This window comes from Camellia sinensis, chromosome 13 (genome assembly GCF_055761805.1).
Source record: "Camellia sinensis isolate YWXY chromosome 13, ASM5576180v1, whole genome shotgun sequence".
Classification (NCBI taxonomy): domain Eukaryota; kingdom Viridiplantae; phylum Streptophyta; class Magnoliopsida; order Ericales; family Theaceae; genus Camellia; species Camellia sinensis.
Genome location: NC_138973.1, coordinates 5,611,773 through 5,683,861, shown reverse-complemented (window position 1 = coordinate 5,683,861; position 72,089 = coordinate 5,611,773). Strand labels below are relative to the sequence as shown.

The 72,089-nt window shown below is 39.4% G+C and overlaps 2 protein-coding genes and 1 long non-coding RNA gene across 4 annotated transcripts; all 3 read right to left on the bottom strand.

Moving 5' to 3' along the window:
• Positions 1–39,362: 39,362 nt before the first annotated feature.
• LOC114315259 (uncharacterized) lies at positions 39,363–41,616 on the bottom strand. The gene is made up of 6 exons (XM_082903816.1): positions 40,542–41,616; positions 40,415–40,444; positions 40,075–40,325; positions 39,788–39,994; positions 39,619–39,708; positions 39,363–39,523 (listed from the first exon to the last, which is right to left on the bottom strand). Exons 1-6 carry the CDS (start codon positions 40,795–40,797, stop codon positions 39,428–39,430), a joined length of 930 nt encoding a protein of 309 aa, XP_082759942.1. The 5' UTR covers positions 40,798–41,616; the 3' UTR covers positions 39,363–39,427.
• A 13,409-nt stretch (positions 41,617–55,025) lies between these two features.
• Positions 55,026–56,481, bottom strand: LOC114256673 (protein ENHANCED DISEASE RESISTANCE 2-like). Its single transcript, XM_028196342.2, has one exon. It carries the CDS (start codon positions 56,186–56,188, stop codon positions 55,235–55,237), a length of 954 nt encoding a protein of 317 aa, XP_028052143.1. The 5' UTR covers positions 56,189–56,481; the 3' UTR covers positions 55,026–55,234.
• Positions 56,482–58,286: 1,805 nt separating this feature from the next.
• LOC114256674 (uncharacterized) lies at positions 58,287–71,596 on the bottom strand. Of its 2 annotated transcripts, none has more exons than XR_003627276.2 (3): positions 71,348–71,596; positions 71,143–71,229; positions 58,287–58,610 (listed from the first exon to the last, which is right to left on the bottom strand). It is a non-coding gene; the product is annotated as an uncharacterized LOC114256674 (long non-coding RNA). The 2 variants fall into 2 exon arrangements; XR_003627277.2 differs by having other exon boundaries at positions 58,287–58,607.
• Positions 71,597–72,089: the final 493 nt, after the last annotated feature.

Below are 72,089 nucleotides of genomic sequence, written 5' to 3'. Positions count from 1 at the left end.
GATCTCCAGTCATCTAAGTAGGGTTACCATTATGATGACTCTTATGTAATAGGCTTTAATCACATTCCCCTCGATAAACTTTCCCTCATTTGCTCTGTGGTCAAACTTTTTGTTTAGCGGCCGCTATTTTTCCATTTCACCTTCTCAGTTAGATATCATTGAGTAGTTAGTGAATCTATTATATTATCTTTAGACAATATTCACAACTAAAACCAAATGTCATACGGTGTTAAGTCTTTGATTACATCAAGACTTATTGTTACTCTATGTCACTCCCATTTAAATAATAAACATAGAGTTGTTCCTTAGGAGTTAATGAAACCATTGTTGCTTCTACTCCAACTTGGTCTTATATAAAGAATTGAGATTCTTTTTGGACCTATTATCGGAACCGTTACTTTGGTAAAATCCTCCAGGTACCCCCACATTTAAAGCATTCTAAGGAAACTTAATTCCTCTTGTTGATATATAAGTATACAAAATATTAATACACCCCCATAATTCTGAGATAAATCAGAATATATCATTAATTGGCGTGCTTGAACTAAATAACAAGATGTAAACTATTTTGTGAATATAGTCATAATACTAATTTGTCTAAAAACAATTAGACTTCATAACTTGCGTTTGCAGTACAAAGAAGAAATGACTAAAACCAGTTGTGGCCACAACATTTTGTCAAATAACATTTCTTTAGCCATGATTAATTTCTTTTTGTTTACTGCAACCCTTAATTCCAATCTCAACATGGAATATAAATATCACTGTATAAATACATTTACATCTTGTTTGTCTTATCCAGTATTGGTGGCTACGTCGACAATTACCAAAGTGTCTTTCACCCACGAAATATTTTAATTTATAATATTTCATTACGGAGTTATCAGTCACCACACCAATTTTAGTCTTTATTCCAAAGAATAATTAGAATTTCTCTTATGTCAAAACACATAAGTTCACATTTGTGAATACTGAAATCCATTTATAATACATCGCATACCAAATTGATATTAATGACAACATAAATTGATTGTCAACTCCACAACATATGTAGGCATGGAATCTCTCTTCCCCCACATTTGTGATAACACATAAATTAGCACAAACAACACGATTCATTCCCAGACAAGTGTCACTGTCACAACTAAATATCACTGTATAAATACATTTACATCTTGTTTGTCTTATCCAGTATTGGTGGCTACGTCGACAATTACCAAAGTGTCTTTCACCCATGAAATATTTTAATTTATAATATTTCATTACGGAGTTATCAGTCACCACACCAATTTTAGTCTTTATTCCAAAGAATAATTAGAATTTCTCTTATGTCAAAACACATAAGTTCACATTTGTGAATACTGAAATCCATTTATAATACATCGCATACCAAATTGATATTAATGACAACATAAATTGATTGTCAACTCTACAACATATGTAGACATGGAATCTCTCTTCCCCCACATTTGTGATAACACATAAATTAGCACAAACAACGTGATTCATTCCCAGACAAGTGTCACTGTCACAACTAAATATCACTGGATAAGACAAGAGTGTCACACACTCGACTCGATCAGGTTTTATCTTTTTATGTACTGTAAGTTTAATTGCGTTATTATGTTGATTTATTTCAGTTTTTGGTTTTGCCCAAAAAGCGTTTGCATAATTTTTAAATTATATTTTCCATTTAGTTTGGTACTATTTTTCTAACAATCTTAAGACAGATTCGTCCTCCCACCGGTGCTTAGGATTTAATGGACGTCTATCTCCCAAGATACAACGATCAATGTCTTGCACTAGCAGCACTACTATTGCAAGCCTAGCGAACGTTGCTGTGCATGAACTCTCTTTATAGGAAAATTAGACTCAAGAAATATGAAGAATAAATACAAAGTGAAGAAGAATGGCAATTCGCCCCCCAAATTGAAGTGATGGAGATGGAATATATAGACTACTATGTGACTCTTCAGAAAGGTTGTGACCCTTCAAAAGGATACACCCTTCCGTCTCAAGAGACACAACCACTGGAGTAAATTTAAATTCAAATTTTTCCAACACATTCCTGCTACATCATGCATTTTTCATGCAATTTGGCTGAGGAATTTGATGAAGGATTTGCAATTTGCACAAGAGGATAACCAGTCAACAATTGCCTTGGCCAAGAACCCAATGTTTCATGATCGAAGTAAACACATTGATACGAGGTATCATTTTGTTAGAGAATGCATTGCGAAGGAGGTACAACTCAAACTTGTGAAATCTTATGATCAAATTGCTGACATATTCACAAAGGCGCTCAAGTATGAAGACTTCACCAAGTTTTGGACCTTGCTCGGAGTTACTAAAAATCAAGTTTAAAGGGGTGTTAAAATAATGAACATGATTTTAGTTCAATTAACTTACACATTTTCTAGAAGTATCTATTTATATTTTATTCATGTATCTTCATTGTTCATGTATTTTTGAGATTCATATATTCCTATGATAAATGTATGTAGGAAAATTCATGTATGGTACATTAGATGTAGAAAATGTATTGGTCTCTTGGCTTGTTCATTACAGACTATAAATAACTCATATAACTAAGTGTTTTAAATAAGCGGAATCAAAATATTTTAGAGTTAAAATTTTCTCTTCCCTCTTTCAATCTTTCTAACCTTTGTGTGATTCATTTTATTTCTCACATATTGAACATAATATCTAGGGTGTAAAAGTAGAATATGAAAATAATAGTTTGGTGCATAATGATTATATCTTTATATGTATGTCAGATTATAAAAAATTTATGTTTTCTGCTTTGTATGATTTCCCATGAAATGAAATGACGTTCTCTACCCTTGTCAAAAACAAAGTTTAATAACAAATAAGCTTGTTTTGGAAAATTGATTAAAACTTGACTTTTTATTATTTTTTGACTTTTTAAAAAATAAAAAATGTGTAAAAAATAAAAAAATGTGATGTGACTCAAAATAGGCTAAAAGTCAATTTTGACTTTTAGCCAAGTTTCCAAAACACCCAAAATCACATCCAATCCCCAAAAAAAAAATAAAACAAAAAATACATACATACATACATACATAATGGCCTCATTTGGGAAGTTAGTTATTTTAATAGACTATTTTAATTTTTGGCTATTTCAATAGGCTAAAATTTTTATATTTAGGAAGATAATTGAATTTTTTTATAGTTGAATGTAATATTTGTGAGAGAAAAAATAATTATAATGGGAATGTGACATTTTATCTTATTGACTATGTTAGTCTATTTTGTATTTTTATGAATTTTAGTCACAAAAAAAAAAAAAACCAAAACCCCACTTGCCAAACAGGGTCAATATATATGTAAATAATTAATAGTAGACCCATCAATAAATTTTATAAAATTTTATCTTTTATATGTATTCTATATTTATTTCTACATGTTAATTTTGAGTTCATAATAAAACAATTATAAAGTTAGCGATGCACTAAAAATTGAAAAACTAGGCAATAGCACGCCTATAAAATGAGTATTGCTTAGATAAAAAAAGTTGGATAGAAGTGTAATAAGATAAAGAAAAATAAAATTAAACATCAATACATTCGTAAAATAGTAAGAGTACTACTAATTGAAAATAAGTTTACATAAGTTGACAGAAAAATAGACTAAAAAACGAAAATGAATATAGATGCAACAAAAACGAATAGTGGATATATCAAAAAATACTAACATGAAATGTGATAAAAAAAAGTTTTAACCTATTTAATTTAACAAAAAATATAATTCTTGACAAAGCAAAATAGTATAAAGAATGACAAAATGAAATGCTTACCAAAATTTTACACATAATTCTTACCAAGAATGATGTAAAATGATATGACAATAACATTTGTAAAATTATGAAAACAAATGGCAAGTGTTTTCATTGTAAATGAAGAGATTGCAAAATGGCACATCAATCTATGGAGGTGTTTAGGAAGTCAAAAATTAGTTTTTTTTTTTTTAAGAGGGGGGGTAATGTCACGCCCCACTTTTTATTACTCGAAATATTACCAATTTCATTTACTTAATTCCATTTCAGAGATAACATGCGGAAATAAACTCGTATATTCAACTTGTAGAAGTGAATAACATTGCTCTCATTCGTATGCAAGTAAATACAACATGAGTACACTAAATAAATTGCCCTTGGGCTTACATCATTAAAAGTCAAGAAGAAGGGTATAACCCTTTTTACAAAAATGGCATTCCGTCAACACAAAAGAGGCCCCGTGGCCAACAAATAAAAAGATCCAAAACCTTGTAGAACATCCTGGCTATCACCTGAAAAAGATTCAACAACGTGGGATGAACATATAGTCCAGTAGGGATCTCAACATGATCTCCAACAATAACAACTTACAGATAGCTATGATCATGAATGTTCATTCTCATACTAGAATAGTAATGTGGCAGTTTATACAAAATATACATAAGTATGAACTTTTTTTCGAAAACAGCCATTTCATTAGACGTTATAAGCGGTTCATCTTTATTTCCTTTTCATTACCCATTTCCACAAACTTTCATGACAATAACAGTTCTAGAAAACAATTTCACCAAGCCCATTACTCTTCCCCCATTTTCCGTACTTACAACAAAATGACCTTTTTTGAAAACATGTTCACAAATACCCCATTTTCCTTCACACTTTCCAAAATCTTAAAATGGCATTTTGGTTTGTTCCCAATACATTTATATCAATACATGCATGCCTTAAATAAAAGGGAAATAACAAATCATCAACATGTATATAATCCACAAATGAGGCAGCTCGGCCTTTCAAAACTGTAACCATCGCAACCCATAACATACTTAGATACACTGACGATAACAATTACAACTCTGCTCTACCGGCTATATGCACAGTAAGCTAAGGATACGCCAAGCGATAAGCGAGATAATAACTCATTTTAAACATTTCATACCTCATAATAGATACACATTTTAGTACTGTATCAATCTCAGATAAAAACACTTCCATACTTCACAAATGATACACATTTTAGTGTTGTATCAATATCAACCAAAAACACTTCTATACTTTACAAATGATACACATTTTAGTGCTGTATCAATATCAAACAGTTTCCGGTTTAGAGGTCCATCCCCTATCTTCCCCTAAACCGTGGAGTACATCCCCTATCTCCTCCCACACAACACAATGTATATAAACAATTATCATATACAAATTCCTCAATACAACAAAGCATCAATAACAAGTGTAATACATACACATAAACTATTCAATAATGTTTAACCAACACAAGTGTAACGCATACATCACAATTCAACACACCAATGTCATCCTCCACCGATGACCAAGGACAAAACCTCTAGATGCATGTATTCAGTACACCTAATAAAAGAGACTCAACTCTCAAGCAATCCTTAAACCCAACAACGACACTAGTATGATAGGTAAAGATAAAACCCCCAAATGTGTGTATTCAACACTCATGATACAATAGTTCAATTCTCAAATTTATTTTCTGAGACTCACATAGAGTTAACATTTCATTTACCATTTTCAAGATCAACTTTCATAATTTTTCAAGTCAACATGTTCCATCACTTATTCCAAAAACACTTTTTCCTTTTTACAAAACCAATTACATTCTCTTCATTTTACAAAATCATTTCCATGGATAATAAGCCATAACCCAACTTGATTCATTACGTTCATTTCAAAATAACTCCAATACCATAATTAATCCTTTAACTGATAACACCTTCTACACAACTCATATTAACAGTAGAAATTTACCAACATTGTTCAACCATAAACCCTTTTTATTTTACCAAATCAAAATATAATTTAAGGCTTTCGCTTCTTTCAATAATATCATGCTAATTTTATTCTCTAATTAGTCCAAACCACAGTCAATGATAACAAAACCATTCTCAAACAACCAACCCTAGGTTCCCCTCATGATTTTAAAACAAATCCAACACGGATATGATTTTCATGCAATACAAAATTACCACATGTCTATCTATAGACGGAGTATTGAAAAAGAACAAAGAAATCCCTACCTCAAATGGAGAAGATGAAGGCCAAAAACCAAAGTGCTCCAAATCGCCAAACTTTCAGATTAAAATGAAGATCAAGGGATGCTCCACACTCAATACAAAGGAACTAGGGTAGAAGATCACTAGAACTAGATGTATTTATAGAGAGAAGATGTAGTCTAAAGAGAGAAACTCTCAAGTTATTCATTCAATGAACTTCATTAAATTGATTAATGTATCTCATATATTCATGATACATAATGCATCTTCTATATTAATGAATTCATTAGATAGATTAATGTATCTTACATATTCATAATAGAAACATAATGCATCTCTAAGATTCATTCATAATAAATCCATCACATTCAATGTATTAGCATTAGTCTTCTATACATTGTATAAATAGGTATCAATGATTAGTCACCATCTAATTGATGTACATGTATCTTACTAATGAGATGAATCTAGTATAATCATGCAAAATCTTTGAAAAGTTGACATATATTACAATTAAACAATGAAGGTAAAATCGGGATCGCTATAGGTAAATTCACAAAAAGACAAAATAGACTAAAATAATCAATAAAATAAAATGTCACATCAAACTTATAATTATTTCATTTTTTCTCTCACAAACATCACATCCAACTAAAAAAAAAAAAATCAATCTCCTTCTCAAACACAAATAGTCTACTAAAATAACTAACTTTCCAAATGAGGCCTATATATAGATTATATATGTATATCACTCTCGACCTTCGTATGCTTAGATCTAGCAAAAAATTGGAAGGGAGATCTTCAATCCAACTATGTTCAAACTTCACAAGGTTTAAGCCACTTGAAAATTACAAAAACAATCTAATACTAATACCCTTTTGATTAATCGGCCCATTTATTTTTTTCTTTTTCTTAATTTACTTATTTCAATCACAACACTATTCTTCTAATTTTAGACACTAAATTAACAATTGCAAGCAAGTAAAATTGTGTTAGATGTATCACAACCTGAAATTCAGCAGTTAGGCTTGAAGTAGAAAAATCTGATTGCTTATAATTACAAGATCTGGTTTTCCACCAACTCAAATGGGATGCATTAGATCATAGTTACCGAAATGCACAATCAGTTACTTCATAGATCATAGTACACCATTAGAATTATCTAGTGTCGTCTCTTACGATCATCTTTTTCATCATCATCTGAATCGCCGCTCTCACGAAAACGAGGATTTTTCTCCTATTACATCAAAGCAATGTATAACATGTCACAGAAGAATATATGCACATATATATAAGATTCCTAAATAAAGGTTAGGGATGAAGTGAATGTAATAAAAGAAGACGAATCCTCCTTGCTTGTCAGGGACTGTTGGGTGAATAATCATTGGGATTTTTCAACCCTTTCTTTCATTCTTCCTCCTCACATTGTTGGGTCCATTGAGAGCTTATCTCCCTCTTGGTTTGAGTCGGAATTAGACATTAGAGTTTGGAAACACTCCACCAATGGGAACTTGTAACGCCCTCAAAATAAACCCACAAACAGACATCCATGATACAAGAAAGAGATATCACATTTCATAAATCAGAGTATTCTTATAGAATGTGTTACATGTTGACAACAAAAATAAATGCCCTACGGGCTTACAACTTTCCAAGTCAACACTTGGTTACAAAAAGGAGAGTACTAACTCTACACAAAATAAGCCCTTAGCTTGATATACATGTAATACAAAAAGTAATCAAAAAGGTCTCTCAGCCACTGAGCCTCCCAAGCTATGTCCTTGGAGGTGGCATGTCACCTACACCTGAAAATGATGTCCCAAATAGGGTGAGCTAACGCCCAGTAGAGATATGCTAAACATAGTATGAGCAATGACTAAAACATTAGCACTTGATAAATGTTTAACTCATAAAAACTAACATACAGTACAATCCAGTTCCATAATCCTTTACTTAACCAATTCTCAACTTGTAAGCACGGCTCAGAACCTGGCCAAACAACTTAAATGAAACTACATCTCATGCCAACAATACTTCAAACTATCATTTTACGAAAATTGCGTCCGCGGGATTCGGCACCCATGTGTAATTATTTTCTTGTGGCTATTTTACGAAAATTTCATCTGCGGGACTCGGCACCCATGTATAGATATTTTCAAATTGCCATTTTACGGAAATTTCATCCGCGAGATTTGGCACCCATGTATAATTATTTTCAAATTGCCATTTTACGAAAATTTCATCCGCAAGATTTGGCACCCATGTATTCAAATACTCATCATATATAATGACCAATCAATACACATATTCGTTGTATTATTCCAACCGTCATACTCAATGACATACTCAAATTGATTAGTTTTAATTCACCTAATCATCATGCAATGTCTACAACAATCAAGACTATCCTCCACCGATAGCCCAAAGCAGTTATTTCTAAACAGATAATAAATGCACCAACAGATAAAGTATCAATAATTCTCAAAGGTGAGTGATTATTAAGTCTAACTCCACCATTCTACTACATAATGAGCCAATTTCATTATTCCCAACTCAATTTCATATTTCCATAACATTCCCAAATTTATTATGTAAATTAATTCATAACAAAAATTTGGGCTTTCTCCCCTCTTTCTCAACATTGACCAAAAGGCTCGATTATTAACAGTGACCTCACTTGAGACCCAAAATAGACATGTAATGGCCCAAAGCACAAAACCCCTCTTTAAACAATTGAAACCCTAACACCCATAGTTACCCAACTTCAACATCATATCAAAGTGACTAAAAGTTTATGTCAAAGACCATAAAAATAAGTAGTTATCCCTACCTCAAATTCGGAGCTCAAAGGAGAAGGTGAAGAAAATCGAAAGCGCTCTAAACCCCAAGATTTTCGGATTGATAGATAGCCCAAGCCAAGCTCTACACTTTTTACAAAGGGACAAGGCTAGAAACGCACTAGAACTAAATCAAACCTTAGAGAGAAGGTGAAATGTAGTGAGAGAAGCTCTCAAAATAGGTTTTGGAAAAGTAAGAGAGAGAGTGAGAGTTGAAAAGTGATCTAAAATGACCAAGCTGCCAACTGATATACGTATGACCTGCTCGAGCGGAGAATAGGACGCTCGAGCGTCAAACACAAAAATTAGACCCGCTCAAGCTCAAGAATACCAGCTGTAGATGTCCCCGAACGTCCCGGGAGGGAATCCTTCCCCTCCCCCCTCCCGTTTTGTTCATTGGGTTCACTACAGTTCAAGACTCAATGTCACGGTCTTGTATCTAATCTCGCAGAATGCAATGCAAGACCGATGAAATCATCAAAGAGTCCAAATCTGGCAAATCGTTTTTGAAAATAAATTTTTTTGAAAGAAGTGTCAAACATGGACTGCTTTGCCAGATACAGAGTCGCCACCTAAATGTTTTGTTTTGGGAAATTTAGGAAACCCTGACTCGTTGCCTAAGGCCATGTGTCCGTCATCACCAAAGTTGCCTCGGCTCGGGAACTTGGGTACGATTGGGGAAGGTCACTTCGTGAGCACCCCTGCTCGCCCGATCAAAGATCGGCCTCTACTAACCATGATATCTAATTTTGAAAACATTATGTGTTCTTATTCCGGTTATTAGCCTAGATTTACTATGTGATGCGCACAGCATACAAATATAGACTAGATTGCCTGAATTGGAACAAAACATTTCATGTTTGTTTATTTGAAAATGGTTTGATGGTGCTACCCGCAAGTAGGCTAAAATGTGGATTTGCCACCCTTAGGTGGGTTTAGAAAACAAGATGATTTTGCCACTATCTAGTGGGCTCAAAACTCACAATTGATGCATTATTCCAATTCAGATAATCCAACCTTCACCCACAAGCATTCAGGCAGGTATATCACATAAGCAAATAGCCTCATGGTAAGCATGCTATCATGGCAGTCACTCACACGCATGTAAGGATGCTAAAGCATAAAACTTACCGAGTACTCCAAGCCAAAACAAAAAGCTATGTTAGAGATCCATGCATGATCCTAACTATGTTGGAATGCCTAATGCAACACATGCAAATGCTACTATAATAGGCTCGGCTATTCTAAGATGGCATATGGTGATGCTACAGCTAACATGTATTCAACTTGGAATTGAAATACAAATACAGTTAGTATGATGCGCCGAACCCAGTGCGTGCAAGACAGATGAATGAATGCAAACATGCTATCATACTGTATGCTAATTGAAACATGCCCTAATCTAACCATCATAAGCTGGTAAATAAAAGGGAGAAAGACGTGGGGTTGGAAGACATACATCACACGCACGCACACTTATTACAATTGTGCCCTCACTCGGAGGGTCCGAAAGAATAATACAGTCCGAATGAATAATACAGTCCGAATAAATAATTAAATATTACAAAACCCTAATTAATTAACAAATTAACTAGGAAAGCGATAAATCAGCATGCAAGCCTATGGACTGCCTCAGCTCTGTTTCGAATGATGGGAGATGCATGCTTGAGTTGTCTGGCGCGGAAATCCATTGCGATGCCCCGATTCGCCTCTGTTTGCAATTGTTTTCGGAATGCTGTGTAAGGCTTTGGAAAGCTGCTGATTTCTGATTTGCTGCAACAGAGAGCAACAAAGGGGCATGGCAAAGTATTTCACATATGTATGCATGACTACTCTTCAGGGAGTGTAGTCCTCGATCCTCATGCCACCAATCACGCATATCGATGCATGATGGCCGAGGAGCCGAATTGCACGACTCAATATGAGATGAATGTACATGAAAACACAACAAGACTTAAACTCCATCATGGGTAATCCGGAGTGTCGGTGACAGGGAGTTGAGAGACGTTCCGTCACTCGGAGTACGAAACGTACCTCGTTTCCCGTGCTCGGGCTAATTCCTATCCCAAACACAATGCAAATGAGGTGGCATGCACAATGCGACTAACATACAACCTAGCATACACAATGCTATGAAATGGCATACACAATGCATAATGGACTTACACCAATCATGAGTGGACCTCAGCCACACTCACATCAGTGGCCATAAGATGAAAATGAGATAACCGAAATGCGTGCACACATGCACGCAAATCGAGGACCGAACCTAAGACATTAAATGCCACTCTACCAAAGCATGGCAAGGATGAAGCATGGCATTCAAGCATGTAATTTTCAGCACTGAAACATAATGCTAAATGGTCCCGAATCCTGCAAACATGGCACCCGATGCATGGAGTAAGCCCCGAAACTCAAAACTAGGCACATGTATTGACTTATAGCTATACAAAGCATGCATTATTTGATCATGAAGTACAAAGACAGAGCCAAGGCAGTCCCAAAACATGAATATTTCTAGTTCAAAGCATGACCAAAAGATGCTAGCATGATGGACTAAAATAGCATGCAACTTTGACTAGCAAACATGGTTTACATGGCATGCATATGAAGCATATGAAATCTCACCAAACCAGCAAAAATCAGTGAATAAAACATGCCAAAATATGTCCAAATAATCACTGAAATGCAGCCAACATGTGCAAAAATGAGGGGCTTCTTTGGAAGGGCATACAAGGGGTAATTAAGCACATACATCAAGGACACTTAGCATGGCACAACCAACTCTGGAAATCAAATATGACAGCCCTAAAACTCACCAAATTGACCCTGAAATTGGTCTAGGGAACATGCAAAGAAAGGCCTCTTTGAAGGGCCTTGAATGGGATTGGTCTACACATGCAACATAGACCTAAAATATGGCAAAATGGGCCTCGAAAAGAGCCAAGGCAGACCTCAAAACCCTCAAAATGAGGCTTGGAAAGTGACTTCGATGCATGCAAAATAGGGTCCCTTTAGAAGGCCTAAAAGATCCCCAAATAAGACAAGGAGAGAGGGGGTCACCCCCTCTAATTTTGGCCCTAAAAAATGCATCAAAGCCACTGAAAATCCATTGGATTTCAGTGGCTAAGAGGCCAAACCATGGCCAATGCAAATGTTCTAATGCATAGCCTTAATCATGAAGGAATGAAGCATGCATAGGGGAAGATGACCCCAAAAAGAGAATAGACCTTAATCAAACATAAAGATGATATCAAAAAAAGATTTTTTTCAGTTTAGGTCGAGGTCTAAAATGGCTCACAAATAAGGCTAATATATCATGCAAAAACAGCCCTAAAAGAGAGATTGAACAAACAAGGCAATAAAAGGCCTCAAACGGCAAAGAGCCCTTCAACAAAGTTGAAGAGGGGCTCAAAAAAAGATACTTTATAGTTTATGACAAAGCCCAAAAATACTCAGAAACAGGGCTAATATATCATGCAAAATAAACGCCAAAAGAGGGATAAAGCACAAAGGGGGAGTAGAAGACTTCAAACAGAGAAAAGTCCTTAATCAAACATGAAGATGAGCTCAAAATAAGACTGTTTTAGTTCAGTCTGAAGCCCAAAAATGTAAGAAAAATGGGCTAAGATATAGAACAAAATAGTGCCAAAATGGGGAGAATAGGAGCTTACCCTTGTAGCCCAACTTTCCAGCAGCCTTTGGTCCAAGGAAATGAGCTTTCAACCTCTGCAAATGACTTCTAAGGGGATGGAATGGATGATGGTGGTGTGGTGCTATAGGTTGTAGTGTAAATGGACCAAGGAAGTTATGGTTTTGGAGCTTGGATTAGAAGCAATGGAGGTGGGAGGTGATGAGCCTTAAGCAAAAGTGTCTAACCCTTAGATATGAAGAGGAGGGTCTCTCTTATAGAGAAAAGAGGCCAAAGCTTCTCTTGGAAGCTTCAAAGATCCTCCATACACGTGTATGGAGGATGCACCAAATGGTCTCCAGCTGGCACAGCTGGTTTACACTCAAAGAGAGGAAAAGCAATAAGTAGGCCGGCCAGTTAAAGTGGCCGGCCAGCCACTCCCCCTGGTCGGCCGACCAGGGGTCAAAAGGTTCAAGAACAATTGTTGGTCGGCCTACCCAAAAAGGTGGCCTCCCAGATGAGTAGAACACAGCCCTGTGGAGAAAAACCAAAAAATGTGAGCCAGGAGAGAGAAAAGCTAGCTTTAAAGCAAGGTTCAAAAGGGTCAAAGTGAATTACTGGTCGGCCTACCCATATTGGTGGCCTCCCAGATGAGCACAACACAATGGTGGTATGAAAAGCCAGAAAATGTGGCTCAAAAGTGAGAAAAACCAGCTTTCTGCCAGAAAAATTGGCTTTTGGAGAGAGAAAATGAGAAAATTGGCTTTTCAGGGGAATAGGTGGCCAGCCACCATCCTACCACTTCCCTCACTGTGAAAATAGGGTTCCCACCAAAAATGGACCAAAACGGATGTAAAACGAAGGTTCGGGGGCCAAAACGCGCAGTTCGGGGCCCCGAAAACAGGCTGTGAGGCACCGGAAGTGGCGTATGACCACGCAGGTGGTCTCCTGGGCCACAGTGTCCCTCTAAAGGGAGGAAATAAGGTATGTGCCAAAAACCGAAGCAAACAGAGGTAGTTAAGCGGTCCCGAACCGAGGCACACAGCCGACGGCTCCGAAAACCGGAAACCAGGCTCCAAACGGGAAAAATGGCCTACGACCACGAAACGTAGCCTACGGCCACTGAGAGATGGTCTACAAGACCTCTCCCTCCCTTCGGGAAGAGAAAACGGAGAAAACAGGACCTGGTTCGCAAACCGAGGCAAAGCACAAAAGAGCCTCGAAGTTCGGAGGCAAGGCTCTCAGCCGAGACTCTGAAACCTCAGGTCGAGCACAATATGCGACATCACCGAACGCTCAACTAGTGACGTCTAAGTCTTAAGGTCGGTCAAAAATGGGGTGTCTACAGTTGCCCCTCTTTGACAGAACTCAAAAGTCACGCGTGACGGGAGTGAATGTCAGAGCCCAAAGACGACCCATTTTTGACGAGGCCAAAGACTTAGACAAACAGGCAAGATAACAAAGATGCGCCCGCAGGCATAGGAAAAATGCAAAATGATATGCACAACGCCGGATGTAACTCATGATCATGCAAAGCAACAAGCTGTAATGAAGCGCACACGCAACAGTTTTAAGCAAGAATGCAAAGCAACAACTACACTTCATGCAGTTTAAGAATGCGGAGAATTGTTCGATTCTCGCCACGTCTCACACGGAGAAGATACAATACCTGCGCGATTCGTCTAGTCACACCAGCTTCAAATGAACCATACATACAATATCGTGCCTGAAAGATGAAGAAACTCAACAAGTACAACATAGTTAGCAACACATGTTCAACACTACATCGAATGCAGACAAACAGGATGTTGATGGGAAAGTGCATCGCAATGCGAGAGATACGCGCGTAACAACGCAAGCTAAGCGTGAGGGTATAAAAATACCAATGAAACGTGCACAACAATGCAAGTGGTATGCATGAGAATGCAAGTGACGTGCATAACAATGCAAGATAAGTGCAAATTCGAATGTATGTTTGGCGCGAAACAACGAGCAAAAAAATGCAAGTTTCGACGAGTGTAATTTAATCGCGACCTCCTTTTTACCTCCCGGAAGGGTCACAACATACTCAAAAAGGATACATCTTGCTCTTGACGAGTGACTATGAGGCACGCATCGAAAGTTGGAGTTGGAGTTCCCCCAGAGGGATTTCGCGACGAAAAGTGCACTTTCCTTGTACTTTCTCGGGTCCCGGGGACTCCAATCATCACCAAAATTTGCAGAGACCTTGGAGACCACCTTGGGAACACCACCGACCAGGTTTGGTCCCAGGGGGAGGTCACCGACCAGGTTGGAGTGCAAGGGGTGGTTGGCCTACCAGAAAAGGTGTCCGGCCGACCACCTAGCCCAAATCCGGGGCAGTTTGGTCTTTTTGCTCCCATTTCTTTAAATACACAAAGCTAAACACCTTTTTCTCATAACATCAAGTCCGAAATCAGTCCCTCTCCCTTCCTAGAGCATTTTCTTTCTCAGATCTACGCTTTATACGCGTTTTTCAATGCCCCACGCCAAGTTGTTTCGCAAAAACTTTCAGTTCTCTTCACTTTGAACCGATTAAAATTTGATTTCGGAGCTTCTTTTCTCATTTTCACCACTTGAGGTAAGTTTGTCTCAATATTTGGAAGATTTTCTCGGGAGTTGACTTTTGTTGACTTTTTCATTTCCCGAGAGTTGACTTTTGTTGACTTTTTCCAATTTTGGCTCATTTCGCTCATTTTTGCTCCTTTTTGCAGATTTCTTGAAATGGCGGGTCAATTTCCCCACGGCGGAGGTTCTCCAGGCGCCGGAGGCAAGCCTGACATCATGTCTTTGCACCCAAGGGTTCGCCCCTTTATCCCCGAGAGGTACGATCCTTCGACTCATATGCTCTCTCGGGCGATTTTTTATCATTTTACCGACTTCGACCCTCGAGCTCTTGTAGACCTGTTATTGCGAGAGCCGGAGTCCCATCTCTCTCATGAGGCGCGAGAGGTATGTACTTCACTTTTTTACATTTCCTGCCTTAATTCTGCATTTTCTCTGCATTTCATGTTATGTATGCATATTGCTCATTCTGAACACATTCGCATGCCATGCTCCTGCTCATTTTAGCACATAACTTGTTCTGCATGCTTAGTCTGTAACACAATACTCTGTCTTGAACACATAGCTCAATCACTTGAATCTCTGAAATCTGAACACACGGCCCAAATTTAATTGTGAATACGCAGTCCACATTTAATTGAAAGTTGAACACACAGCCCAAACTTTAAATTTCTGAAATCTGAACACACAGCCCAAATTTGATTGTGAACACACAGCCCACATTTGTTGAAAGTTGAACACGTAGCCCAAGCTTTAAATTTCTAAAATCTGAACACACAGCCCAAATTTGATAGTGAACACGCAGCCCACATTTGTTGAAAGTTGAACACGCAATCCAAGCTTTAAATTTCTGAAATCTAAACACACAGCCCAAATTTGATAGTGAACACGCAGCCCACATTTGATTGAATGTTGAACACGGAGCCCAAACTTTAAATTTCTGAAATCTGAACACGCAGCCCACATTTGATTGAAAGTTGAACACGCAGCCCAAACTTTAAATTTCTGGAATCTGAACACGCAACCCACATTTAATTGAAAGTTGAACACACAACCCAAACTTTAAATTTCTGAAATCTGAACACGCAGCCCAAATTTGATGGTGAACACGCAGCCCACATATGATTGAAAGTTGAACACGCAGCCCAAACTTTAAATTTTTGAAATCTGAACACGCAGCCCAAATTTGATGGTGAACACGCAGCCCACATTTAATTGAAAGTTGAACACGCAGCCCAAACTTTAAATTTCTGAAATCTGAACACGCAGCCCACATTTGATTGAAAGTTGATTTGATTTGCACACAGCACATTTCCTTTATTTGCATACAGTTTATTTATTTCATTCTGAAACTGAATACATGTGTTCGTTATAAATGCAGACATCATCCTGCTTGACGCGGTGATACGGTTCTATTACTGCGAGAGATTGGTACGCGGAGCTCCTGGAGGCTGTCTGCGATTGGGTTGATCTGGAAGGATTCGGGACCTTTTGTACCGGGATATCCCGTTATCTAGCTAGCCGGACATTGATGGGCGCCTTAGTAGAGAGATGGTAGGACACCACCAACTCCTTCCATTTCTTAGCTGCCGGGGACATGACCATGACCCCATTTGATTTCGCCGTTTTGACAGGCCTTGACGTGGAAGGCTGAGCGATCCCTTACGACGAGGACATGGGCGAGTGGGAGGCAGCCTGGATTCATCTGTTGGGAGCTCGCCCACTAGTAAACCGATCTTCGAGCCGAGTCTGATATACCCGGTTTTCTACACAGTTCAAGGGGACTGAGCCCGAGACTCCTGAGGGGATTGCACAGTACACCCGTGGGTTTTTTATGTTCCTCTTCGGGACCACTCTGTTCGCCGACAGGGGGAACACCGTTGGGCTATATTTGCTGAGTGCCTTGGTAGACCTCACACAGGTTAGTCAGTATGGCTGGGGTGGCGCCAGCTTGGCTACCCTCTATTGCTATATGAGTGCGACCTCCCGCGGACGGGGGAACATAGTCGGCGGCTATTGGAGAGCCTGGAAGGTACCTTCTGCCCTCTTGATTCACATTTCTGCTTTTCATTATCTGTACATTGCACACACGGCACACCTTACATTCTGTACTTATATTCTGCTCTCAGCATTCTGTATTCAGATTCTGCACTCAGCATTCTGTATTCTGATGGCTTTTGCCCTATTTTCCACAGTTATGGGTCTTCGCGTACTTTCTGACGCTAGCCCCGGAGCTTGAGGTGGAGGCCCCTCTCATGACCCCCTATTCGCTCGTCTTCGAGGGCCAGTACCGGTCGCGGCCTCGGGAGACTCTCCCCTACCTGTGGCAGTATTTTGACACGGTGCGGGCGACCGAGGTATGTCAGAACTCTCAGTTCTTCCCGTGTTCATCTTTGATTCATGCTTGGACATTTGCGATTTCTAATCGGCTTATGCATTGGCTATCCGCAGATCTTATGGCAGCCCTGGACGCCTTTGGGTGAGGATCTCCGATTCTAGTTTGCCAGAGGATGGGCCTCCTCCCGGTATAGGATCTTATTCGAGGGGCCAGTCGGTAGGGCCTGGTTCTTGGGGGAATGCTTTCTTCGTCAGACTATGGGCTTCCCTGAGCCGAGTGTCCCTTCAGCACCCCCAGACGATATGCGGCTCGCTGATAGGCTTACTCCCCAGGGTGTCATTGATGCCAGGCTGGGCATTGATGCACTGTTGCATTTGGAAGACGTGGAGTACGCGACTTACCGTCACACCTACTTGATGCCTCCATTGACAGGCGCTCGTACTCCCTCGAGGAGGTCTATAGGCATGCCGTCTTCGAGTCGCACCCGAGCCAGAGACATTCCTTCGGCCGGTAGGGCTTGCACATCCAGAGGTGGGGCTGGACTGGTCCCCCCGATTCCCCCGACTTATCATGATACCAGATGGCCAGGTATCCCGACTGAGTTGACGGGATGGAGATACGGGGCTTCCTACCCAATTCCGCTAGAGCCTCCTATGCCAGATCATCCATACACCAGAGACCCTGACTCGCCACCAGTATGTTTTACAGCTTTGCTTTATCACTCAGATACTTAGACATTCATTCATTCACTGATGATTTACACTTACATCTGCAGCCTACCACAGAGTATGCTGAGGGGTTACTCGGGTTAGTGGCCTCGCTCGAAGGCATGGTCTTGCGGAGAGAGGTGCAGCTATCCATCATAGGCGTTCGGTACTGTTCAGTTTTCTTGCATTTATCATATTTCTGATGACATGCTGAATTTGAACATTTTGCTGCAATGATTGACCGACTGTATGTGGAGAGCAAATCTGACACACACCACATCCATGTACTATATTTGCATACATCCACTTCATGTAGCTTTTTGTCTGTATATCTGATATACATATTTTGGCTGATGTATTCAAATTGCACTCTTTCTTTTCAGATGCCTCCGATATATACCGGACCACAGGTCGGGCCATCTGGGCCTTCCGGAGGAGCTAGGCCATCTCCCTCAACACATCCCTTAGCTCTGCACGAACCTTCTGCGTGATCTGATCAATAGTCGATGGCTGGGGTGTTGATTGTGATGGCCCAGCACCATCTTTATACACCGCTCTCCGAGGCACAATTCTCCCGTATGTGCCACAATATCCATGTCCGTCATGACCTATCAACTCATGGAAAATGGCATTCCTAGCCTACAAAGTCTGACCATCCTCAGGTAGCATGGAGAGTTGACGATTAAACTCATCCTGTATTGAATAAGACATACAAGTATATGCCAAATTAAGATGGTTGACACACAAAAAATAAACTTTCAATACAATCAAAGGTGTTTGGAAACTACCTGTAACAAGTCCGCGGGGGACCTATGCTATAGTTCGGACTCACTTTGCGTCACGGTTCTTAATCTGAACCAAAGAGTCTGGCAAATCGTTTTGAGAAACAGATTTTTTGAAAAGAAGTGCCAAACATGGACTGCTTTGTCAAATACAGAGTCGCCACCTAAATATTTTTAAAAATAGGAGAATTTAGGAAACCCTGACTCGGTGCCGAAGGCCACATGTCCGTCATCACCAGAGTTGTCTCGGCTCGGGAGCTAGGGTACGATTGGGGAAGGTCAGCTATGAGCACCCCCTCTCGCCCGATCCGAAGATCGGCCTCTACTAACCGTGATATCCGTTTTTGAAAACATTACGTGTTCTTATACCAATTGTTAGCCTAGAATTGCTATGTTATGCGCGCAGCAAACAAGTATAAACTAGATTGCCTAATTTGGAAATAAGCATTGCATATCCGTTTGTTTTGAAAACACTTTGGAATTTGCTACTCGCAAGTAGGCTAAAACACGGATTTCAATGAGTTTTTCCAACTCAAACAATCCAACCTTCACCCACAGGCATTCAAACAGTTTATCTCACGTAAGCATTTAGCCACATGGTAAGCATGCTGTCATGATAGCATTCACACTCATCGAGATGCTAAAGCGAAAATACTTACATCGTACTCCGTGCCAAAACAACAAACTAGTTAGCAAACATGCATGTCCTAGCTCATGTTAAATTGCCTAATGCAGCACACACAGGGTGCAATCAAAGTGGGCTCGGCTAACCTAAACATGGCATATGAAATGCGATCAATTTGATGCACGTATTCAATTTTGAATTGAAGTACAAATGCAGTTAGCGTGATGTACCGAGCCTAATGCATGCAATACAAATGCATGGATGCACGCATGCATAGCATAAGGTATGCTAATTTTAAAAAATGCCCTAGTCTACCACAATAAGCAGGTAAATAAAAGGGAAGAAAGACGTGAGGTTGGAAGACATATACACACTCACGCACACTTATTACATAATTGCCCTCGCTCGGAGGAACCAAATAAATATTACAGTCCGAATAATAAGCGAATAAAATTATTACAGAATTTTTAATTAATTAATAGGAAGAATGCAAAAGAAAGAAGAGGGTGGCCGCAGCCTCGGCCTCGGCCTCGGGATGCGCGAATGATGCGTGCTCGGAATCCGGCTCGCCTGAAAAACCTGTACCGCACCTCTACCACCTCTGTTTATACTGCCCTGTCTCTCTGAAAATTGCCAAATCCCCAAGGCAGGTTCCTTGCATGCTGCAGAGTACCACCGGCTGGGGGAAATTCCCACCGGCAGTGCAGAATCTCCATCGGCTATTTTTGGATCTACCGGCCATTCAAAGATTGCCGGTCGGCACTGAATTCTGCCGGTCGGCAGAAGCTTCCTACAGAAGACAGTTTTGACAGCAACAGAGAGTAGACAGTATATGGCATGGGGTTTTCAGGCACATGTGAGCATGGTCATGCTTCCTATCATGCTTTGAACTCAGGGAAGCATGGCCCTCGATCCTCGAGCCATCAATGGTGCATGATAGCCCAAGGGATCAAGTTTGTCACTTTATATAAAGATGCATGCGACACACAAATGAGAGCCAAGGCCTTATCATGTCGAAGTCAAGGGCCCCGGTGACCGAGAGTTAAGGCATGTTTCATCACTTATAGTATGAACACCCCTTAACACTCACACTTGGTTTGACACCCCAAACCAAGCAATGCAATGCATGTTATGCAAACATGGCTCAAATGCAACATGATACCAATTATGCAAGACATGGCAAATGTCATGCAACTACCATGACAAATATGCAATGCTAAGCATGCAAGGTGCAAATGTGATGCAAACATGGACCAATTTGCCATAAAGTTAGCATGGAACAACACATTAATGAAACAATCATGCAACAAACATGAAACGATCATGCAATGGTGGCTTAAAAATGGTAAAGGGACAGACCCTAATTTACCTTAAAACAGCACCTAAAAGTGCCCAAAAAGATGGGCAAACTCTCATGCCAACATGCACACCAATGGACCTAAGATTAAGGCACAAAAGGAGGGATTTTCACTTCCACCAACAAGACCACTCATGGCTTGATTAAGACAAAACAAAACAGAAATTTTGCATGGGAAAATGGACTCCAAAACTTATTAATATGGTAGCTAAGGTGGCTCCAAAGAGATATATGCACCAAGGCTCATGTATAGGCATAAAAAGGCACACTCCCAAGGCATGAAAGAGATCACACATGCACACACATGAAATGATTTTGGGACTGAAATAAGGTCCTAAATGATGCCAAAATCATGAAGATGGTTCAAGCTACACATGTTAGAGGTCAAAATGCTCAAAGCTTACAAGCCAAAATACAAGGATATGACATCAAACAAGGCGAGCATGACTGAAATGAATGGCCAACAGACCTTAAACATGGTAAAATAGTGCCAACACCTTCATGGAACCAAGCCAACACATGCAAGAATCATGGCCTACACATGAGATACATTTCTAGGCCAAATAGGGGGATATAAAGCAAGTATATTAAGCATGCAAATGGGTACAAATCCGGCCAAAAACAGAGATCACATATGACCTAAAACATCCAAAAAACTTCTGAAATGAGGTTAAAAATGACCAAGCATACATGTTACCCTTTAAGCCAAAATGCAAGGAAATAAAACAATGAAGGGAGAGGGGTGTCCCTCCCCTATGCAAGACTTCAAACCACCTTCCTTACCACTGAAAATCCACTGGTTTTCAGTGGTGAGGAGGCCAAAATACTCAAGCAAACAAGGCCTCACAAGGGAAGCACTAAAAGGGCCAAATAAGGCCTAAGAAGGTGAGTTTGCACTCAAATCACAAAACAACCTTAATGAAAGTTCTAAAGCATGAAAATATAAGCCTTTTTTATGTTATGCACAAAAGCTAAATCAGCAAGCAAGATAGGTAAAGGACTATTGCAAGTTTGGGGAAACTAAAGTAAAGTGCTCACCCTTGAAGATCCTTTGAAGAACTAATGGTCCAGCCCTCTTCTTTTGATCAAAACCAGTCTAAAAACTCAAGAATCAACCCCCCCCCAAGTCCTCAATCTCGGAGCAAGGTGTAATAGTGTGTGTATTGGTGCAAAAGTAAGGTAAAATCACACTTTTAGGCCAAGAAACACACACAAGGGAGGAGAGAGAGAGGAATATAGAGAGAGAGAGAGAGAGAGTGTATCTATATGTATAAGCCCTGGTTTTCCCTTCAAAGTTTCTAACCTAGATCAAAGAGGAGAGCCTCCCTCTTATAGGAGTCCCTCTTGCAAAGCTTATTCAACAAGCTTGCTTAGAGGGACATCCCTCCATACACGTGTATGGAGGGAGGCAGAGTTGGTGCCAGCTATCACAGCTGGCACAAAATATCTCCATAAAGTAGATGAACAGTGGTCGGCTGCCCAAAAATGTCATTTTGACAAAATTTAGTGCCGACCGGCAACAATATGTGCCGATGGCATCAAAAACCAGCCGGTGCCCTCTAGCCACTGCCGGTGGTGTGTGGGGATGCCTCACAAGGTATTCATTGCCCTTCCAAGGCAAAACACAAGTGTTTGGTGCAAAACCAGACACTAAACGGTCGAATTCGGAGATCTTGAGGCAAGGCGCGTAGCCGAGACCTCTGGGAACTCCAAACAAACACAAATATGGATGATCACCGAGTGTTCAAACGGTGACGTCCAAGTCTTGAGGACGGTCAAAAATGGGGTGTCTACAGTTGCCCCTCTTTGACAGAACTCGAAAGTCATAACAATGACGGGAGTGAATGTCAATGCCCAGAGACGACCCATTTTTGACAAGACCGAAGACTTAGACAAACATGCAAAACAAACAAGGTATGCGCCCGAAGGCGGGGGCAAAATGCAAGACAATGCACAGAGCCGGACATAACTTATGATCATGCAAAGAAAGCTGTAATGCGGCATACATGCGACAATTTTAAGCTAGCATACACCAAACTACAATACAATGCGGAAAGGATGTAAGAGAATTATGCAATTCTCAATACTTCTCACTCGGAGGATACAATACCTGTGCGGCTCGTCTGGTTGCACCAGCCTCAAATGAACCGTACATACAATATCGTGCCTGCAAAGAAAACAAACTTAACAGGTACAATATCGTTAACAACATGCATAGATAGTGTACTTGAAATGCGTGACAACGCAAAGCAAGTGGGGAGCATGACAATGCTGTGAAAATACAGACATGTAAATGGAGCATGCGGTCTACGCAGGCAACGAAACTGATCATAAGTATGCGGTCTACGCAGGTAATGAAATTAACAAATACGCGGTCTACGCAAGCAATACATGTGGTCTACGCAGGTAATGAAATTGGACAATTATGCGGTCTACACAAGCAATAAATGCGGTCTACACAGGTAATGAATTAATGATAATGCGGTCTACGCAATCAAAACATGCGGTCTACGCAGGTAATGAAATGGATAATCATGCGGTCTACGCAATCAAAACGTGTGGTCTACGCAGGTAATGAAATTAAATAATCATGCGGTCTACGCAATCAAAACACGTGGTCTACGCAGGTAATGAAATTAATGATAATGCGGTCTACGCAATCAAAACATGCGGTCTACGCAGGTAATGAAATTAAATAATCATGCGGTCTACGCAATCAAAACATGCGGTCTACGCAGGTAATGAAATTAAATAATCATGCGCTCTACGCAATCAAAACATGCGGTCTACGCAGGTAATGAATTTAATGATAATGCGGTCTACGCAATCAAAACATGCGGTCTACGCAGGTAATGAAATTAAATAATCATGCGGTCTACGCAATCAAAACATGCGGTCTACGCAGGTAATGAAATTAAATAATCATGCGGTCTACGCAATCAAAACATGCGGTCTACGCAGGTAATGAATTTGAATAATAATGCGGTCTACGCAAGCAAAACATGCGGTCTACGCAGGTAATGGAATTGAACAATAATGCGGTCTACGCAAGCAAAACATGCGGTCTACGCAAGTAATGAAATTGATTACAAACATGCGGTCTACGCAGGTAATGTAGTTAACATGCGGTCTACGCAAGTAATGAAATTATTACAAACATGCGGTCTACGCAGGTAATGTAATTAACATGCGGTCTACGCAAGTAATGAAATGATTACAAACATGCGGTCTACGCAGGTAATGCAATTAACATGCGGTCTACACAAGTAATGAGATGATTACAAACATGCGGTCTACGCAGGTAATGCAATTAACATGCGGTCTACGCAAGTAATGAGATGTACTGTTACACAGCATAATTGAAACAATTTGTGGAACCCACAAGGCATGAAAAGGATACGGGACGGGACATTCTTCGCACGCATCGAGCATTGCTCGCAGAAGTTATGGCCTGAGGTCAACTCGAAGGTTCACGTTTCAAAGGTGTGCTTTCCCGCATTGTGAAGGCGTCAAACGATGTGGTTGACCCGAACAGAGGTGCGGAAGGTGCCTTGACCGCATAGGGGAGTTTCACTGGTATCAATTCTGATACTTTGCTACCCTGCCATTCTATGCTTTACTTTCCTTTTTACTGGCAGTTTAAGCACATTGCACTGCCTCGGGCAGGTTTTATTTTTTTCTTAAAATTACACATTTTGCAAAACACGTGATGGGAATAAAACAACCATTTTGTTCAAAAGGTGTTGTATTTGTAATCTTTCTGTGCATCGCATCGCAAAGTATCACACCACAGTGTGAACGAAATTGAACTCATCTTGAACAGTGAAAATTTGCAACGTAATAATCAGGTAGTGAACCGACTTACAACTCGATAAGCAAAACAAAGACATGATATAACTAAACAAGTGTGAGTACAACTCGATAAACAAATCAAGAGCTCAAAGAGAGTGAAATACAACTCGATAAGCAAATGCTCAATAACTCGGCAAGCAGACAGGTGTGATCCCGCAAGAATCGATCACCGGGGGGGATCGGAGGTGGTGGAGTTCCCCAATCCCTAGCATAAACAGCTTCAAGGAGCCAGGGAGAAGCCCACCGGCCAGGGGTAGAGACCACCGGCTGCAAGGAATGGCCACCGGCCATAAAATTAATCGGTCGACAAAATATTATGGTCGGTCGGCAAAGAGTATGGCCGGCCAGCACTTAATGAGGGGATCATCAGAATGTTGACACCTGTCCTCCACTCAACCTTATCTCCTACAAAAGATCCCAGCTTCATAATTTTTCTCACTTTCACACTGATTTGCTCCAAATGGAAGAGTTTCTTGCTCAAAATCTCACAGCTTGGATTGCTAGCTTGGATGGCTCGGAAAAAGTGAATTTCCGGGGTTTCGGCATAAATGCACTATTCACTTTGGGTCGTACCCCATTGCACCTCCCGTTTCTTCATGCCGCGGCAAGGTTTTGGAATTCGGTGACGCATGTCCTTAGCTTCGCTAGGCAAAAGATATGTCCTACCTTTGAAGATTTCCGAGCCTTAATGGAGTCCGAGCGCGACGAGGAGCTCCTGCCCAACTTAATTTCGGCCATGCCCAATCCTTAGGGCGAATGTGTGGACTCAGTATGCGTGACGCTCGGTCTCTGATTTGTGACGGAATGCTGGATATTCCGAGTTTGATCGATCGGTTTTCTGACGCCGGCGATCGCAACGACCATCACTGGCAAGACTTCCGACGACACGCCCTCTGTTTGTGCATGCTATCTCATTTTCTATTTATCTCAGGCTCCGGAGGATCCAGCATCCGACTGACCGAGGTCGCCCAAGGCTTGAAGGAGGGCAAGAGCTGTATTGCCATGACTCTGGCTGAGACGTTGATGGGCTTAGACGCCTTTTATCGTCGTGAGACGACCAGATTAGCAGGGAGTCCACTACTACTACAGGTAATGTTTCCCACCCAATCTCACATGTATGCATTGCTCGCATCACTCGGCCCTCAAGCTCGGTCTTTTCTCATGAAACCCTATTCTTACTTTTCTCTCCTCGTACATCTCTCTATTCTTTATTCTCTTATTTTTCATCCCTTCCCAGGTATGATTGATGGACAAGCTGTAGGTTGTGGACTCTTGCCCAGCATATTCAGCTCGCAGCTACTTCTTCCGGTACCGTCTAGTCAATGCCCTGGATGAGGGATGGTGGTTCGCTCGGATGTGCCGCTTGTCCGCAGACAGTATCGCTTGGCGGTGCCCTTGGTTAAGCCTTCCGACAATGAGTTACAATATGCCCCGGCAGACTAGGATTCAATTGATTGGTCTCACTCACTGTGTATTCTACTTTCCATTTCGGATTCGACGCCAATTTGGCCACGATCAGACTTGCCCGCCGGAGGGGATAGAGTATCCTGCTGCATTCCCAGCCCGAGGCGCACAGCTTGCTTGGCAGGCCACCGCGTGGAGGATGAGAGAACTCCTGGCCCCCGCTCCTACTTTCAGTTGCACTTTGTCTGACGAGTGCTTGGATTGGCTTAATGAGGAGGTGCAGGTCGAGCCCACCTTGGCGTCAGAGGCTTCGGCCAGCTCTGGGAGGGGGCGCAGGAGCACCTGACTTGACTATGCCCCAGATTTATTGCTTTATTAGCACTTTCAAGTTTTCTTTATGAATGTAATAAAAAGCAACTTCGATTGTATACAAGAGCAGGAGAACTCTGTTTTGAAATCAATGAAATTGAAAGTTGCGGTACTGAAAATTTTTCGCTTTGGCCCAAAATGGTCTTAGTTGTAAAAAGATTTATTTGAACAAAGTCATCTTTATTAAAACTTTTCAAAGATATTTTCAATGTGGATCAGAACTGAACACGCCTGAAATCTGTCACTGAGATGCAAAACCCCGGATCCCGGCAACTGGAAAGTTGCCCCTAGTCTGAATAGTACCGCGGCACTGCATGGCAACGGAAAGTTGCCCCTAGTCTAAAGAGCACTGCACCGGAGATCATAACCGAACCCTTGAATGCTGAACAAACAAAGATGGCCGAGACGATCAAATAGACAAAGTTGATCGGGGAAAAAAGTTATGGCTGAACTCTAAGATGAAGTTGCCTACGTATCCCAAAGATGGGAATCAAGCCTTACGTAGTTCAGGTTCAGGTTCACTCGAGTATTTTCACTCTCCTTTTGCGCTCTAACTTTTGCCAAAGCTACCCTTTGCGGGTTTTCAGCCTTGCGAGCTCAGTTTTTATATTTTCTAATTCTTTGTGCTCTAACTTTTGCCTAGGTCGCCCTTCCGGATTTTCGGCCTAGCGAGCCTCTCAAGGGTAATATTTCTTCAACTTGTCCATGTTGAGCGGTTGGGAAAACTCCAAGCCATCTAGGTCCATCAGAACCACAGCTCCACCTGACCAGATAGCTTTAATGATATAGGGACCAGTCTAATTGGGTCTGAACTTGCCCCTTGGGTCATGGATGGGGGCTCAGTTGTCCTTGAGCACCAGATCTCCTTCCTTTAGATTCCGGGACTTAACCTTCTTGTTGAAAGCCCGGGCAATTCTGTGCTGATAACTCTGAACATGATACAGTGCTTTCAGCCTTCTCTCATCGAAGAGCATAAGTTCCTCAAACCTGCTCTGCTGCCAATCTGCTTCAGTTATTTGACACTCGGCCAATACTCATAATGACGGAACCTCAATTTCGATAGATAGAACGGCCTCCATCCCATAGACTAATGAATACGGAGTCGTCCCGGTAGAAGTTCTAATTGAAGTCCTGTAGCCCCACAGAGCAAATGGCAACTTATCTGGCCAGTCCCGGTAGGTTTCCACCATTTTCTGTAGTATATGCTTGATGTTCTTGTTGGCGGCCTCAACTGCTCCGTTGGTTTGCGGCCGGTATGTGGATGACTTATGAAAAGCCACGTTGTACTTCTCCAACAAGTCAATTACTTCCTTCTTAAAGTGGGAACCATTATCCGAAATAATCTCGTTTGGGACCCCGTAGCGACAGATGATGTTGTTTCTGATAAACTTTGCAACGTGCGATGCTTTCAACACGGCATATGATTGGGCCTCGACCCACTTTGTAAAGTAATCTATCGCTACCAGGATGAACTCATGCCCGTTCGATCCCTTCGGAGTAACAGCCCCGATCACATCAATTCCCCAAATCGAAAATGGCCATGGCGAAGTCATATTATACAGCTTTGACGGCGGGATGTTCATGCGGTTCGCATGGATCTGGCATTTGTGGCATCGCCGAACAAAACTGATACAATCCTCTTCCATTGTAGACCAGTAGTAGCCCTGTCTGAGGATCTTCCTGGCCAGCATTACTCCATTCATGTGCGCACCGCACTCTCCTCCATGGATGGCCTCCATCAGGCGCTTCGATTCTTCAGCTTCTACACAGAGCTTATGCATTCCCAGGTGGCCCCTCTTGTACAGCTTACCCCCGCAGATGATGAACTGAACAGCCATTCTTCTTATTGCCCTTTTATCCTTGGCATTTGCCCCTGGTGGATACGCCTCCTTTTCCAGGAAGTTCCAAATGTCGTAATACCAGGGGTTGTCATCCTGAGCCTCATCTATGACGGAAATCGACTCGTACGCTGGCGCAAACTTCTGGTCAATAATGACTGGACGCATCCGGACTCCGGACGGGATGTCTATCATGGAAGATAGAGTTGCTAGTGAATCTGCGAACCTGTTGTTCTCTCTTACTAGGTGGGTGAAATTTAGCTTCTCAAATCGAGGAATTAACAAATCCAAGGTTTGGTGGTAAATTATCATCCTTTCTTCTTTGACTTTCCAGTCTCCTTTTGCTTGAGACACAACAAGGTTCGAGTCCCCAATGACGTCCAACCGCCTTGCCCCTTCTGCTTCATTGTTCAAGACTTTGAATTGGAGCTTGAATGCTAAAGGGATACGGGAATCGTCAGGCGCTATCAGCAACACTCCTATCCCATACCCGTACTGGTTCGACGCTCCGTCAAAGTACATCGTCCAAGTTTCATCTTCGACGTGCAGAATGGCTTCATCCGGGAACAGGTACTCAACCGCTTCATCCCCTTCAACCGGGTGGTCGGCAAGGAACTCCGCTACTGCTCTTCCTTTTACTGACTTGCGTGTTACATACTTCAAATCGAACTCGGAAAGCAACAGCAGCCAGCGAGCTAGCCTACCCGTAAGTGTCGGTTTCTTGAAAAGATATTTAATGGGATCCAAGCGTGAAACCAACATTACAGAGTGAGATAACAGGTAGTGCCGCAGCTTCCTGATAGCCCATACCAAGGCCAAGCAAGCCTTCTCCAGCGGAGTGTAGAGGGTCTCGTAATCCAGCATCTTCTTGCTTAGATAGTAGATGGCCCTTTCTACTTTGTCCTCTGACTCTTGTGCGAGCATACAGCCCATGGTAGTCTCAGTTACTGAAAGGTACAATATCAACGGTCTCCCCAGCTCTAGTGGTGACAACACGGGCGGGTTCTGTAAATATTCTTTGATCTGCTCAAAAGCTGCTTGACACCGGCCGTCCCATTGGAATTTCCTTCCTTTCTTCAGGAGACCAAAGAGTGGTTCACAAGTCAAGGTTAATTTCGAAATAAACCGTCTTATGAATTGCACTTTACCTAGAAAGCCTCGCACCTCCTTTTCAGTCCTTGGTGGTGGCATTTCTAAGATGGCCTTGATTTTGGAAGGGTCGACTTCGATGCCCCTTTGTGTAATCAGAAACCCTAACATTTTCCCCGCTGTAACACCGAATGTGCATTTTTGGGGATTCAACCGCAGCCGAAACTCTCTGATCCTTTGAAAAAACTTTTGTAAGGCGGTGTAGTGGCCCTCTCTATCTTTGGACTTGACAATCATGTCATCCACGTACACTTCAACCTCCTTGTGGATCATATCATGCAGTATCGTGGTTGCTGCCCGTTGATATGTGGCTCCAGCATTCTTCAACCCAAACGGCATCACTCTGTAACAGTATGTCCCCCACGGGGTGGTGAAAGCAGTCTTCTCCTGGTCTTCGGGTGCCATCACTATCTGGTTGTAGCCTGAGAAACCATCCATAAACAAAAGCAAAGCATGCCCCGCTGTGAAATCTACCAACTCATCAATGTGCGGCAGGGGGAAGTCGTCCTTCGGACTAGCTCTATTCAAATCCCTGAAATCCACACATACTCGGATCTTACCATCCTTCTTCGACACTGGAACAATGTTAGCCAACCAAGTCGGGTATTCGGATACCAGCAGGAAGCCTGCATCAATTTGCTTGGTGACTTCTTCCTTGATCTTAATGGCCCAATCAGGACGGATCCTTCTGAGTTTCTGCTTGACAGGTCGGGCCTCGGGATCGAGAGGGATCCGGTGCTGTACAATCTCAGGATCGATTCCAGGCATGTCTTCGTAGGACCACGCGAAAACATCTTTGAAATCTTTTAATAAAGCAACTAAGCGCTCGCGTTCCTCCGAAGACAACGTGGACCCGATCTGGACCAGCCGCGGGTCCTTCTTAGTACCAACATTCACAGTAGTGATTTCATCCATTAAGGGTTTAACAAATCTTTCCTGCTCTTGATCAATTAATCATTGCAAAACCGGAGGAATTTCTTCCTCTTCATTTTCATCAAAATTTTGAAAATCCTGGTTTAAGCAATAAATCAAAGGCACAGAAAAATACTCAGAAACCACATCCACATCATTCTCATTAAATACTTCCAAGCCGTTCGATTCTTCTGTTACAACAGACTCAAAAGAGAAAGAAAATGACGACCTAGACAGGACTGTGGCATCTGGGTTATCAGCCCCAGGAATACCGGACTTAGACTCAGTTGAGCTGGAACCTGATTCCGACTCACAAGACTCGGTGGAATCAGATTCCGGCTCACTACTTGACCCGGTGCTGCTGGACAAAAATCCTTCTTCATATTGCCAGATGAGAGAAGGTGCGATGGATGCATCCAAAATAGCTGATGGTAGGCCCGCAGCCGCTTCATTCCCAATCATGCATACCGAGGAGTTATCCCCCAAGCACTTCTGTTCGATCGGAGGATCTGACAGTAGACATGCCAGTGCTACCCCCATTTCATTTTCAGCGTCTTCAGACTACGCTTCCTCACTCTGCTCAGCCTCAGCCGATGAGTGTGTCTACTCTTCGGCGGTGTCATTCTCAGGTAGCTGTAGATCAAAGAAAATCTCAAACCCCGGTACGCGCTTCCTCTCTGCGTTCAACCACGGCTCGGGGAAGCCACAGAACGGAAAGTCTTCCCCCTCCAGGACGAAGCGTCCGTTTAGGGTACCCTGAATGGGCCGGTGCATTAAGTCAAAGGGCTTCCCCATCTGTTTTGCTCTGGCTCTTCCGGCCATCTCTTTTCCTTTCCTTATCCAGTCCTCTTTGGTGGGTAGGTAACCCAACCCAAAGGTGTGAGGGTTGTGTGGCACTTCGGCCAATACCGCGACGCCCTTCCGGCCGCTTTTCCCCAATCCCATCCCGGGGATGTGCTGGAGTTTGTTCATGAGATAGACTGCTTGGGCACTGACATATACCCCTTCATTAGCTGCCATGATGTCCTGTACAACCCGAGCCTCAGCCAAGGTAAAACCTGATATGAACACGTCTTCCATATCGTGCTCGATTTCTAGAACGGGCGTAGACACCTCCGGTGGCGGATGAATCGATGAATTTCCAAAAACAATGGCTACTCCCTTCCCATAGGGGTATTTCACCACTTGATGTAGGGTAGAGGAGACCGCCTTTACCTGATGCAGCCACGGCCGCCCCAAAAGCAGGTTGAACGTTGCAGGAACTTCCAAGACATGGAAATCTATCTCGTGCTGTCCCGGCCCAACCTTTGTTTGAACCTTAACTGTTCCCATTACTTCCCGGCTTGTGTTGTCGTATGCCCGAATTACCTGGGCCGTTGGCACAAAATCCGCGACTTTCAAACCGATCGCGTAGGTTGTTCTTGCCGGACAGACGTTGATGGCGGACCCTGTGTCGACAAGCACCATGGGTATCCATTTATCTCTGCACTCCACGGAGATGTAGAGTGGCTTGTTATGGTTCGCACTCTCAGGTGGTAATTCTTTATCATAAAAAGTCAACATCGGGGCGGCCCCTCCCGAAAAGACTAGGCCCACCAACTGTTCGGGCGTGGTGTCTATGGAAAGCTTAGCTTTGTCCATGGCCGAGAGGACAGCCTGTCTATGTACTCGAGAAGTCATAAGCAGCCCCCAAATGGAGATGTCTGCTTGTATCTTCTTTAATTGTCTCAATACGGCCTCATCCTCGAGTTGCTTTTCCTTTTGCTTCTCTGCCTCCCTATCCTTTCCAGACGCCTCTGGTTGATCCAGATGTGGAGGCTTGAAATACCGTCCACTTCTGGTCATGTGATCGACTTCGTCGATATACCAGGTATCATCTGGTTGGTTATTCCCCCAATCTTCGTCGGTGTGGGCAAGACACAGATCATTATCCCCCCACCACATTCCATCTGCGATCGACAGGCACCTGTCTGGTTCTGGCATGACTGTTCCGATACTTGCAGTACCTTCCATTCCTATGCTCGCGGTATTCTCCATTTCTGTACTCACGGCGGTCTCAACCCCCACATGGGCTTTTGCCTTCCTGATTCTCTCAGAATCTTCGAATCTTTCTCGTTCTGACTGTGTCAATGCAGTAGATTGTTCGGTAATCCCTGTACTCAAAATGCTCCGTTCCCAAGCGAAACTCTCGACACCGACGCTCCCCGGCGATGTACTCTGTTCTTCGACGTTCTCGGCTGTTACTGACATTCCTGCCCCTGCCGGGCCTTGTTCTAACTGAAACTCTCCTATCACATCTGGCTGATCGTCCAACCATCCCGTGGCCTCTACCGATTCCTCATAGTCGAACCAGTTGACGGCTGAGTCTTCTGGATCTTGGTTACTGTAAAACTGGAACTTGGCGAGATCCTCTTCTACAGTTGTCAAATCATCCGTTCCCTGTCCTGGACTGTCCCCTTGGATTGCACACAGTTCTCCCTCTGCTGGAAACATCACATCTGGTCTATTCTGGCCCATCGGTGAAATGTAGTCACTCGGACTATAAGCATTCTCCATATCACTCCCAGACTTCGCAGACTCTGGCTCGACAACCCCCTTTTCCTTTGGAGTCTTCTCTCTCCTGCTCTCAATGGTCACCACCGCTGGCTTGGGTTGGGTTACGGAGACGTCCATCATGCACAAATCGGTGCAATCAGGAAGGAAAACTTCTGGCTTAGGCAGGTAGGAAGGTGTGATATAGATACTAGGATCGTAGGGCACGACCCCAGTATGGATGAAATTGATTCTTTTGGGTGGTGGAGCTTGGTTATGTGTGGGGAAAGGGTTTGTAGTAACATTGGGCTTCTCAGGAGGTAAAATCACCCCATTATCAATGAGATCTTGAATCTCATGGCGCAATCGAAAGCACAGGTCGGTGTCGTGACCGTGTTGTTGGTGGAATGCACAATACTTGGCCGGATTGTGGGCAGCGGGGAGTCTTTCTGGTAAGGGCCGCGGCTCTAGGGGCTTCAGATGCCCTTTTCTGATCAAAACCCCCAAAGCTTTGGACAGGGGCATATAAAGCGGAGCGAAGGTTCTGGTATTTTTGGAAAGGTATTTGGCTGTTTGTGGGCTGCTTCCGGACGCATCGGAAAATGGTGTGGCTGCCATATTTCTTGGGGAAGGGTTGGTGGTGACCATACTCACTTCGGAGGTTCTGGTAGTTGTAGTGCCACTCGGGCCTGCATTAGTGTTACGATTGAAAGTTCTGCGGGGCTGCTCCCGGTCATTATCGATCAATCCTTGCTTTAAGGCATCCTCAATCTGCACCCCCATTTCATGTAAATCTGAAAAGGTAGGAAAGGGGAGTACAATCATCTTCTGCATTAGCTTCGGCTGAAGATTGCGCATAATCATCCGAATCTGGTCCTTGTCCGTGGGCCTTAAGGTCATCATCGAAGTCTTAGCCCGCCATCTGGCTACAAATTCGGAGAAGCTCTCCTTGGGTTCTTGCCTCGTTGTCTCGAGATCCCGGGTCGTGATCTCGATTTGTGTATTGTATGAGTACTGCAGGATGAAGGCCTCAGCCATCTCGTCCCAACTTCTCTTGACGTCATCCTCCAATTTGGCATACCATGTGGCTGCTACACCCGACAGGGTCCGGCCAAATAAAGACAGCTTCTGCAGTCTAGTGAGGCCCATTGGCCTTAGGATGTTTGAAAATAATCTTAGGTGCACCATGGGGTCTCCAGACCCATCAAAACGATCAATTTGTGGCATCTTAAACCGATCTGGCAGCGTCACGGCCGCGACGGTGTATCCGTCTCCAATGTCCGGAATGGACTTCACACCTTGAGATTTCTGGAACAGCTTTTCGAGCTTGCGCATTTTCAATGCCATGGGGTCCACCTCGGACTCGAAGGGAGAATCCGATTGATTAATAGGAGTGGGTGCTTTGGATAGTTGAGGCGGGATCGAGGGCGTAGCTGGCCCCGTTGGAAGGTCGGTATCCTCTTGGACATTCCGGGCATCCGGCGTTTCTTCGGGTATCAGAACCCTTGGTGGGGGAGGAACTTGTTGCGAAGCAGATGCTCTGTCTTGTTGTTGTAACCTCACGATTAACTCTGCTTGTTCGCTCACAACCGTGGCCTGCTGTTTGGCGAACTCTGCCTGCCGAACAGCATCTTGCTGCATCATTTTCATGCTTTCCTGGAGTTGGCGCACCATCTCCTCTAAGCTAGCCATACTATTCTGCTCTGGTTGAATTACTGGTATATGTCCCCTCTCTGTAGGTGAAACAGGACCCTGATCCCTACTGAACTCAGGTGGGGTAGATAAGGCCCTCTGAACTGACTGTTGAACTGATGCCCTCTGCCTAGCTGTCCTCCGTCTAGTAACCGGGGGTAGGGAGTGGTACACTGGTTGTCCGTCTACCAGATCCTCAGATCGGTGGAGCCGACGACCTCTAATCCAGAGTGCTTGGGGAATGTCTACCGGGTTAGAAGCAATGGTGCTAAACTACCTAGCAAAAAGATAAATAAAGCAATAAATAAACAAATAATCGGACGGCACAACGGCATAAAATAAACACATACAACACGCAGTTGGTCATTCACAATACACAGTTGGTAAGTCGAACACACTGTTCCCTGATACTGATCACTGTTCCCCAAATTTCTGTTCCCAAAATACTGAATCTGATACCCTCGGATATAACTGATTCTCGAATTCTGATACCAATGCCCTTAGGCCTGATGCCCCAGTCTCGCAAACTAGTATGTACGTTCCTGTAGAGATACACTCTGAAAGCACATAGCAAGTAAGAAAGAGCCAAAACACCCCTATGTTGGGGTAGGGTTTCCCTGTCCTATTTTGTCAGGAGCTAGGGTTTCACTATGCACGCAGTAGTTTTCAAACAACCTAACCTCGGGTAAGCAGCATGTCCTAACTTGGAATGGTCACTATGGATCCGAATATGTACTAGGTCGAATGGTCAAAAAGGGTGCCCCGGTAAAACCGGGGTTTGTGTTCCCATACTGTCAGAGCCCATAGCCGGTCAGCCTTATGGTCATGCCTTGACAAGACAAGCCTCCAGCAACCGTTCAGGAATGGCAAATGGCAAACACTATGTCCTAGGCGCACCGATGCACATGCAATGCAAAGAGACACATAAATGAAATCAAAACAGGATATCACGAGTTCGAGTCAAGCTCTCTAATTCTCCCCAGCAGAGTCGCCAGAAACTGTAACAAGTCCGCGGGGGACCTATGCTACAGTTCGAACTCAATTTGTGTCACGGTTCTTAATCTAAACCAAAGAGTCCAGATCTGGCAAATCGTTTTGAGAAACAGATTTTTTGAAAAGAAGTGCCAAACATGGACTGCTTTGCCAGATACAGAGTCGTCACCTAAATATTTTAAAAAATTGGAGAATTTAGGAAACCCTGACTCAGTGCCGAAGGCCACATGTCCGTCATCACCGGAGTTGTCTCGGCTCGGGAGCTAGGGTACGATTGGGGAAGGTTAGCTATGAGCACCCCCTCTCGGCCGATCCGAAGATCGGCCTCTACTAACCGTGATATCCGTTTTTGAAAACATTACGTGTTCTTATACCAATTGTTAGCCTAGAATTGCTATGTTATGCGCGCAGCAAACAAGTATAGACTAGATTGCCTAATTTGGAAATAAGCATTGCATATCCGTTTGTTTTGAAAACACTTTGGAATTTGCTACTCGCAAGTAGGCTAAAACACGGATTTCAATGAGTTTTTCCAACTCAAATAATCCAACCTTCACCCACAGGCATTCAAACAGTTTATCTCACGTAAGCATTTAGCCACATGGTAAGCATGCTGTCATGATAGCATTCACACTCATGCGAGATGCTAAAGCGAAAATACTTACATCGTACTCCGTGCCAAAATAACAAACTAGTTAGCAAACATGCATGTCCTAGCTCATGTTAAATTGCCTAATGCAGCACACACAGGGTGCAATCAAAGTGGGCTCGGCTAACCTAAACATGGCATATGAAATGCGATCAATTTGATGCACGTATTCAATTTTGAATTGAAGTACAAATGCAGTTAGCGTGATGTATCGAGCCTAATGCATGCAATACAAATGCATGGATGCACGCATGCATAGCATAAGGTATGCTAATTTTAAAAAATGCCCTAGTCTACCACAATAAGCAGGTAAATAAAATGGAAGAAAGACGTGAGGTTGGAAGACATATACACACTCACGCACACTTATTACATAATTGCCCTCGCTCGGAGGAACCAAATAAATATTACAGTCCGAATAATAAGCGAATAAAATTATTACAGAATTTTTAATTAATTAATAGGAAGAATGCAAAAGAAAGAAGAGGGTGGCCGCAGCCTCGGCCTCGGGATGCGCGAATGATGCGTGCTCGGAACCCGGCTCGCCTGAAAAACCTGTACCGCACCTCTACCACCTCTGTTTATACTGCCCTGTCTCTCTGAAAATTGCCAAATCCCCAGGGCAGGTTCCTTGCATGCTGCAGAGTACCACCGGCTGGGGGAAATTCCCACCGGCAGTGCAGAATCTCCATCGGCTGTTTTTGGATCTACCGGCTATTCAAAGATTGCCAGTCGGCACTGAATTCTGCCGGTCGGCAGAAGCTTCCTGCAGAAGACAGTTTTGACAGCAACAGAGAGTAGACAGTATATGGCATGGGGTTTTCAGGCACATGTGAGCATGGTCATGCTTCCTATCATGCTTTGAACTCAGGGAAGCATGGCCCTCGATCCTCGAGCCATCAATGGTGCATGATAGCCCAAGGGATCAAGTTTGCCACTTTATATAAAGATGCATGCGACACACAAATGAGAGCCAAGGCCTTATCATGTCGAAGTCAAAGGCCCCGGTGACCGAGAGTTAAGGCATGTTTCATCACTTATAGTATGAACACCCCTTAACACTCACACTTGGTTTGACACCCCAAACCAAGCAATGCAATGCATGTTATGCAAACATGGCTCAAATGCAACATGATACCAATTATGCAAGACATGGCAAATGTCATGCAACTACCATGACAAATATGCAATGCTAAGCATGCAAGGTGCAAATGTGATGCAAACATGGACCAATTTGCCATAAAGTTAGCATGGAACAACACATTAATGAAACAATCATGCAACAAACATGAAACGATCATGCAATGGTGGCTTAAAAATGGTAAAGGGACAGACCCTAATTTACCTTAAAACAGCACCTAAAAGTGCCCAAAAAGATGGGCAAACTCTCATGCCAACATGCACACCAATGGACCTAAGATTAAGGCACAAAAGGAGGGCTTTTCACTTCCACCAACAAGACCACTCATGGCTTGATTAAGACAAAACAAAACAGAAATTTTGCATGGGAAAATGGACTCCAAAACTTATTAATATGGTAGCTAAGGTGGCTCCAAAGAGATATATGCACCAAGGCTCATGTATAGGCATAAAAAGGCACACTCCCAAGGCATGAAAGAGATCACACATGCACACATATGAAATGATTTTGGGACTGAAATAAGGTCCTAAATGATGCCAAAATCATGAAGATGGTTCAAGCTACACATGTTAGAGGTCAAAATGCTCAAAGCTTACAAGCCAAAATACAAGGATATGACATCAAACAAGGCGAGCATGACTGAAATGAATGGCCAACAGACCTTAAACATGGTAAAATAGTGCCAACACCTTCATGGAACCAAGCCAACACATGCAAGAATCATGGCCTACACATGAGATACATTTCTAGGCCAAATAGGGGGATATAAAGCAAGTATATTAAGCATGCAAATGGGTACAAATCCGGCCAAAAATAGAGATCACATATGACCTAAAACATCCAAAAAACTTCTGAAATGAGGCTAAAAATGACCAAGCATACATGCTACCCTTTAAGCCAAAATGCAAGGAAATAAAACAATGAAGGGAGAGGGGTGTCCCTCCCCTATGCAAGACTTCAAACCACCTTCCTTACCACTAAAAATCCACTGGTTTTCAGTGGTGAGGAGGCCAAAATACTCAAGTAAACAAGGCCTCACAAGGGAAGCACTAAAAGGGCCAAATAAGGCCTAAGAAGGTGAGTTTGCACTCAAATCACAAAACAACCTTAATGAAAGTTCTAAAGCATGAAAATATAAGCCTTTTTTATGTTATGCACAAAAGCTAAATCAGCAAGCAAGATAGGTAAAGGACTATTGCAAGTTTGGGGAAACTAAAGTAAAGTGCTCACCCTTGAAGATCCTTTGAAGAACTAATGGTCCAGCCCTCTTCTTTTGATCAAAACCAGTCTAAAAACTCAAGAATCAACCCCCCCCCAAGTCCTCAATCTCGGAGCAAGGTGTAATAGTGTGTGTATTGGTGCAAAAGTAAGGTAAAATCACACTTTTAGGCCAAGAAACACACACAAGGGAGGAGAGAGAGAGGAATATAGAGAGAGAGAGAGAGTGTGTATCTATATGTATAAGCCCTGGTTTTCCCTTCAAAGTTTCTAACCTAGATCAAAGAGGAGAGCCTCCCTCTCATAGGAGTCCCTCTTGCAAAGCTTATTCAACAAGCTTGCTTAGAGGGACATCCCTCCATACACGTGTATGGAGGGAGGCAGAGTTGGTGCCAGCTATCACAGCTGGCACAAAATATCTCCATAAAGTAGATGAACAGTGATCGGCTGCCCAAAAATGTCATTTTGACAAAATTTAGTGCCGACCGGCAACAAATAGTGCCGACCGGCAATAATATGTGCCGATGGCATCAAAAACCAGCCGGTGCCCTCTAGCCACTGCCGGTGGTGTGTGGGGATGCCTCACAAGGCATTCCCTACCCTTCCAAGGCAAAACACAAGTGTTTGGTGCAAAACCAGACACTAAACGGTCGAATTCGGAGACCTTGAGGCAAGGCGCGTAGCCGAGACCTCCGGGAACTCCAAACGAACACCAACATGGATGATCACCGAGTGTTCAAACGGTGACGTCCAAGTCTTGAGGACGGTCAAAAATGGGGTGTCTACACTACCAAGGTCTGAATAACCTCTGGGTCATCTACTCTATGTGTCATAAGCCAAACATTCATCTTATCAGTAGACTCCCCCTTACTGGTCATCTGCATTTTTTTAGAAATATGAAAATCAGAATGTAAATAATTTGTAAATATACAATGTTTATTTATATACAAAAATATAACAATAAAATGTAAACCTCATGCCGTATCTGAGAGAAAGTAGTACGCCCTGTGGTATGAGCTATGCCGTGAGCTCGCCGATTTTTAGCGTTCCTACTTGCGATTTTCTATAACAGGTTCGACAAATGTGAGTATGTAAATATGATTTGTATGTTTACATATCATAAATATAACTTATTTGTATACCTCAGCATCGGAAGTACGCCAATACTCCACAAGTTCTTCCCACTGGCTTGGCACAATGTGCATAGGAACATCATCCTTCAAATTAGGATCAGAACTTCTAGGCTTGAAATACTTAGCCTTAAGCTTGTTCTTATGATCCTTCCATATGCTGTTGCAGTTTTTCATGCAGATTGGCTTGTACTCCTCTGGACATATATTCAAATTGTCCTATAAAACACAATTTCAAAGTTTAAATAATAATAACACAATTTTGGAATTCGAATTTGTGGACAAAAATATACTTTTACCTTCACATCCTTCCAGATAGCATCAATAATATCATCAGGCACATTGTTCCAGTCAAGAAAAGTAAGAGGAACAATGTTACCATTCCGCACAATAATGCCAAGTTGAGTAGTTAACTTAGCCACGTTATCCCCTATTGGGCAGTAATTTCCATCAAATTGTATGTCTAGCTTTTTACCAGTACCCCACTCTTTAATGCCCTTGGCACATCCTCTACCACGCCTAGTCGAGGTTGATGAAGAACTAACATGACCTGTGAGATACAATAACAATAAACAATATGCAATGGTAATAAACAAATGCAAATTTAAATAATGTGAATACAAATCATATCACATAAACCTGAGGTGGGCTGTGAAGAAGTCGAAGGGTCTGCAAAATACAATGAGAATAAATAAGTTATATATAATGAGCATAAATAAATGTATGTTTAAATAATTTTCATACAAATCAAAGCAAATTTATATACCTGCGGATGGCTCATAAGCTGATGATGATAGCTGCTGTGGTGGCACTGATGGTGGACGCACCGATGGTAGGCGTGGAGGCTGAGTACATGGTAGCTGTCGTGGTGCCACTAAAGGCCCCTCCGATAGTGGCCGATGTGATACCTCCTCTGATGGTGGTGCTACTGATGTCTTGTTATGTAGCACATCAGACATCATGCGCCGGGGATGATCAGGCTTCCTCTTCCTTTCCATAATAATCTGCAAGCAATATAACATTAATTGACATTAGAAACATAGACAATGGTTTGTCGTCAACTATAATATGACATTAATTGAACTAATACAATTACAAAGACAAAGTAAATTAAGAAATTGATGATTAACTACAACCTTGGCCTTAATTGAATTACTAATGTTTCCACCACTATCAGCCTATTTGAACATCAACTGTTTCCCCTTCTGCGGCTTCCCTCACCCAACCAACTTCTTCATCACGAAGCATTATATTTTCTTCCAATTGTTGGCTCATGTATGGCTCGATTTGTGGATCAGTCGAACTCATATCAAATAAACCTCTTTGAGACATCTTCACCACGACTTGCCAGTCTGGTTGTAACGGGTCTGCAACATACCAAACTTGCTCTGCTTAGGATGCCAAGATGAAAGGTTCATTGGTAATTCGATCATCTCGGTACAACAAATGATTGAAGTTCACCAACGTGAAATTGAAGACATCTTCTTTCTTTCCGTGAATGTTGTCAATCCAATCACACTTAAACAACACATGTTTCTTCTCATTGGAATATCGAATCTCAACAATATCTGTCAATTGTCCATAATAGTACACAGACCCCACACGAGGATTCTTGTCTTTTCAACTAGCATAACTTATGGTATCTGCCTTCAAAGCTACACCACAATTTTGTGTGGCTCGACGATCATCCATGTCCTTTACTCGATACCGAAACCCATTCAGTATATACCCGTTGAACCTCCTTGCCAAGTTATGAGGACCATTTGCCAATAGAATAATCTCTTCAGAAAATATGACATCAGTAGTCCTTCGCAAAGTTTGGACCTATTTTACACGAAAATGTAAAATTTAAAATGTAGTTCGACTTAAGTAACTAGAATCTATAGAGTTAAATACATACATGTTCCTTGAACCAAATGTGAAAAGTTTTAAAATGTTCACTCCGAAGCTGATGATCGTCAACACGAGGCATTTTGAGCTTAAGTACTTCAAGGTGTTCGCTGTGTAGATTGAAATTTTAGCAATACAAAAAATTTTGTAGAAAATTCAATAAAACATAATAAAATATTGAGTGAGTGACTTAACCTACTTTATGAATGGTTGAACCGCGCTTGTATTGAATAAGATGTACCGATGAGCTTGTACCCAAGAAGTATTATCAAGATAAAAGCTTGTGTTTTCACCAATAGCATGACCCAAATTATCAGCACCACTATAGTTCCTCACGGGTCGACTAGATTTGGTTTCCACATCATTGAGATATTTTGCACAAAAATTCATGCATTCTTCCATAAGATATCCTTTAGCAATTGATCCTTCAGGATGAGCTCTATTACGCACGTATTGCTTCAAAGTAAGAAGATACCTCTCAATTGGATGCATCCATCGAAACTGAATCGCTCCACCCAATAAGGCTTCATCAACTAGATGTATAAGCAAGTGCTCTATTATATCAAAAAAACTCGGAGGAAATATTTTCTCTAGATGACAAAGTGTTATAGCGATACGATCTTGAATATATTGCAAATCCGTTGCACGATTCACTTTTGAACACAATTGTCTAAAGAAATTGCTCAATTCAATCAAGGGTTCAATTACATTCTTCGGTAACGATCTTCGAATAGCCAATGGAATAAGTTGTTGCATCAGAATATGACTATCGTGGCTCTTAAGACCCCCAATACTTCTATCATGTGAGCGCACACGACGTGATATATTGGATGAATAGCCGTCGGGAACTCTTACTTCCTTCAAGAACAAATCTTTCTCATCCTTGGTCATCGTGAATTGTGCTGCTGGTAAATAGGCTTTATTCGACCCTCTTAACTGCAAATGTAGGGGTTCTAATATTCATATCTTGTAAATCACGCCGAGCATTAACGACATCCTTCGATTTTCCTGCAACCCCTAATATTGTCCACAACACATTGTCACAAACATTCTTCTCTATATGCATCACATCGAGGTTGTGTATTATTAGATTGTGCTCCCAATATGGCAATTCATAAAAGATACTCTTTTTCTTCCAACTGTGGGTGCGATGTCCAGCTTTCTCCTTCTCTACCTGTCTCCTATCCCTCTCCTTAAGGTTATCCCTCTTGTATTGGGTTAAAATACCCTCAGATTCTAATTGTAGCAACATCTCAGTTCCAGACAACAATTTGGGTTTGAGTCGGACTTCCCGAGTACCATCAAATGATACTTTATCCTTCCGGAATTTATGGCCAGTAGGTAAAAATCTGCGATGACCCAAGTATGATTGTTTCTTACTATGCTTCAACCAACACGATGTAGTTTCCTTATTGCAACAAGGACATGCATATTCGCCTTTAGTGCTCCATCCTGACAAGTTTGCGTATGCAGGAAAATCACTAATTGTCCACAGTAAAGCTGCATGCATTTGAAACATTTGATTTGTTGATGCATCAAATGTTGACACACCCTCATTCCATAGTTCTTTCAACTCCTCAATCAACGGTTGCATGTACACATCAATCTTGTCACCAGGTCCTTTTGGGCCGTCAATAAGCACGGCTAAAATTAGAAATGGTTGCTTTATGCACATCCATGGCGGCAAGTTGTATGGAACGAGCACAACAGGCCAAGTGCTATGAACTATGTTCATCGTTCTGAATGGGTTAAAACCATCAGATGCTAAGCCAAGCCTTACACTTCGGCAATCATTACTAAACTCAATATTCCGACGGACAAAATCTTTCCATGCAAGGGAGTCAGCAGGATGCCTGAAGACACCATCATCAGTTTGTTCCTCTGCATGCCATCTCATTAACTTAGCCGTCTTGGATGACATAAACAACCTCTACAACCTTGGCTTTAAATGAAAATACCTCATCTGTTTTGCAGCTATTCGTTTGCCACCTTTGTTAGGACCATTTGAACAACCATCACCATTTGATTTCCATCTACAATTGTTGCATATGACACATTTATCAAGATTGGCGCCCTCGTTTCAAAACAACATGCAACTGTTGGGACATGCATCCCACGTCTCATACGTGAAGCCCAAATCTATTGTGACCTTTTGAGCTTTATAATATGAGTCCGGGAGTTTCACACCCAACGGGAATGCCTCATTCAATAACTCAAGCAGCATGTCAACAGACTTGTCTGTCCACTGATTAAGCACCTTCAAATGTAAAAGTCGAACAATGAATAACAAAGATGTGAACTTCTGACAACCTGGATACAATTCACTTTGTGCATCTTGAAGAAGTTTGAAATACTTTGCAGTCTCTGCATTTGGATCGAGCTGGGGTTCAAATGCATGGGGATCAGGCCCCTGTGGTTCATTACCCTCAACACTTGTATCGGCATGTGGATTTCCCATAGCCCCTTGTATCATTCCAATCATATCATCCCCAATGTCTGAATTAGCTAATGTTTCGTTCTCTCGATTACCATGCAGAGATACGTAAGATTCCCCATGATTAATCCAATGTTTGTATTTTTTAAAAAAACCATTCAAAATCAGATGCTCCCGTACACCCTCTCGTACAAAATAGTATCGATTCTCACACTTCCTACACGGACAACTGATCATCGAACCTTCAACCGTATTGGTGTAGGCAAACACAAGGAATTCATCAATCCCATTAACGTATTCGCTCGACATCCTATTTGGAAAATCGATCCAACTCTTATCCATCATCTGTACACATCCACAAAAATATCTCATTAAAGTAACTCTAAATATAATACCTACGTATTCATGTACCATGATACCTATCCATCCAATTTCTCTCAAATAGGTAGGTAGTCTTATCCTAGTTAGTTATTTACTGATTTAATAGGAGAACATAAAAAATGAAATACTTATACAACAACACGTGAGATCAATTAATTGAAGAAAAAAATGATATAATTTCATACTTTCTGAGTCATAACTTAAAAAATAAATAAATCATAACCAAACACCACATGAGGCACAACCAAAGATCTTATAAGTCTTAACTAAAACAATATCATAATTAACGAAGATAATTCATCATAACTAAAGAAAAAAAAAATGGCATAACTAATGATGCATATGATAAATGGATGTGTATGGTAGAATTCTCCAAATTATTAGTATTCCATAATACTATGCGGCATTATTTATGAACTTGATAGATGAGTTATACAAAAACACACTAATCAAGTATATTGTCTCAAAAATTATTTAATAAAAATGGATCATTATTCTGTATATTATAATTTTGAACATCACATACATAATCTTATGTAACAAAGTAGAATAAGAAAGCCCAGTCCAAGTTTCTTTTATATCTATATATATGGAGGCCCAATTACTTTCCATACTACAAATTACTTCCACAAACACACCAGCAAAGATCAACCAGGTAACGTAAATACTTAAATGCCTCGCACGCTACATGTTGGGAACATTGTAAGATATGCTCTCCTTGAAAGAAAATGCAAAAACTATATATAATGAAATGATAACAGAACTGCATTAGCTATGGTTATGAAGTTCACAGACTAGATAGATGTACAATATAACCAAATTAAGCACAGAACCATTACCTGTCGATAGAGTGGTGACTGAAACTTAAAATCCACCAAAAAATAAAGGCTTCAAGTTCCTGGATCAAGTCCCGGCCTAAATTTCCAAAAGTTTATCAAATGATCAAAAAGACTACTTTTCGATACAGTTGCCTGGAAGAAAAACAGAACAAATGATAGGTACATCAATAACAGTATCAGCAGAATTAAACTCATGATTTATTTTATTATAAGACTTAAACTTTGAGTTTTTTTTTTTTTTTCCTAATTTTTCATATTATTTTTTATTGAACACTTCTTATATTATTGAGAATTGCATTACTTTAGTGATTAAGTAGTGTATATAATATGAGAAATTTGTTGGGTTATATTATGAAATTTGAAGTATACCAATGAAGTTTTTTGAAACTCTTCAATCGTGGAACTAAACTGGATTTGAACAAATTTTGCCTTGTTAATCCACAGGTTATTTCATCTTAATCTAAAACGCACACATCGACTCCCTAGACTTGTGCCACTCCCTAAACTTCTGATAATTTAACTCTTTTTCAACTTATTTAAGTAGTTCTTTTTTTAAGTTCCACGGAGAAATTGCACGAAAATCTCTTCCACCCAGAAAACAAAAAGCCAAAAGCACCATACTACACCGAACAAACATGAGAACCATACAAATATTAGTGTGCTGCAGAGTTGAAAAAAGACAGTGAGCTTTGTAAATGTTAGCAGGACAATCTGATGGATCATCTTTTGGGGGATTAAAGTTTCAGCTCAGGAAGGTTTCCTTTTGATCAGCAAGGGGATAACAAAAGTTGCACCTTAGGATTTCTATTCCATAGAAAGATTTTGTCAATTATCAAAAAGTTGAAATTGCAATATTCAAAGGAAACAACCAGGTAGTTCAAAACCAATATAGACGGATCACAAAACGAAATAGGAGTACCATTTACATTCGAAAATGCAAGCAGTGTTATTATAGAATACAACAAATAAAAAGAATAGACTCTTCATAGCCCATTTTTGCAATTTACAATTCCGATTACACATTGGCCTTTCAGCATGAAAATGCACACCCTTCTTCATATAGAAAGTCAAATATATGAAAATAAACATATAGGGAGAAAATATTACAACTACAGAACTACTTTCCATGTTACCTTCCTAATTTTCATAAATGAAATCAAGTAGAGTCACTTCCTCCTGACCAAACTATTCTTGGACTAATTTGGTTGCATTTCGTGTTCAATTTTTTTTCCTAATTTTTTTTTAAAATATATAAAAATAGGTTGTGAATTTTTAAAAGTTTATTATTTTTCAAAAAAATAAAATGATTGGAAATAATGAGTGTTTCCATAAATGTTATTATTATTTATTTAAATATACAAATTAAGTGTTATTATTTATTTTCAAAAAAATAAAATGATTGGAAAACAATGAAAACAGATTTTAGTTTTATAATGTATATATATTTATATATAATAATGAAAACAGATTTCCATAAATGTTAGGAGTATTATTATTTATTTAAATATACAGATTTTATAATATCAATGTAATTAGAATTATAATGTATATATATATTTATATATAATTTACATATTTATATATATATATATCAATATATATATATATAGATGATACAGATTTATCAATATATATACATATTGATACAGATATATATATATATATAGATGATACAGATTTATCAATATATATATATAGATGATACATATCTATATATATATATATACAGAGAGAGAGAGAGAGAGCATACCTGTCGTCCTCGCCGCAGCACCACCGCACCACCGTTCGCCGTTCGGCTTCGTAGGGATTTGGGGAAAAGAAATTGGTTTCAAACATTTAGGGATTTGGATAGGTTTTACACTTTTTGATCGAGCGGCAAGATGAATAGGGAAGAGCGGGGGCAAAAAAAATTTCACTTTTTGCGACGGTAGGTTTTACACCGTCGCAAATGTCAAGTATTTTATTCATAAAACGACGCCGTTTAAATTAGACTTTTTTGCGACGGACAATTGCCGTCGCAATATGTAAACTATTTGCGACAGCAAACGTACGCCGTCTCAGAACATTTCTTTTGGCGACGGTAAAAACATCCGCCGCTAATACTGATGCATTTACTCCCTATCCGCGCATTTTTTATTACCGACGGGGACAACGCCGTCGCTAAAGCCCTCATTTGCGACGATTTAAGCTGCCGTCGCAAAAAACCATTTTTTGCGACGGGAAAAGCGCCGTCGCTAATGCTTCCGTGTTTTTTACCCCCTTTTCTTCCGTTGGATTGGTGAACGAATGCGGATTGATTTTTTCCAATCCATCAATCTAACGAACAGATGGCGAATTGGAAGGTTCGTGGCCGCAACCAACCCGCGTCCACCCCTATGTGTTAGTATCTTGAGATACAAACATAAAAAAGATTACATCAATTTAGATGGAATGACTAGATTAAAATCAAATTTAAAATGCATGTTTAAATTGTTCAAATTAAAAACAATAAAAATAAAAATAAAATTTAAATCAAACTATACAAGTTAAAAAGTGTAATGAAAAAAGCAACAAATAGAGAATGGAAACCGAGGTGGGCGGGAGATGAGCAAATTAAGGAGTCGGTGACAATATGAGAGAGGAAGTTATAGGTAGGGGTGTAAATTTGATCCGGTTCGACCTGGCCCGGCTTACGTTGGGCCTCGCAAGCTCTCACCAAAATTTGGACCGGGATGCAAGCTAGAAAATTAGGCCTAAGAATATTTGGGCCTTAGGTGGGTCAGTGGGCCTAGACCTGGGCTCAAGCTTGAGTTGGGCTTGGATAGGCCTTAACAATTTTTTTTTTGTTTTTTTTTTTAATTTTTTCAACCAAAATTTTGTTATTTTTTTATTAAAAAAGACATTAAAACTTAGGCGAATTAGATTTTGAATGGATCTTAATCAGGTCAAATTTTAAAATGATGACTCAGGCCTAAAGTCTCAAGCTCAGGCCCAAACGGGCTGAGCCAATCCCAAGTCACCCACAGATAAGGAGATATTTTTACACTCCTAATTAGGAGGTGACAAAAAGTAGTAGAGACAATGGAATTGGGTGACACAGAATAAACAATGGAGGAGATGGTGGTGAAAGGGTGAGTGGATTGAAATCTTACTGTTCGGATTTTTAAGATTTGGAATCGCTTTTGATAATTTTATAAAAGAATACAATTGTAGTATATAACAATGAAAAAATAAAAAGGATAATAAGAAATATAATTACCCTTTATAAAAAATAATTAATAATAATAACAATTAGTGCCCATCATGACGTAAATATTGAGTATAACAGTGATAATACGTGACAATATTACCATTTAATAAACAATCTTATTTTGCAGTAAGGACCATAACTTATTTAGATTAATGAAAGACAAGTCTTATCCAATTAATGATTTTATAATTTTTCTTTTTATTAAGGGTAAATTATAAATACATTTCCTGAAGTTTATTTAAATTACAAATTATCTCTTGTGATTTTATAAATTACATTATGCCTCTAAGGTTTCTAATTTCATAACAAATAAGTTCTTTTATTAATAAATCATCAAGTCAATTAACAGTTTTTAATAATGTTAAAATTTTATTTCAATTAATAATTCAAATAATTTTATTTTGTATTGGTAAACAATTAGAAATTTTACTTTTTCAATCAACTCTGTTAAATAAAAAATTTTGACAATGAGATTTTTGTAATTTACCCTTTTATTAACCGATGACATTACATAAAATGTTATTACTGTTAAATTCAATATTTGTTCTACTTGAGGATATATTATTGAAGAAATTACATTATTTTAATAGTGCAGTGAATTTTTTTTAAAAAATTTTATGATGGTGCAAGTTTTCTATATTTGTGATCCAAATTATTCCTGTGATGATGCAAGTCCATCATTTGGTCAGAGTCATACCATAAAAATTTCTTTCTACAGTGCAATTATTTTTTCACTCTTCTATTAATTTATTATTTCTCTAATATCATTCTATAACGCTGTGTTTAGTTGGAGGATTTGAGAAAGAGATTTGAAAAGAGAATGAGAAAATGTGTATAAAATTAAGTGAAATATAAGTATATTTTATTCACATTTCATTTACTTTTTTCATTTCTCTTTCTAAATCTCTCATTAAATTTTTTAACCAAACACAGCATAAATGAAACCACCATGGCACTAGAATAAAATGGCACCAATTCTGGTTCCACCATCTCATCTCAATCAAAAGAAACCGTGAGTGCCGAATAAAAACCACCACCAATTAGTCGTTAGGAAAGAACATCTCTTCAACACCAAAAGCACTTTATCCTCACACTCCTTCTCCCATCTTACTCTGTACACACTGCTTTATGGACCACCACCCAAATCTACACAGTTGAATTAGACTCTTCACTGTCCTCCATTGTCTACCATCCTTATCCCACTGAAATATCATTGAATGCCCATCTTTATTTGTTACTTTCTATATTATTTCTCATAATTTTTTTTTTTTTTTTTTTTGGCATGTTTAACTGAAACATATCCAAAAAAAAAAAAAAAAAAAAAACTTTAATATTAATTAATGTACTAACTTATATATCAATTAATGATATGACATAATTTAAGAGATTTTTGAAATTTGTAATGTGATTAATGAGTGGGATCAATAATAATATTATAACTAGTGTTGGTACACTAACTAGTACACTATTTGGTGAAGGTAGTATCACCATATACATAAACATATTTAGGCAATAATTTTTTTCTGATGATGCTACATACACCAATTTGTGCACTAACTAGTGTACTAACACTAGTTATGACATTATTATTAATCCTACTCATTATATTATAAATATCAAAAACCTCTTAAATTATATTATATCATCAATTAATACATTAGTTAACACACTAATTAATACATATAGCATTATTATTATTATTATTATTTTAATTGCGTATGAAACCTTTTGAATTATTTGTATTTATTTTTTTCCTAATTTTAATTACTCAGTGTGTAAAGTGACGTTGACAACGAAGAATTATGATTTTTCAAATCCAATTCAAATGAAGATGTATGTAATTCACACATTTTTCTTTACAATTCTCCTTCAAATTTTATTACCCAAATTTAATGATTGTATCAACATAACTTTTAGGCAGAAAAAACACTATTTAAAACCATGTAGAGAAAAGTAACGGCACTAGTGAGCCCGCTGTGGGCCGCACAAGACACCAATATCTCACACAACATTTCTTGGGCAAATTAACTAGTACTTCCTATATTTGTTCATGTGTCATTTTGATTATAATTTGTTTAATTTTTAATTTATATTTAATTTTAAATTTTAAATTTTGTATGAATAGTTCCAATCGATAAGATTTTCAACCAAAAACAGTGATAAGAACGTATGACCACTTTCCAATGGCAAAAAGAAAAATTTCAATCCTAGCATTTTTCTCTTCCATGTATGCAAAATGGTTCACCTCCGCCTCCACTCAACCCCACCACACTGCTACTAAGCACTACAACCTCCCTAACTCCTTTTCTCACAACCCCAGTGAAAGATTAGTTTGAGAGAGTGAGAGAAGCTAGAGAGCAATTGAAAGATTAGTTTGAGAGAGTGAGAGAAGCTAGAGAGCAAGATGTTTCTGTATTGTATGTCTTAATTACAAGGAGTAATGAACTCTCTCTTTATAGAGAGAAGAAAGGTTACATTGGATACCAAATGACCCACTACCACCGAAAGCATAAAGGAAAGCATAAACCTATACAATTAACAATTATACTAAAGCTAAAGTTATTCAATTAACAACTATATACTAATTAACAATTATATTAACAGCCCCCCGCAAACTCAAGGAGGGAAAGCATCAACCAAGTTGAGTTTGGAAACAAGATCATTAAAGCGGCCAGGAGGATGAGCCTTAGTGAAGATATCAGTGGGTTGATCGACTGAAGCAATAGGAAGAAGATGAATCGTTCCACAAGTAACATGTTGGCGAATGAAATGACAATCAATCTCAATATGTTTGGTGCGATCATGAAAAACATAATTGTGAGCAATCTGAATAGCACTCCGATTGTCACAGTAGAGAGGGGTAGGAGTAGATGAAGAAACTCCCATATCAGCAAGGAGCCAACGAAGCCACAGAAGTTCCTGAGTAGTATCAGCAAGAGCTCGGTATTCAGCTTCGGTGCTAGAGCGGGCAGTGAGAGATTGTTTTTTACTACGCCAAGCAAGAAGAGAATCCCCTAAGAAGAAGCAGAATCCCGTGGTGGAGCGTCGATCCGTAGGATCCCCAGCCCAATCAGCATCGAAAAAGGCACGTAGGTCAAGAGAGGAAGAAGCCGAGAAGTGAAGACCATGGAACATAGTGCCTTTGAGGTAGCGAAGGATGCGGAGTAGAGCAGTATAGTGGGGAGTGCGAGGAGCCGACATGTACTGACTGACAATGTGAACAGCATAGGCAATGTCAGGACGAGTGACTGTGAGATAGACAAGACTGCCAACGAGCTGGCGATAAAGAGTAGCATCAGAGAGAAGAGTTCCATCGAGAGGAGTGAGACGAATCTGAGGATCAACCGGAGTAGAGGCAGTTTTGCAATCAGTAAGACCAGCACGAGCCAGAAGATCGGATGCATATTTGGCCTGGGACAAATAGGAACCAGTAGAATCATGAGAGACTTCAAGGCCTAAGAAGTAGTTAAGAGTACCAAGGTCCTTCATCTCAAACTGTTGGTGGAGAAATTGTTTGAGGTGGAGAATACCAGCTGTATCATTACCAGTGATAATCATATCATCCACATACAGAAGAAGAAGAGTAGTACCATGAGAAGTAGTCCGTATAAAGAGAGCAGAGTCATAGGAGCTAGAGGTGAATCCGAAGTCATGAATGGTAGAACTGAACGTAGCAAACCAAGCACGAGGCGCTTGCTCTGATACCATGAAAGATTAGTTTGAGAGAGTGAGAGAAGCTAGAAAGCAATTGAAAGATTAGTTTGAGAGAGTGAGAGAAGCTAGAGAGCAAGATGTTTCTGTATTGTATGTCTTAATTACAAAGAGTAATGAACTCTCTCTTTATAGAGAGAAAAAAGGTTACATTAGATACCAAATGACCCACTACCACCGAAAGCATAAAGGAAAGCATAAACCTATACAATTAACAATTATACTAAAGCTAAAGTTATTCAATTAACAATTATATACTAATTAACAATTATATTAACACCCAGTATTAACCTCCCTGTGTCTTCCACAACCCAACCACGACCTCTTCCCTCCTCCCCTCAACCCCTGCAATCGCCGAATCTAGCCCATCCCCCAACCAATCACCATCAACCACCTTATCAACTACCACCAAACCACCCCCTTTGACGAATCAATTTTTACCCACTACCACAAATCAACCAAATCAACAACTCAACCAAAGTGATGACAGGAAAGAGAGGAAGAGAACTAGCCAAGAAGAGGTAGGTAAGAGAAGAGAGGGAATGAAAGATGGGGGTGGAACAGATAAAACGAAAATACACCACAAAAAAAAATATATATATATATATATATATAATTTTTTTTGGGTGGGTAAAATTTATAATTTTAAATTATTTATATTTATAATATTTTCTACTTATTTATAAATATTTTTCACTGACACAGTATAATTCTCCCAAGGAAGATCAATCTTTTGTCATCACATCTGCCAATCATCTTTGTCTCACCATCACGGCCCCTCCCCAATGATCTTCAATCACCTCTGCCTTGCCAGCGTCGCCCTTTCCCAGCCCCTACACTAGCCGCGTCTTCCCCTAATCTCTCTTCTCTCTATACATTATAGTTTTGAGTGAGTTAATTCAAAGTAACTCTCTAAGTTGGATGGGTTATGGGCCGATGTACCATTTTGCTCTTGAAAACACGTCGTGTCATTCACATACACTCTTTTCTTTTCTTTTTCAAAAACTCTAATTAGACATAAATCTAAAATTAAAATTAAGCAAAATGAAAATAGATGGACTAAAATAACACAAAAAATAAATTATAAGTACTATTAGCATAATTTGTCTAAAAATTCTCTGAACTATATTGAAGAATTTGAGAAGGAATTTGAAAACGGAAAGAAAAAAAAATAGATAAAATATAAATAAAATATATCTATATTTTAACTAATTTCACACATTTTTTTCTTCATTTTTTTTTTTAAAAACTCTTCTCAAATCCCTCAACCAAAAATAATGTAAGCAATGTTCCATTTGAGAATTTGCTGAAGGAAATGAAAAGGAAAAGAGAAAGGAAAATAAAAGGAAAATAAGAAAGAATTAGTAAGATTTGAATTCCAAACTAAACTATGTTGGTTGAATTGGGAAATGAAGAAAAAAGGCTACGTGAATCTGAAAAGACAAAGACAAAAAAAAAAAAAAAAAAAAAAAAAAAAAAAGAAAAAGAAAAAGGAGGAGGAGGAAGGTTGCATTTCCTTCTCACTTTTTATTATAAACAAACAAAAAATAGAATTACATATCAAAGCCTCTAAGAGCATCTCCAACGGTGAATTAGATTTTTCACCAAATCTGAGTAAAAAATGACCCATTTCATCAAATTTGATACCACTCGCTCCAACGGTGCATCAAATCCCGTATCAAATCTCATGGGTCAACCGGTTGATCGACCGATGGGTTGACCGTTAAGCGTAAATATTTTTTTTGGAACGCTACGTTTCAACGCTATGTTTTTTAGAATATTTCAATGATAAAACAATTGCAGCTTTCTGTAAAGATGTTTGCTAGTGAGTCGACCTATTTCTGAAATTGTTTCAAATGATGAAAACCCACCAATTGTTTCAATTGGGTTGTCATGATGTATGCAATTTCAGCTTTCATAGATTCATATTTGCAGATTCATATTTGTAAACAATTGCAGCTTGTCACGATGTCATGATGTAAACATGTCATGATGTAAACATGTCCAGCTTCAGATGAATGTATGATTAAACAATTGTCATGATATAAACATGTCTAGCTTCATATTTGCAGCTTCCATTCTCAGAGATTCATCAATTGAATAAAGTGCAGATGTTTGGGTCGACCGGTTGGTTGACCGGCCGGTCAACCCGTAAAGCAAAAATAAATTTTTTTTTTTACCTGTTTGAACCTTTTTTGACCGGTTTGAACCTATCAATTTCAAAGGAATTCGATCGACCGGTTGGTCGGCCGGGTCCTCCCTCCAACGGTCACCAATAGTGTTTTGGTGAAATCAGTATTTCGTCGTCAGTTTGATGAATTGTTTGATGAAATCTCAATCTGATATTCATTTGGTGCAACCATTGGAGCAGTGAATAATAACTTTTTCATCAAAATTTAAATTTGATATCAGTTTTGGTGAACCATTGGAGATGGTCTAACTAAACGCACCAAATTCATATTGACACATAAGCCATCTGTCATGAGATTAGTAGTACAACATAAAATTTCATACTTTTGGAATTCGAGATACGTAGCTAGCTTTATTGCGGAAGGAATCTATGAAGCAATCCAGCACAAAAGTTAAAACTTCATAGCATGCTTGTAATATAGTTTACCGTGAAAATTTTATCATAATTTTACTAATGTATATTTAAAGTTGTTGGATTGTAAGTCGCATTTTGTCCATAAAATTCAATTGTGGTTAGAATTCTAAAAATACATTTAACAACAAATTATTTTTGAAGCAAGAGGAAAAGAGCCAATATAGTTGTGAAAGTCTCAAAGTGCAATTAAAATTCTAGACAAGAGACAACAGTTATTTTTATCTCTATCTACAACCATCAATCCCTATGACAAAAAAGAGGTGATAGAAAGCAAAATCACATTCCACCAACCCCCTACAAAAATTGAAAATTAAACCATTACAGTAACTTTAAAATAAAAAAAAAAAAAAATTACCAGAGATATTCTTTCTCAATCATCCTCATCATCGCCCTCAGATTTGGAGGCCCGAACCCTACTCTGATTCTGATAATTATTGATTTTCGAAGGCCCAAGTTTTGTAGACGACGTCGTATCAATGAAAGTTGCTGACGACATCTCCATTTGACAAACCCTAACCGCACCCAACAGCCTCTCCGGCAGCTCATCCTCTGCCTGCGCCTCCACCACAAACCCCATGTCCACCGTCACCGCCGTCACGTATCCCAATGCAAGGTGCAAGACGGCGCTCGCAATTGCCGAGCTCCCCATATCGACGTCAATCTCGAGGTAGTTCGAGCCTCTGTGATAGTTACACGTCAGAGCTTTACCGAGGAGACAAGCCGAGTAGTTCCCTACGGTGGCTTTGACGATCCACGGTCCTTTCACGATCCGGTTCACGATCTTCAACCGCTGGTTCCGGAACGAGTTGTCGCCATCGACGAACCGCTGGAGAAGCGAACCGGAAACGATCGGATCGTCGGTGGAGAAGTAGAACACCGCGCTGTGCTGGTCTCGGCCGGGGACTTGGAGATTGACCGCGAGTACGAAGGTTTTGAGATACTCGCCTTGTGATTGGGCCTTTCTCAGCGCGTTCATGACACGGTTGTCTGGGCGGGCGAGTACGTTATCGAGCTTAGTCGCTGATCGGAGCCAGTCAACTCCGGCAGGCTGTAACAGCCACGCGCCGGAGGGGGACTTCTGCTTCTTCGAGAAGTAGTTTTCGCCTCGGAGAGAGAAGAGATCGCCTGGTGGTGAAGCCCAGCCGTTGGATCCATTGTTGAGGTCCACGTGCTTGAGAGATCCACCGTTGATCGCTTCGTCTCTCCAGTAGGCTTTGGCGGCGGCAGTGGTGGTGGCGGAGTCTTTGCCGGAGAAGAGTCTGGCGTCTTCCGTGACGACTGAGCTCCGATGCTTCAGTTTTTGCTTCTGCTTCGTCGGGCACATTGTTGTCACTCTCTCTCTCTCTCTCTCACACTACTTTTTTTTTTTTCCCTTTTTTTCTCTCTTAAATTTCGGTATCACTCGCTCTCTTAGAAGCTCCGTCACGATGAGTTGGAGAACAACGCACGGTTTGCATAATATAACTCCAAAATTGATTTATATAACAACAAAAAAGATTCTTTACGAAAGCATAAGTTATTCCAATTTTTAATTTTTATCTACGATATGATGTCTCGTATTTCTATTCATTAATTAAAATTGTATTTGGCCCATCTATAAAAAATTTATAATTTTTTTTAATATATTTACTTTTTTTTGATTGGTACATACAATGGAATTCATGGCTTTAAGTTAATGTTCAATAGACATTGAATAAATGTGAGCCCTTTTCTCTTTTGCCAACTAATTTCTAGCTCAAAATTATAGGAAAACTGTGGTGCCATAAAAATTACTAGAAATTTAATCAAAATTTTAGATTTATGGTAAAAATTTGAAGTCTTTGGTGTAGGGCTACACTCTAAGTAAATATTGACAATTGATGATAAATTCTAAGTATTTTTCTAATTAATTTTTTCTGAGATTGTAACACTATTGAAATTATATCTTCATTTTATTTAAGAAAAAATTGGAGCTATCTTCACTTTACGTTTGTACAAATAATACTCTTTTTATTTTAATTATATAAAATGACAATAATATCATGTAGTAAAAATAAAAAAGATGAACGTTAATACATCAAAAGAATAGAAATAAGAGGGAAATTAACATTAAGCAAAAAATGAGAGAAATATTTATTAAAGAGTGAAAAATCTGTTTGAGTTGCGACTTTTGTTGTAATTTTTCACACAAAAATAGTTGTAATCCCATTTATTTGTAATTATCTTTTATCATGTACACTTATTTGTAATTTTTTCTAAAAATAACACCACTAAAAAATAAATGTCCAGGTTTGACAGATTGATTCAGAGAAGTTTTTCTTTTAGTTGGTAATTCACCATTGTTGGGTTCAATAGATTCATTCCAATCTCATTTCAATTATACGTTTTGTAAAATTTGTCAAATAATAAATTCAAATTATATTTGTTTAATAAAAAATTGATAAATTTAATTTTAAAATACAAGAATTTATTTAGTGTGAAATGAACCGGAGAAAACAAAGAACCGACGAAAACTTTTGCCCATAGGTTGACTTCGTTGATGGTGAGAATCGAAGATATTAACCAACAAAAAAAAAAAACAATAATGATTCATCCTCCTTTTCCCCTCACCCCTTTTGACCCCCTCTCTCTCTCATTGGTTATATTTTCTTTTTCTTTTTCTTTTTTTTCCTGCTCCTCCAATCACCACCCGCCACGTGACAAAGGGAGGTGAGAGGGTGACCCCCAAAAGGAAATCCCAAGCATTATTCAAAAGAAAAAATGGCGCACAAGAGAGATTGTGTTGTGTCACTGGACATTAACCAAAATTCACTCTTTCGGCATTGATAGGCCACATGGCATTTAAATCCATACGTTGAGTGTCACCTCAACACCGTCCAATATCTGTCTCTATATTCTCTAAACCTTTTATTTGAAATTCTCACGTATTCAGTAGAGTATTCAGTAGAGCTGTGAAAAAGTGATTATAATTTATAGTTAAACAATTTATAACTTATAGCTGTGAACATAAACTGATTTTTAACTTATAAATTAAACTTCTCCTCCTCCCTTACTAAAAGAATAAGTTGATTTTTTGCTTACAAAAAACTATAAGCTGTATTCTTAAGCTGAACCAAACACATCATATGTCCGCTAATTTCAATTTTTTTTTTTATTTTTTTTAATTTTTTTAAGTATAGAAAAATAGAAAGTAATGAAATTAATTATAAAATCAATGAAATACTAGGTGAATGATGCAAAAATAATGTACAAATAGCTGAAAATCTGTTTCCAAATGACGAAATTACCCCCCCTTTTTTACTCTCTTTCTCTTTCTGTGTCTTCAGTTCTCTTTGGAATCACATCATCCGTGACCAACGGGCGAATGACAACCAACCAACGGCAAGACAATGACGGGTTTTCTTGATTAGGAAAAATGCCACCAAAAAAACAAAAAAAACTCCTAATCACAAGCGCCAATAACATCCTTTCAAATATTCAAACAATATTCACCAACTAAAGAAAAGAAGAATTTGAGAGAACTACAAATTCATCATGTCATTTCAAGAACATCAGTTCTAGAATGGGGAGGGCAAACAGAGAGAGAGAGAGAGAGAGAGAGAGAGAAATCTCATCTAATCAAGTTGTACAAGAAATCCCCAGCCACGAAGCACATTTCATCACTGGACATAGAAGTGTCCGCCCATGAAAAAAGCAGAGATAGAACCACCACCTTGTATAAGAACCTTGTATACCATCAAAACTACTGTTGAATTGAAGATTCCCTGCTAAAGAAAAACATAGATCTCATTTGGCCTCATTTTTAAGTCGAAGATAGACATAAAAGTAAAGCTTAGACACTAAATACTATGATATAGAAAGCAGATAGTCAAGCCAGGTATGTCATTTGCATGAAATCTACAAGGATGAAACCAGAGGCCTAGTTTGGGAATAAGTTTTTTTAGTAACTTTTTGATTTTTTGAGTAAAATATGATATATAAAAAAAATAGTATGTTTAAGATGACTTTTTAGTTTTTTACAAAAATATGTGCAAAAAATAGAGAGAAAATGAAATCTTTGACTTTTTAATATAGGTTATTGGCTTTTTATTTTTTTAGTGACTTTTTCACTTTTAAGCTAAAAAGTAATGTTGCCAAACAAGAAGCTTAAATAAAAACTGCCAATTAACAACGTTGAGGAACATATCGCTAATAACTAAGTGAGTTAGGTAAAATATAAAGGTCTCCTTCCTCTTCATGTTCAAGTTCAAAACCCCAGCTCAATTAAAAAAACAATTTCTATCATCATACAGCATTGGAGGCTTTCATTCACTCATATAAGCACGTCATATGAAACAAAATTTTCAGTCAAATAGGCATTGTCATCTTTTTGTCACTTGCTTCAATAGCTAAGCATACCATTGGCGAACACATCTATGACAAAATATCAACAAACAAAAGGAAGAGAACAAAAGAAACTTGGGAAACTGCAGCAATATAATTGATTTAGCACTCTGTATGTGAAATTAATTCCAATCTTTCTGAATTATTGTCGGTGCAATGGCAATTACACTCCCATCAATCAATCAATATACCACTAAACACACAATGTGGGGGCATATGATAGAATATATGTATCATAATTTGAAAGCATTTGATGCAGCATGGTCTCTCAAGACACTTCCATTGAAGATATGGTGGGCAGAATAAACTTGCTGATGTAATCCTTTCGATATATGAATAAAAAGAAATACAGAGAAGAAATAAGATAATAACGAAGACGGAGGGAAAGAGTAGAAGAATAGAGAAGGTCATTAGCAAAATCAATAACTAAACAGAAGAGAGGAGAATCACAGAAGCAGCAACAAGAGACATAAAAGAATAAGGGGAGAGAGAACTCAAGATCTATCAATCAAATATGAATTTTACTCCTATCAAGGAGGCTAATTCCATTTAACAGCAATGGAGCCTATTTATAAGTTTAAGGAAAATCTAATTAACTTGTAGAAACCTCTAAAACTCATTCAACTCATTCTACCCAACAGAGAGGGTGATTAGCAAAACTTATTTGCAACTAAATATATAAAGCTAGCTAAAAAAGTCTCAGACCCAACTTCAAAAAGTTGTTTTTTTAAAAATATTTTTTTAGCATTTGAGCTGAAAATGTTTTAAAAATTTTAAAATAAAATTGACAAAATTTTACCCGACGCCCTAAGTTTTATAGCTAAAAAAATAAATAAATAAATAACAACGGAGTATCTAAAAGGCTCCTGATTGTTGGCATATTATAATCACCGAAAGTCACTTAGTATTTTATTAGCCGAAGGCACTAGGGTCTGTAATCATTGTTATGCCCTTAGGGATCATCTTGTAATTGTCTTGTTTGTAAACCCTAATCTTCATCTATAAATAAGGGGTGATATCTCATCATACCCTAAGCTGATTATTCAAGCTTCATGGTATCAGAGCTTAATCTATAGGGTTTCGGCTCACCCTCGTTGGTAGACCTTTTCACCAACAACACTCTAGGGTTCAAAGCTTACCTGGGTGGATCTTCCTCAGCCGTCTTCCTCAGTCAATCTTCCTCAGTCGATCTCCTCAGCCGTCTTCCTCAGTCGATCTCCTCATCCCCTCAGCTCGTCTTCCTCAGCCGTCTTCCTCGTCGACCTCCTCTGTCGACAGCACCGCAGCTCGGCCGACAGCACCGCAGCTCGTCTTCTTCGTCAGCTCAGTCGATCTCCTCATCCCCTCAGCTCGTCTTCCTCGTCACTCGACCGACAGCACCGCAGCTCGGCGACCTCCTCCAGCCACTTCGTCGCTCGTCTCCTTCGTCGTCCTCTGATTTCCTCAGCCTCTGATCTCACTGTGGTATATAAATATATATATATACCTATATATCCTGATATATATATATATATATATATAAATAGAGCCGGATATATATATATAGTTATATATAAAAGACATGTATAAATAAATCAATTTAAAAAAAAAATAAAAATAAAAATAAAAATAAAATAAAAATAAAAAATAATAAAATAATAAAAAAAATAATAAAAAATATATATAAATAAATAAATAAAATGAAATAAAATATATATATATATATATATTCAAAAAAAAAAAAAAAAAAAATCATTTCTTAATTTTTGTTATGTCTTTATAGTGGTCATTGTGCCTGTTATCTCACTACCACCTTCTGGATTTGTGATTTCTACTAGTTTGTTGTGGGTTTGGTAGTATTGTATCCATGACAGATTCCACTAGTGTGTCCTCTTCGTCTCAAACACCAAAGAGTGAGAGTCTCATTCTACCTACTACCATGACTGAGAATCCCAACCCTAGTCTGAAAATCACCACCTCTCTATTTAATGGTCAGAACTACCTAGCATGGTCTCAAAGTTTGACTTTGTTTTTGAAAAGCAGAGGAAAGATGGGGTATGTTGATGGCAGAATACAGGCACCTAGTACCACTGACTCAGGTTATGACCAATGGGAGATTACCAACTCTTTGATTATGAGTTGGCTTATCCATTCGATGGTTCCAGAACTTGGTGAGAGCTACTTGTCTATGGAGACTGCCCAGGACATTTGGGAGGCTGTGGCTGTTACCTATTCCCGCAAAGGAAATTTTTCACAGGCATTTGAGTTGCGTCGCTCTATTGAGAGCACACTTCAGGGGGAGCAGACTGTTCTTCAGTACTTCACTTTCCTCACCAACGGCTGGAAACGCCTTGACCACCTAGAAGACTATAAGCCCGTTTGCCCTACTGATTCTGTCGGGTACAAGAAGTTCATTGCTCGGGAACGGGTCTTTAAATTTTTGGCCGGCCTAAATATGGAGTATGATCCAATTAGGGGTCGAGTTCTGAGTATGGACACCCTTCCTTCACTCCAGGAGGCATTTGCCTATGTACAAAATGAGGAGAGTCGTCGGTCAGCTATGATGTCCCCTGTCTCTACTGACCGTTCCGCATTACTGTCTACTCCTCGAGATGGCCTCAGCCTGCCTCCTCCGTCTGCTGCTAAGGAGTCTGTATTCTGTGATTATTGCAAGAAGCCGCGGCATACTCGTGAGACATGTTGGAAGCTTCATGGGACTCCATCTGGGGGTCGGGGTGATCGGTCAGGTTCTCGAGGAGGTCGGTCAGGCCACTCTCGAGGACGTGGTTCCTATTCCCGGGCTCATCAGTCTAGTACCGTTGATACCCTTGATTCTAATTCTACTTCTGTTACCCAAGCTTCTGATACTGAGCTGGAAGATGCTTTGCGCCAATTGTTGGACCGCCGATCTTCTACTGCTCTCAGTACCGCTTCCTCGTCCTTTGCCCGCTCAGGTAACTTAGCATCTGTTCCTTGTGCTTTCCTGTGTCATACATCTTTGCCTTGGATTATTGATTCTGGTGCCTCAGATCATATGTCTGGCTCCTCTGATCTTTTCTCTGCCTATAAGCCCTCTTCAGGTCAGGACAAAGTTAGGATTGCCGATGGAACTGTTTCTTCCATTTCTGGAAAAGGTTTAGTCCAAGTCACTCCTACCATGCATCTATCTTCTGTTCTCCATGTTCCCAAGTTTTCTGTCAATCTGTTATCCTTAAGTCGTCTTACCCAGGATTTGAATTGTTGTGTGACGTTTTTTCCTGATCATTGTCTTTTTCAGGACCTTGTCACGGGGAGGACGATTGGCAGTGGTAGTGCAAAAAATGGTCTCTACTTCCTAGATCAACCGGACAAACTTGCTTATTCTTCCACCACATCTTCTACTACTCCCGCTGATGTATGGTTGTGGCATCGGCGTCTTGGGCATCCCTCATTTCATTTACTTAAGCATTTATTTCCTTCTAGTTTCGCAAATCATCATGTGTCTGACTTTCTTTGTGAGTCTTGTCAACTTAAACAACATAGAGCTTCTTTTGCTCCCAATTTGAATAAAAGCTTAGTTCCTTTTTCATTAATACATTCTGATGTTTGGGGGCCCTCTCGTGTTCTGTCTGTGAAAGGTCATCGCTGGTTTGTTACATTTATTGATGATTTTTCTCGTGCTACTTGGGTGTATCTCATGAAAGATAAGAGTGAAGTTTTCTCTGTGTTTCGCACTTTTCATAAGATGATTTGTACTCAGTTTGGGGCCACTATCAAAATATTTCGTTCTGATAATGGCGGGGAATACATAGATTCTGGGTTAGAACAATATTTCTCTACTCATAGCATTATCCATCAGACCTCTTGCACCAATACCCCTCAACAAAATGGGGTGGCCGAACGCAAGAATCGGCATCTTCTTGACATGGCTCGGTGCATGTGTTTTTTTATGAACGTGCCTCAACCCTATTGGGGCGACGCTGTTCTCACCGCTGCCCATCTTATTAATCGTCTCCCTACCCAGGTCTTGGACAAAAAGGCTCCGCTTCACGTCCTCCTCGGTTCTCAGTCCTTGTTTTCTATTCCTCCCAAAATATTTGGTTGTGTCTGTTTTGTCCATAATCACTCTCCCTCTCGTGGTAAGTTGGACCCTCGCTCCCTCAAGTGTGTTTTCCTTGGTTATTCTCCTACTCAAAAGGGGTATAAATGTTACCACCCTTCTTCTCGTAAGTGGTTTGTGTCCATGGATGTCACTTTCTTTGAGTCCCAGTCCTATTTCTTGTCCTCTCCTGTGTCACCGTCCTCATTTCCGGGGGAGCCTTGGTGTGAAGTGAGTCCTGTGTCTCCTATGGTAGAAGTGAGTCCTGTGCCTCCTATGGTAGAACCAGTTGTTCTTGCACCCCCCTCTTCTACTGGAACTATAGAACCCACTGTCACCAAGAATAAAGATGGGCATGTTTATGTCCGGAACATCGACAGAAAACAAGTTAACTGGATACAAGGGACCGTTTCTGCTACTCCACTGCCATCTCCTGCTTCTGATGAGAGTCTAGGTAACTTTGAATCTCGTGAGTCCATTGATCTTGATGTTCCTATTGCCAAAAGGAAGGGTGTGAGATCTTGTACTCAACATCCTATCTCACAGTTTGTATCATACTCTCATTTGTCATCCTCATATAGAGCGTTTGTGTCCAATATTTCCTCTGTTAGCATTCCTAACCATTTTCAGGATGCTCTTGCTATCTCTGAGTGGAAACTAGCCATGATTGAGGAAATGAAAGCACTTAGGAAGAATGGCACTTGGGAATTGACTGAGTTACCTACGGGCAAACGACCTGTGGGCTGTAAATGGGTATATACTGTGAAACACAAAGCAGATGGGTCTATTGAGCGTTACAAGGCAAGACTTGTGGCAAAAGGGTTTACTCAGACATATGGCATTGATTATCAGGAGACCTTCGCACCCGTGGCTAAAATGAATTCAGTCAGAGTACTTCTCTCTCTAGCAGCTAATCTAGATTGGCCGCTTTATCAGTTTGATGTCAAGAATGCTTTTCTCCATGGTGACCTCGAAGAAGAAGTATATATGGACATTCCTCCGGGTTTTGAGGATCATCAAACAGAAGGGAAAGTATGCAAACTTCGGAAGTCGTTATATGGTCTCAAACAGTCTCCAAGGGCTTGGTTTGAAAGATTCACTCAGGCTATGTTTAAATATGGTTTCAAACAAAGTCAGGCAGATCACACATTGTTTGTGAAACATTCCTCATGCGGTAAGACTACAGCACTTATTGTTTATGTAGATGACATAGTTCTTACAGGCAATGATAGTGGAGAAATACCTCTGTTGAAAAAATACTTAGCCAAAGAGTTTGAAATCAAAGACTTGGGAAGCTTGAAGTATTTTCTGGGAATTGAAGTTGCTCGCTCTAAGGATGGGATATTTATCTCACAGAGAAAATATGTGCTTGACCTGTTGAAGGAAACTGGGATGCTTGGCTGCAAGGCATGTGCCACCCCACTGGAACCCAATCAAAAATTGGGAGATGATGAAGGAGGAGAAGTTGTGGATAAGGGGAGCTATCAACGATTAGTGGGTAAACTCATTTACCTATCTCACTCCCGTCCTGATATTGCTGTTGCTGTCAGTATAGTTAGTCAGTTTATGCATGCTCCTCGTCAGATTCACTTTGAGGCTGTCATGAGAATCTTGAAGTATTTAAAGTCTGCTCCTGGTAAGGGTCTGTATTTTTCAAAGTATGATCATCTTCGTGTAGAAGCCTATACAGATGCTGACTGGGCTGGGTCAGTAACTGATAAGAGATCAACTTCAGGGTATTGCACATTTGTCGGCGGCAACCTAGTTACTTGGAGGAGTAAGAAACAAAATGTGGTTGCCAGGTCAAGTGCAGAAGCTGAGTTTAGAGCTATGGCACAAGGTGTGTGTGAACTTTTATGGATCAAATTATTGTTGAGTGATCTCGGTATTGCTCAGACGGACTCCATGCGGTTATATTATGATAATAAGGCCGCCATCAACATTGCTCACAATCCAGTTCAACATGACAGGACGAAACATGTTGAGATTGATCGCCACTTCATTAAGGAGAAACTCACTAGTGGTACCATTTGTACTCCTTTTGTTCAGTCTGGTGACCAACTTGCTGACATTCTCACCAAGGGACTTGGGAATAAACCGTTTCATGACATATTAGGCAAGCTGGGCATGAGAGATATCTTCGCACCAGCTTGAGGGGGAGTGTTGGCATATTATAATCACCGAAAGTCACTTAGTATTTTATTAGCCGAAAGGCACTAGGGTCTGTAATCATTGTTATGCCCTTAGGGATCATCTTGTAATTGTCTTGTTTGTAAACCCTAATCTTCATCTATAAATAAGGGGTGATATCTCATCATACCCTAAGCTGATTATTCAAGCTTCACTGATAGCTATGGAAGAATCATCTTCGTAGCAGAGGTATGCTTGATCACCACTCTACACTCTGTAAAGTATTGACGACTATATAAAACTAAGAAGCACATACACGACATGGGTATAGACCCAGATCGAATACTGCAAAAAAAAAAAAAACACACTTGTATATATATTTTCTTTGTTATGTACATAAACACAACATGCACAAACTACCAAAAATAATAGTAATTCAACATGAAAAAAAGCATTCAACTAATAATTTAAGCATCATTGAACATATAAAAGTTTAAACACAATTAACCTCAAATCTTCTCCATCCAATACCAAAATCTTGAGCTTAAAACATTCACCTTAAGTCTAAAGAATAAGCAGAAAACCAAAAATAAATGCATCAATTTACCACTCAACATCTCCGGTGGAGGTCACTGGTGGCTAGCTAATTCCTCGTTAATAACTATCGAAGCTCTAGTAGCCTCTCTGTCTCTCTTTCGCGCGCGCATACACACTCACACACACGCATGCATTTGTCTCATATATTTCCATGAGAATGAAAGGGCTTTCAAGCAATCAGGCCAATAATTTGCCCTTTTTAGTTTTATTCCCACACTTTCTAGTTTTTCATTTTTGCCACTTTAATTTGCTTTTCAGAATTGCAACCAAGACCCCAATCTTGTCAAGATCATGTCAAATTAAGGGACATGTGTCCCCCATGCCCCAAACGTATCTAGACCAAAACAAAAACAAAAAAAATAGTTAAAAAAAGAAAGATACAAAAAGACACATGCCTAGTCGTTCCAGACAAATTTGTATCCAATACGTGTTGGAAACGGTCATGACAACTATTTTGGTGTGTCAATGTGTTTGTGCTTCATAGCTATAAAATAATCTTTATATGATTGCCACCATAACCAAAAACCTCAAACATTAACTATTTGACCAATCTTCTAAGGATGTAGGTGACAATTTTCACCAAGCAACTACCATTTGGTACTTACAAAATTGTGTCTTCGAATAATTCATCATGAGGCAAAATAACTATATACTGCATACTACGTAGTTTGCCAAAACCAAACCAAACCAAACCAAGTCTTAAGTCCCATCAAATGGGGTCGGCTACATGAATCCTTCTTCTCCACGCGGCCCTATCAAAGGCCATTTCATTAGTCAAATTAAGTAGATTCATATCTCTATTTATAACGCTAGTCAACGTTAATCTAGGCCTACCCCGTCCCCTAACACTTCCATCTACCGTTACAGCATCGCATCTCTTCACTACTGTCTCTGTTGGTCTCCGTTGAATATGACCAAACCATCTCAAACAATTCTCTCTCAACTTATCTTCTATCGGTGCTACTCCTACCCATTCCCGAATACACTCATTCCTAATCCTGTCCTGTCTAGTCTTACCACACATCCACCTTAGCATCCTCATCTCAGCCACACTCATCTTATCTACATGTTGTTTCTTAGTTGCCCAACACTCCGTCCCATACAACATAGCTGGTCTAATAGCCGTTCTATAAAACTTACATTTTAGTCTAGTGGGTATTCGTTTATCGCACAATACCCCAGACGCACTTCTCCACTTACACCATCCCGCCTTAATCCTATGGGCCACATTTGCATCAATCTCTCCCGCTGTTGTGATAATCGACCCTAAATAACGAAATTGTTCACTCTTAGGCAGTTCTTGGTTCTCAATCTTCACTTCTCCTCTGTTTTCATTGTTACTGTTACTAAATTTACACTCCATGTACTCTGTCTTAGTTCTGCTTATCCAAAATCCTTTAGATTCAAGAACTTTTCTCCAAATCTCTAACTTTGTGTTAACTCCTTCTCTAGTCTCATCCACTAACACAATATCGTCTGCAAAAAGCATACACCATAGCACGTCATCCTGAATATTTATCGTCAACTCGTCCATAACTAAAGCAAAAAGATAAGGACTTAAGGTAGATCCTTGGTGTAAACACACAAAATAATAATAATAATAATAATAATAATAATAATAATAAGATGCAATCGTAGGCCTCGTTTGAGAAATTGGCTATCTTAGTTGGCTTTTTGACTATTTTATGAGATGAAAAAAAAAATTTGTGTTTGAGATGATTTGTGGGTTTTTTTGTAGTTGAATAGATGGTTGTGAAAGAAAAAGTGATTGATTGATGTGTAAGATGTGACATTTTTGTCTTAGTAGCTAGTTTAGCCATTTTGTTTATTGGCTATTGTAGCCAAAAAAACTCTTCCCAAATAGGGCTTTAGTTACGTGCTCATGTATGGAATACAAGGTTGAGCAGTGCAGATGTCATGCAAAGTATGCAATAGAAAATATGTGACACGCCATATTGTGGTACCGGGGTAGCAACAATAATCTCTTAAATTAAAAATTTCAAGAGATTTTGAACCATAGAATATCATATCCCTTAAATTACTTCATTTTCTTTCTACTTTCTTCATTTTGTTGTGACAAAACATTTTATCTTAAGCTCCAAAACTTTTTATACAATTCTATATAATTTTTCTCTTGCACCTTTGGTTAACAAGGCTTGCTTTCTCACATACACAAACCTTAGGTATATAAAGCTTGCAAACTACTAATTTATGCCATTCATGAATCCACACTATCAGAATCCCTCCTCCAACTTAACTACTCCACCTTTGTAAACAATCTGCTAAGCACATTTTAGCATCAAATTGGAAAAAAGTAGCATTAAGTGCTCATCTCGAGGATACACCATGATGTTACAACACATCCCCTCAGGGCCCCATTTGCTAGGGCTGAGTAAGGAATCCGTAAAATCCGTAATCCGATCTAGTTCAGTCCAATCCAGTAGGTTTGGATTGGTTTTTTGAATCCGTGATTCGGTTTCGGATTGAAAAATTAAAAATTCGTAATTCATGGATTGGTTCCGGATTGAACTCCAAGGTTCCGGATTGGAACCGATCCGGACCGTATACAAATAGTCTATATTTTTATTATACACCCTCCTGCATAGTATCTTCTCTTATTTCATATAAAACTTAAATCCAAACCTAAACTTGCATAGTATCTTCTTTTATTACTTTTGTTTACTAGTTTTTAGTGTTAATTTTAAATGGTTTAAATACTTATGGTGGAATTAATTTTCTTATAGTTGTTTAAATTCTAGAACAGTTTGTCGCTATTATAAAAAGACATGTTGCTATTATGAAACTAATATGGTGCTATATTTATATTTTTACGAAATTAAAGTGTTATATATATTTTTTTGTTATTTAATTATGTAAATCCGTGGTCCTAAACCGATCCAATCCGTGTTTAAATTAATTGATTCGAATTGGTTTCACGATTTAAATGGAATTGGATTGGTTCTAATTTTTCAGGATCCGGTAGATAACGGATTGGTCCTGGTTTTACTCTAATCCGGTCCAATCCGGACCATGCTCACCCCTACCATTTGCACAAGCCTTATCCTTCACTCATGCCTAAAGCCTAAGTTCTCTTAAGCAAAATACAGGAATTATGAAGGTATTACAAAACTTACATCCACGCTAACCTCAGTTCATTTGATGAGATCTTGGGCGTAATCAAATGCAAAAACCCCCAAAAAATATAAGGTCAAAGGCCCTTGTATTGTCCTTCTGCAAGAGCAATCAAAGCTTTGTATATAGTATTATCTATCTATCTATCTATCTACTATTATAAAGTGAAGGCTTCCCATGGTATTGACACAATGTGACATTTTCATTTCCGAAAATGCCATTCTAGCCTATTTAAAACACAAAATTATATAGTGAGGTGAATGAAATTCAAACCCTAGACCTTCAGTCCAAGAAACAACGTATTTACCACTTGGGTGGCTAGCAACCATAGTTGTCAAATCGAGATTCGTATCGTGAATCGAAATGACCTTGTACCGAATCGCGAATCGAATCGAATCGTGAATCGTAAAGATTCGGTCACTTTTTTAAAATTACTTAAAAATATATATTTACCCATTTAGATGTTAAATATATCTTATGAATATGAAATATCTAGACTTAAATCAATGAAAATGTTATTTTGAGTGATAATCACGTAGTTTAATAGGTAATAAGTTAACAAAATTCTTATGTAAGATCACTATCTTACTTTTTTTCTTTTTAGATATTTATTATTAACCATTCTTAATAAAGATAATAATCAAATAGACAAATTATCAATTTTCAAAGTAACAATAATTAACAACGATATTGATATTTGGACAATAAGCATACATACTTTTCTAAGTAACAGTGAACAAATAATAAGAAAGAATTATTTAGAATATTTTATTTTAAAGCTTAAAACATTTTCAAAGGTATAACTGACCTCACATATGTAATATTCAATTATATTCAATTTAATAAAATAGCAATAGATAATTCATAGTGTAACTTTAATGTTAAACATCTTTAAAAGATATATTATGATTTTTTAAGGGGGAAAAAAATGCGAAGAAAGGTTAAAAATATATTGGATCTGAATGAATCTGATTGGATTCTATTAAAAACTTCATGATCACTAAAATAATAACAAATTATGTATATATGTTGGTTATTTTGGTATTAAACGCTATTAGAAGTTGTATTATGTCATTTTCATTAAAAATATGAAGAAAGAAATAGTTGAAAATATGTCAGACACAATAATTTAAAAAATTACGTGAATCGTAAAAAGTGAATTGAATCATGCGACTCACTAGAGATTTACTTCCAAAATAGATTCACCCATAATTCGTATCGATTTTGCAAAAAATTCGAATCGAATCGTGAATCGAATCGCGAATCGTAAGATTCTGATAACAGAGAGATTCACCTATAGATTCGTATCGATTTTGCAAAAATTGTGAATTGAATCGTGAATCGAATCGCGAATCGTAAGATTCTGATAACAGAGCTAGCAACATATATACTTTTAAATCAAAATCATATATTTTACAGATTTAAAAGCACACACCTAAAACAATGACAAATGCAATGTTTTCATATAACTTTCAGTTGTCCATCTTTGTGGAATTGCACTTTTATTTTATTTTATTTTTTATACTCCCTCTGTCCCATAATATTAGTCCCTTATTCCATTTTTCATTATCCCAAAATATTAGTCCCTCTTCAAAAATCAAGTACAAAAATAATATAAATTTTCCATTTTGCCCTTCTTTTAAATTCATAAATAATATAAAAAGTACAATTATGACATTGATATTCTCAAAAAAGTGTACTATCAAAGGGTAATTTTGAAAAACTAACTTTTTAAAAGTACAATAATTGTACTACCAAAAAAAGTTAGATTCCCCAAAAGGGACCATTATTTTGGGACGGAGGGAGTAACAAAAAGGAAATGGTTTTTTGTACTAGAATCCCTAACAACATTTCACAGCAGTCAAAACCGCCACACACCTAAAACGATGACAAATGCAATTAATTGCAAGTATTGAAATCACATAAATGCATAAAACCCATATCAGTAAACGACATTTAAGTACTTGTTGAACAATGGATCAGTGAATTAGGGCTTTTACCTTCTGTTACTGTAAATTGAACTGGTTCTAGTGCTCCTTTCTTCTCTGAGGCTGCTTCTCAGTAGCTAACCTGTAAATCCAATAAACCTACACACATGTATACATATGCACATGTATATGAAGATAAATCAAATCAGACATCTGTTAGTGATTGTATAATGAAATGTTAAGATGCGAGAGCAAGAGAAAATGGGTTTTTGAGTACCAGAGCCAAGACGTGAGCGGCTATTAGAACGACTACCATTAAAGGTACAGCTTCGAGGATCCATGGCCGAGTCGATATTTGTTGTTGATTCGCCATTTTTGTGCGGGAGGAGAGCTTGCTGCGACCAGAGGGTAGGGTTTAAATATTCCAAACCAGAGAGGGTTTTTCACATATTCACGTTTGGGACAAGGGATGTGAGGGGTATTCGATTGAAAATTACTTTTTTAAAAAATAATAATAAAATAAATCAAATTCCACTCTTTGTTTGGCCTTTGTCAATACTATTACTTTAAGGGGTTGTTTGGGGTATTTTAAATAAGTGTATTTTTTATTTTTTTGAATTAAAAAATTGAGGAAAAAAATATGAATATTTGGATTAACTTTTTAAATTTTTATGGAAAAATGTGTATTAGAAAATTGTATAAATTAGTGTGTAAGGAAAAATTAAGATTGAGAATTGTGCAGCCGTAATTTTTGATTTTTGGTGAATAGTAATAACTTTTTAACTTTTTGAATAATTTTTTGACTTTTTTTCAACTTGCCAAAATTGACCTAAATGTTTTATAAATATTTTTATCAAATATTTTATATAAGTGTGGCATCATATGAGATTTATATGGTGTGAATCTTACACTTATACAAGACATGTTATAAAAATATTAATAAAATATTTAAAATTTCTAACATTTTTCTGGTCAATTATCTAAGTTATAAATATTTTATTATTATAATTTTTTATTTA

Bases quoted from the DNA above. Each gene is read 5' to 3' on its own strand.
- LOC114315259 (XM_082903816.1), bottom strand. From the start codon at position 40,797: ATGTTATATTGCTTGCAGATTATTATGGAAAGGAAGAGGAAGCCTGAT. The intron at 40,445-40,541 runs GTATATAAATTT...TGTATTTTGCAG, and splicing joins AGCTTATGAGCCATCCGCAG to ACCCTTCGACTTCTTCACAG. The intron at 39,995-40,074 runs GTAAAAGTATAT...TGTGTTTTATAG, and splicing joins CTATCTGGAAGGATGTGAAG to GACAATTTGAATATATGTCC.
- LOC114256673 (XM_028196342.2), bottom strand. From the start codon at position 56,188: ATGTGCCCGACGAAGCAGAAGCAAAAACTGAAGCATCGGAGCTCAGTC.